We start from the raw sequence: 72,089 nt of genomic DNA on the forward strand, positions 1-72,089 counted from the left end.
CGTAATAAAGTATGTTAATGCTGCTACCTCCATCCATGAGTGCCTTGGTAAATTTATAGCCCCCAACCTGAGGTGCCACCACCAGAGCCAGGTGACCCGGATTATCAACCCGGGGCGGATGATCCTCACAACTCCACACAGTAGGCTGCTCTGACCACCGTAAATAACGTGGCACCGCCAGCTCAACCGCATTCACGGCCCTCTTATGAAGCTTCTGATCCCGCTTACATAAGCTAGTGGTGAAGACATGATACTGACCACTATTCAACTGCTTCGGGTTGCTCTGATAACCAGACTGTTGCTGTTGTTGATTCCCCTGATTATTCTGCTGATTATAACCACCTTGGTTGCCGTGGCCCTGAAAACCAGAACTTGAACCGCCGCCGCCAAGACACGGACCATGAGAACCGGATCCTGACCCGCCGTTCGGGCCGTGCTGGTGCTGGATGGATTCCCTAAAGCTTCCATTATGCTGCACTCTTTCCACGAATGAGTCGCCGGCTTCTGATACGTTCCGTGTTTCGAACATGGTTGACTTAGCATTGCCTCAAGATTGAAATCTGCCCCTAGAGCCGGCTGTCCCTTACGATGTTGGCTATAATTGCACGCACCGGTGTTAGCCACAAATTCATTAGCCTTGAGCTTACCATTGCCACCCTGATTGGTAGGATTGTGTTGCTGCCCTTTCATGCCGCTACTCTTCTTTCCCTTTCCCGAACTCTCATCTTTAGAGTCGGGGTCCTTGGTACCATCAGAGTCGGCATACTTAACAAGAGCCGCCATCAGAGTACCCATGTCATCACAATGACGCTTGAGTCACAGAGCAAAGCAACATGTCCAATATGATGCTGGTAGAGGACAAGAATCATTGAGTGGAGCTGGAGCAACCAGAAATCGGGAATAAGTGGCAAGTTGGTTTTCCTGTGGTGAAATCGGTGACTCCGAGTTGTGTGCTTCAGTTGTACCGAAAGATTTCAGTTAGATCGAAGAAAACAAACCGGTGTGACCGAGTTCATCAGAGTGGAACCACTTGTCACCTCAGCTCACTAGAAAAGTAGAATCTTACAAGGATTTGCAAGGAATTAACTAAAGGATTTGCAATGAATTGGATGCAGAAAATGCAGAACAAAAAGAAAAGAAAATAAAATAAAAGTTCTAGATGAAGTTTTTTTTTGAAAAGGGGAAACAAATATGCAAGGAACAAATGCAATAACACAGAAAAGAACACAAGAGAACTTCATCTAGAGTTGGGCGGCGACGAAGTCACCTATGTTAGAGTATATTGACTTAGGAGTCAAGTGAGACCACTTGATCATAGGTCATACTCATCGTTTAAGCTCAAAATGGGGTTACCATTTTTTGTTTAAGAATCTTGATGTATTCACATCTTGTTGAGTTGCTTTGACTCATATCTTGGAGTAAAGCTTCTCTAAGATGGAATAACATACCTTGGATGGTGGTGTGGGTCTTGCTCATGTAGTCGAACTTGTGTGGGTTGCTCAAGGTTGATGTAGGTTATCAAGAGTTGGGAGCACCACTTGGAGTTTGAGTTCATCTACCTACATGGGTTAGTCTTGCAAGGAAGAGCACTTGTGTATCCAAAATGACAATCATGAGACACAATCATAGAATTTATCAAAGGATATGTTAGAATGGTTTTGTGCTTCCTTGTCTTCAACCACCATTGTATAGAGACTTGGTGATGTAGAGATTGCTCAAGATGTGAGTGAGTTGCGATCTCATAGATTTAGATTCAACCAAGTACCTACATGGGTTAGATAACATGCAAGGTGCAAATATATCCAAGACATATGAATAGCATCATAAGAGAAATATCGAGGATTAGTCATAGGCTCATGCCCCGCATGTATCCAATAGAGTTCCTACTCCAAGTTTGAAGCATCAATGATGTTCAATTCACCTCTCAACCTGCAAAACACTTTCTCATCAAGTGGTTTAGTGAATATATCCGCCAATTGCTTATCGGTGCGAACATGCTTAAGGTTAATGTCCCCTTTGGCAACATGATCTCGAATGAAATGATGACGAACTTCAATATGTTTAGTTCGAGAATGTTGCACGGGATTGTGAGCAATCTTAATAGCACTTTCATTGTCACATAGCAATGGAACATGTTTCACATATATCCCATAATCTTTAAGAGTTTGGGTCATCCAAAGTAATTGAGCACAACATGAACCAGCGGCAATGTATTCCGCTTCGGCGGTGGATAAGGATACCGAGTTTTGTTTCTTGGAAGACCAAAATGCAAGAGATCTACCAAGGAATTGAAAAGTACCCGAAGTGGACTTTCTATCAACCTTGTCTCCGGCATAGTCTGAGTCGGAATAGCCAACAAGATCAAAAGAGGACCTCTTAGGATACCAAATGCCAAAATTTGGTGTATGGATTAAGTATCTCACTATCCTTTTCACAGCCTTAAGATGACATTCTTTAGGAGCAGCTTGATATCGTGCACACATGCACACACTTAGCATAATATCGGGACGTGAGGCACATAGATATAACAATGAACCGATCATAGAGCGATAAACCTTTTGATCAAACGGTTCACCATCTTTGGTCAAATCAAGATGTCCACTAGTAGGCATGGGTGTAGGCATACCTTTGCATTATTGCATATTGAACTTCTTGAATAAGTCTTTGGTGTACTTCGTTTGAGAGACAAATGTACCTTCCTTAGTTTGCTTGATTTGCAAACCGAGAAAGAATTAGAGTTCACTCATCATAGAGATCTCAAACTTCTCCGACATTAGCTTTCCAAACTTTTCACTAAAATGAGGGTTAGTAGAACCAAATATGATATCATCAACATAAATTTGGCACACAAATAGTTCTCCATTAACCCTTTTAGTAAAAAGAGTAGAATCAATTTTACCAATTTCAAAGCCTTTTTCAGTAAGGAACTTGGTCAAGCATTTATACCATGCTCTAGGAGCTTGTTTAAGACCATAAAGGGCTTTGTGAAGTTTGTAAACATGATTAGGTTTCTTAGGATTAACAAACCTGGGATGTTGCTTAACATAAACTTCCTCCTCAATTTTGCCATTTAGAAAAGCACTTTTAATGTCCATTTGGTATAAGGTGATATCATGGTGATTAGCATAGGCAAGTAATATGCAAATGGACTCAAGTCTAGCAACAAGAGCATATGTCTCACCATAGTCCATACCTTCAACTTGTGTATAGCCTTGGGCGACGAGACGTGCTTTGTTGCGAACCACTTGTCCATCTTCATCTTGCTTGTTGCGAAACACCCATTTGGTACCAATGATGTTGTGGTTGTTGTCGGGCTTCTCAACTAATGTCCACACTTGATTTCTCTCAAAGTTGTGTAGCTCTTCATGCATAGCATTTATCCAATCCGGATCCTTCAATGCTTCTTCAACCTTCATAGGTTCAATTTTAGAAATGAATGAGTAATGTTCACAAAAGTTAGCTAAACGAGTTTTAGAGCGAGTGATTCTCTCGGTTTGGATATCTTTGTAGATTTGCTCGACGGGGTGATCTTTGGCAATTCTTGCTCGAACTCGTGTAAGCTTTTGCTTGGGTCGGGGTGGAACATCCTCTTCATCTTGTTCTTCTTCTTCTTGGCCTTCTTCATTGTTGACGTTGTTGTTCTCTTGTCGTGGTGTAGAAGGAGGTTGTTGATGTTCATCTTGGTGTACTTCCTCGTTTTCTTCATCTTGACATGTCCCACTTGTGGATGCTTCCGTATCAACTCTTGATTCACCTTGACGTGATGTAGAAGCTTCCACTTGGACGAACGAGGTACTCTCCTTCATTTCCGTTGGACGAATCTTGCCAATGGACATGTCTTGAATTGCTTCCGAAGGGTCTTTGTCTCCTACATCAATTGGCAATTGCTCTACTTGTGAGCCGTTAGATTCATCAAACTTCACATCCACCGTCTCTTCAACCTTTCGGGTGAAATTGTTGTAGACACAGTAAGTGTGAGAGTTTGAGCCATAACCAAGTAGAAAACCTTCATGAGACTTAGGAGAAAATTTAGAACGACGATGCTTATCAAGAATGTAGCACTTTGAGTCGAATACTCGAAAGTATCCAACTTGTGGTTTGTTACCGGCGAGGAGCTCGTATGCCGTCTTGCCGAGTAGCTTGTGAAGATACAAGCGATTTGTTGCATGACAAGCTGTCTCAACTGCTTCCGCCCAAAAGTGCTTTGGCGTCTTGTTCTCATCAAGCAACGTTCTTGCCATCTCGATAAGAGTCCGGTTCTTCCTCTCAACAACTCCATTTTGTTGAGGTGTGTACGTAGCCGAGAACTCGTGTGAAATCCCTTCTTCGTCAAGAAAGGTGTCCACATTTGTGTTCTTGAACTCCGTTCCGTTGTCACTCCGAACCTTCTTGATCTTCAGGTCAAACTGATTTTGGGCCTTCCTAGCGAAGTTTTTGAAGATCTTTTGGACCTACGACTTGTCATCAAGAAAGAACACCCACGTGAATCTTGAAAAATCATCAACTATTACTAGACCAAATGAGTTACCACCGAGACTCTTGTATGCATTTGGACCAAAGAGATCCATGTGAAGTAGCTCGAGTGGTCTTCTTGTGGTCATGATGTTCTTCGCACGGTGACTTCCTCCAACTTGTTTCCCTGCTTGACAAGCACTACAAAATCTATCCTTGTCAAATACGACATCTTTTATTCCAAGGATATGATCACCTTTAATAAGCTTATCAAGATTTCGCATTCCAACATGACCTAGTCTTCTATGCCACAACCAGCCTTTAGAAGATTTAGCGATTAAGCAAGTTTTAGGTTGAGCCTTTTTAGTGAAATCAACAATGTAAAGATCTCCTCTACGTATACCGGTAAAGACCATTTTATGATTGTCTCTATGAAACACTTGGCAATCTACTTCAGTGAATAAGACATTGAAATCGAAATCCGCAAGTCTAGAAACTAAAAGTAAATTGTATCCAAGGGATTCAACAAGCATGACGTTTTGTATGGAGATATCGTGTGAGATGGCCACCTTACCAAGGCCAACCACCTTACCCTTTGAATTATCACCAAAGGTGACATATTTTCGAGGGCCGTCATTTTCAGCAAGCTCACGGAACATCTCTTCATCTCCGGTCATATGATCAGTACATCCACTATCAAGGACCCATTCCTTTCCTCCATCCATGTAGCCGTGAATATTTGCCATAAGACCAAAATGTCTCATTGCATCATCAAGATCATAGTCACTATCATCATCTTCATCATAATATCCATGTTCAACATCATCTTGTGATTGATCAAATCCTACAGAGGGTAATTCATTAGGTACATGATCATCAAAGTGGTTACCTTTATGAATTCTTATAGCTTCGGATATGATATCACTAATGATTCCAACATTTCCTTTAGCATGCATGAGATTTGTAAGCTCAAATAGACAATCACCAAAACTAGGATCACTAGAGTTCATCTTACTCAAGGCAATAGATTTATGGAGAATTTCATCTAAATTCTTCAAGGAATAATCAGGAAATCGTTCCTCAAGAAATTTCCATATAGTATAGGCACACTTAAGAGTAGGCAAACTAGCAATCAGATTTTTGGGCAATCCTCTAATGATAAGCTCAACAGTTCTAAGATTGTGAATCATGTCAATATCTTCATCTAGGGTAGGGTGCAAAGGATCAATATGAGGTGCACAAGGATTAGCAATGTACTTGTTCAAATGGTATTCATTGAAAATCTCAAGCATTTCATTTTTCCACTCATGAAAATACTCTCCATCAAGAATGGGCACTCTATGTCTAAGACTCCCTAAAGTAGACACATCCATCTTCCTCCAAAGGTGTTTAAACCAAGGCAATGGAGACCAATGCTCTGATACCAATTGAGAGGATCGAGAAGAGGTGTCTAGAGGGGGGTGATTAGACACTAAGTACCAAAAGTTGCAGTTTTTAAAATTCTTAAGTTTAGGTGGAGTTTAGGCACAAGTTTAACAAACACAATACATATCAAGCAAGCATGCAAAGAGTATATGAGCAGCGGAAAGTAAAGCATGCAACTTGCAAGAATGTAAAGGGGAAGGGTTAGGAGTATTCAAACGCAATTTGAGACACGGATGTTTTTGGCGTGGTTCCGATAGGTGGTGCTATCGTACATCCACGTTGATGGAGACTTCAACCACGGAGGGTAACGGTCGCGCGAGTCCACGGAGGGCTCCACCCACAAAGGGTCCACGAAGAAGCAACCTTGTCTATTCCATCACGGCCGTCGCCCACGAAGTACTTGCATCACTAGCGGTAGATCTTCATGAAGTAGGCGATCTCCTTGCCCTTACAAACTCCTTGGTTCAACTCCACAACCTTGTCGGAGGCTCCCAAGTGACACCTAGCCAATCTAGGAGACACCACTCTCCAAGAAGTAACAAATGGTGTGTTGATGATGAACTCCTTGCTCTTGTGCTTCAAATGATAGTCTCCCCAACACTCAACTCTCTCTCACAGGATTTGGATTTGGTGGAAAGAAGATTTGAGTGGAAAGCAACTTGGGGAAGGCTAGAGATCAATATTCATATGGTAGGAATGGAATATCTTGAGCTCAACACAAGGGTAGGTGGTTCTCTCTCAGAAAATGTGTATTGGAAGTGAAGATCTGTTCTGATGGCTCTCTCCACGAATGAAGAGTTGGTGGAGGGGTATATATAGCCTCCACACAAAATCTAACCGTTACACACAATCTGCCAAACTCTGTGGGACCGAATCGTTAAACTCGGTCGGACCGATTCAGCAAACCTAGTGACCGTTAGGATTTTCGGTGGGACTGAGATGCAACTCGGTAGGACTGATATGGTTAGGGTTAGGGCATAACGTAATCTCGGTGTGACCGATTACACAAACTCGGTGGGACCAATTTTGGTAATAAGCTAACCAGAGAGTTGGTCAGGCAAACTCGGTGAGACCGATTACGCAAACTCGATGGGACCGATTTGGTAATAAGCTAACCAAAGGATTTGCATTGTAATCTCGATAGTACCGATTGCTCAAACTCGGTGAGACCGATTTTGGCAATGGTCATACACAGTGAGAGTGCAATCCCATCTCGGTGAGACCGAGATCCCTATCAGTGAAACCGATTTGCTAGGGTTTGTGGCAGTGGCTATGGCATGTGAAACTCGGTGGCTCCGGATAGAAAGAATCGGTGGGGCCGAGTTTTATTTTGGTTTAGGTCATATGTGGATGTGGAAAGGTAGTTGAGGATTTTGGAGCATATCACTAAGCACATGAAGCAAGAGGCTCATTAAGCAACACCTCATCCCTCCTTAATAGTATTGGCTTTTCCTATGGACTCAATGTGATCTTGGATCACTAAAAATGTAAAATGTAGAGTCTTGATCTTGAAGCTTGAGCCAATCCTTTGTCCTTAGCATCTTGAAGGGGTTCCACATCCTTTAGTCCATGCCACTCCATTGTTGAACTTATCTGAAACATACTAGGTGAAAGTGTTGGTCCAACAAGAGATATGTTGACATTAATTACCAAAACCACCCAGGGAGCACTTGTGCTTTCACCACCCCAAGAGAATTGAGCAAGATTCTCGGAGAACTAATGTTGATGCACCTAGTCCTTCTAAGAGGAAGAAAAAGAAAAATGATAGGACTTTGCATGCTTCTAGTGAACCTGTTGTTGACACACCTGAGAATCCCAATGATATTTATATTTCTGATACTGAAACACAATCTGGTAATGAACATGAACCTAGTGATAATATTAATGATGATGTTCATGTTGATGCTCAACCTAGCAATGACAATGATGTAGAGATTGAACCTGCTGTTGATCTTGATAACCCACAATCAAAGAATCAACGTTATGATAAGAGAGACTTTGTTGCTAGGAACCACGGTAAAGAAAGAGAACCATGGGTTCAAAAACCCATGCACTTTCCTCCTAAACCATCCAAGCAAAAGGATGATGAGGATTTTGAGCGCTTTGATGAAATGATTAAACCTATCTTTTTGCGTATGCGTTTGAATGATATGGTTAAAATGAATCCTTATGCTAAGTACATGAAAGAAATTGTTACAAATAAAAGAAAGATACCGGACGCTGAAATTTCCACCATGCTTGCTAATTATACTTTTAAAGGTGGAATACCTAAGAAACTAGGAGATCCAGGAGTAGCAACTATACCATGCTCCATTAAATGAAACTATGTTAAAACTGCTTTATGTGATCTTGGAGCCGGTGTTACTGTTATGCCTCTCTCTTTATACCATAGACTTGATTTGAATAAGTTGACACCTACTGAAATATCTCTGCAAATGGCTGATAAATCAACTGCTATACCTGTCAGTATTTGTGAGGATGTGCCTGTTGTGGTTGCAAACGTTACTATTTTAACGGACTTTGTTATTCTTGATATTCCCGAGGACGATAGTATGTTGATTATCCTTGGTAGACCCTTTTTGAATACTGCAGGGGCTGTTATTGATTGCAACAAAGGCAATGTCACTTTTCATGTTAATGGTAATGAGCATTCGGTACACTTTCCGAGGAAACAACCTCAAGTCCACAATATCAATTCTATTGGAAAAATTCCAACGATTACTATTGGAGGTTTTGAATTTCCTCTTCCTACTGTCAAGAAGAAATATGATATTCTTATTATTGGGGATGTGCATATCCCCATTGAGGTAACCTAGTGCTATTCGAAAATTCTCCAGTTTCATAAGATTCGGAATGAGTTTGTTAACAAGACTTGATCAACCTTGTTACTGGATTCCTTTTGATGAGCATGAGATGGATGAATTTAGAAAGCACAACTCTCTGTACCCTCCTTTTACTTTCTATTATTTAGATTAAATAAAGCAAAAATAGTATTTTCTGTCTTTTTCTGAATTATCCTTGCAATAAAAAATACCCCAAAAATAAAAGTTCTCCAAATGCCCCGAAAATGAAATATGATTTTTTTGTACAATATTTAAGAATATCTGGCACCAAGAACACAACAGAGGGGGCCACCACCTAGCCACGAGGGTCCAGGGTGCGCCCCCTGCCTCATGGACCCCTCGTGGCCGCCCTCCACTTATTCCAGCACCCACACACTCCTTCTTCCTCCAGAAAAAATCACTCACCAGCTTAAGCACAAGTTCTAGCTCATCTTGCTGCCATTTTCGATCTCCTTGCTCAAAGCTCCATTCACAGAACTACTTTGGGGGACTGTTCTTCGGTATGTGACTCCTCCAATGGTCCAATTAGTTTTTGTTCTAGTGCTTTATTTATTGCAATTTTTTGCTGCTTAGGTGACCCTGTTCTTGAGCTTGCATGTCAAATTTATTTGGTCCCAAGTAGTTCTAATGCATGATATAGTCTCTAGGCACTTGTGGGAGTAGTTGCTATCAATCTTGTTGAGTTTAGTTCACTTTAATTTTGAGTTACTAAAAATTTCAGAAATTTTTTAGAGGAAGAAATATGTTTAGGAAAATGTACCAAGGTGGTTCCTCAAAGAAGCAGGCACCTAGGCTCGCGATACGTGAGCCGTACTATGAACTACCAAGAGAAGCTCAAGTGTGGCCTTGTGAATGGCCGTCAGAAGATTTTATGGTCCAAGCAGGCATTAAGGAGGAATTTGATGCATATGTGCGTAACGCTGAACTTGAGGGCTTCATGTCAGATAAGTGCCCCCAATATTACTACCTAACTGATTCCTTTGTGAGAAGGTTTAAATTTACATCATCACACAATTCTCACACTGTCCTATTTGATCTTTATGATAAATCTTATACCATGGACTTAGAAGATTTTAATACTGCTTGTAAACTCCCGCAGTGGGGTAATGTTAGTGAACCTCGCAAATCTGAATTTAAAGATTTTCTTGCTAGTATCACTGTGGAGAAATAACACAAGCTACCATAGGGAGCATTCACTTTCCTGCCATACATTATTTTGCTCTCTTTATAGGTAGATGCATTAACGGCAAGGATGAGACATGTCGCATGTGTGTCCCCGATCTTAGTGTTCTCAAGAGTGTTGTGTTAGGAGATAAACAATACAACTTGGGGGCTATTGTTGCACGAAGGTTGCATCATAACAATATTAGTGGAGATTTGTTTAGTGGAATTTATGCAACCCGTGTAGCTCATCAGGAAATAGTCGCTGCATCTCAGTACGACCCCAGCTACAACTTTGGATATCCGCGAGGCCAACCGTGGCCATAGACCAACTTAGGCCAAAAGCCTAAGCTTGGGGGAGTGCATATTTCTCACCGACATTACATTCATGTTCACACACTCATGCCAGTTGTCGGTGCCCATAATCTTTCATTGTACCATCCATGCTAGTTTATTTTCTGTTTTAAGCTTTCTTCTTGTGTGTTTGAAAAACCTTAAGAAAAAAAGCAAAAAAATTAGTTGTAGCTTTTAGCTAGTTTACTTTCCATGCCTGTAGTAGTAATAATTAAAAGAAAACCCAAAAAGATTTCTCGTTCTTCTTTTGCTTGTTGGGAGCTTTCCCGTGTAAATAGTTTTATTTTATTTCTTTTCATTGGGGGTCGAGAGGAGAATACCATGATGAAAATGTTGAAGTTGCTCTTATATGCATTATTGTTGATTTAACCGAGAGCCCATATTACCTTGTCTTCTCCCTTGTATTGAATGCTTGCAGATTCCAGCCTTGTCCAATGCACGTGCACTATTATTATTATCCACACCGTTCGGTCGTGCGAGTGAAAGGCAATAATGACGATATATGATGAAATGATTGAGATGAGAGAAGCTGGTATGAACTCGACCTATCTTGTTTTTGTAAATATGATTAGTTCATTGTTCCTGATTCAGCCTATTACGAATGAAACATGTTTGCAATGACAATTAGAGATTATAGTTGCTCATGAAAATGCTTAATTAGCTAGGAGTTTATAATGCTTTACCTTGTGTGCTAATGTGCTATTAAAATGGTTGTGATGTGGTATGATAGGGTGGTATCCTCCTTTGAACGATTCGAGTGGCTTGACTTGGCACATGTTCACGCATGTAGTTGAAACAAAATCAACAAAGCCTCCACGATATTTATGTTCATGGTGGATTATATACTACTCATGCCTGCACTCAGTGTTGATTAATTTTAATGCATATTCATGACTGTTGTCGCTCTCTAGTTGGTCGCTTCCCAGTCTCTTTCTAGCCTTCACTTGTACTAAGCGGGAATACTGCTTGTGCATCCACTTCCATAAACCCCAAAGTTATTCCATATGAGTCCGCCATACCTTCCTATATGCGGTATCTACCTACCTCCAAGTAAATTTGTATGTGCCAAACTCTAAAACCTTCAAATGAAATTCTGTTTTGTATGCTCGAATAGATCATGTATCAACTAGGGTTGTCTATATCTTCCATGCTAGGTGGGTTATTCTCACGAGGAGTGGACTCCGCTCCTCATTCACGAGAAAATGGCTGGTCACCGGGATGCCCAGTCCCATGCTTAAATCAAAATAATTGCAAACAAAACTCCCCCAGGATTGTTGTTAGCTGGAGGCATCCGTTGTTTCGGACAAGCCATGGATTGATGTTTGTTGGTGGAGGGGGAGTATAAACTTTACATTCTGCTTGGGAACCGCCTATAATGTATGTAGCATGGAAGATATCGAGATCTCTCGGTTGTTATGTTGACAATGAAAGCATGCCACTCAAAATATTATTTATCTCTATTTCAAAATCGAGCTCTGGCACCTCTACAAATCCCTGCTTCCCTCTGCGAAGGGCCTATCTATTTACTTTTATGTTGAGTCATCATCTTATTAAAAAGCACCAGTTGGAGAGCACCGCTGTCATTTGCATGCATTACTATTAGTTTATATTTAGTGTGACTATGACTGGATCTCTTTTACCATGAATTACAATGTTTAGTCAGTCCTTGATCTTCAGAGGTGCTCTGCATTTATGTTTTGCGGTCTCAAAAAGGGCTAGCGAGATACCATCTTGTAATATCATATTATGATTGTTTTGAGAAAGTGCTGTCATCCGAGATTTATTATTATTGCTCGCTAGTTGATTATGCCATTGATATGAGTAAACATGAGACCTAAATGTTATTGTGAATATGGTTAGTTCATAATCTTTGTTGAAAACTTGAATGCTGGCTTTACATATTTACAACAACAAGAGCAAACAGAGTTTGTAAAAGTTTTTCTTTATCACTTTTAGTTTGTCAACTGAATTGCTTGAAGACAAGCAAAGGTTTAAGCTTGGGGGAGTTGATACGTCTCCAACGTATCTAATTTTCCAAACACTTTTGCCCTTGTTTTGGACTCTAACTTGCATGATTTGAATGGAACTAACCCGGACTAACTCTATTTTTAGCATAATTGCCATGGTGTTATTTTTGTGCAGAAATAGAAGTTCTCGGAATGACCTGAAACTTCACAGAGAATATTTTTGGAATATATAAAAAATACTGGCAAAAGAATCAACTCTAGGGGCCCACAACCTATCCACGAGGGTGGGGGCGCGCCCCCTGCCTCGTGGGCCCCCTTAGGCTCCACCGGCCTCAACTCCAACTCTATATATTCACGTTCGGGGAGAAAAAATCAAAGAGAAGGATTCATCGAGTTTTACGATACGGAGCTGCCGCCAAGCCGTAATCTCTCTCGGGAGGGATGATATGGAGTCTGTTCGGGGCTCCGAAAAGGGGAATCCGTGCCATCATCATCATCAACCATCCTCCATCACCAATTTCATGATGCTCACCGCCGTGTGTGAGTAATTCCATCATAGGCTTGCTGGACGGTGATGGGTTGGATGAGATTTACCATGTAATCGAGTTAGTTTTGTTAGGGTTTGATCCTTAGTATCCATTATGTTCTGAGATTGATGTTTCTATGACTTTGCTATGCTTAATGCTTGTCACTAGGGCCCGAGTGCCATGATTTCAGATCTGAACCTATTATGTTTTCATGAATATATGTGAGTTCTTGATCCTATCTTGCAAGTCTATAGTCACCTATTATGTGTTATGATCCGCTAACCCCGAAGTGACAAAAATCGGGATACTTACCGGTGATGACCGTAGTTTGAGGAGTTCATGTATTCACTAAGTGTTAATGCTTTGGTCCGGTACTCTATTAAAAGGAGGCCTTAATATACCTTAGTTTCCAATAGGACCCCGCTGCCACGGGAGGGTAGGACAAAAGATGGCATGCAAGTTCTTTTCCATAAGCACGTATGACTATATTCGGAATACATGCCTACATTACATTGATGAACTGGAGCTAGTTCTGTATCACCCTATGTTAGAACTGTTGCATGAGGAATCGCATCCGACATAATTATCCATCACTGATCCAATGCCTACGAGCTTTTCACATATTGATCTTTGCTTAGTTACTTTACCGTTGCCACTGTTACAATTACTACAGAACTGCTACTGTTACTTTTGCCACCGTTACCGTTACTTCCATACTACTTTGCTACTAAATACTTTGTTGCAGATATTAAGTTTTCCAGGTGTGGTTGAATTAACAACTCAGCTGCTAATACTTGAGAATATTCTTTGGCTCCCCTTGTGTCGAATCAATAAATTTGGGTTGAATACTCTACCCTCGAAAACTATTGCGATCCCCTATACTTGTGGGTTATCATTCCTCTGTAAATAAATACATGGAGTATTGTTTTATTTGGTTTTCAATGTAGTTCCCGATGATATTATACACTCTCCCTCCAATTCTTTTTACTTTGCGTATAACTCTCGTCCCGCATACCAAGGAACGCAGTAGTTTGAGTTTTTTGGACAAATTTGCCCTTGTGCATGAGTAATTTGCATAAATATCAAGATTAAATGCGCATGCAATGGTTGGTTGGTCGTCCTTCCTTTTCGCTTGAGTTGGCTTCCCCATGCGCTCAAGCCGCATCCGGCACTGCATGCGTTTGCTTGCATGCCATTTTCTGCTTTGGAAACTGGCGCAATTAATGGGGCAGAACTGATCAAGCGGGAGCACGGATGGAAACCAATGCTACAAATCAGGAACTCGCAGACTAATTTGAGAAAAACAAGAAAAATTTATACGCAGAGTAAAAGGAGTACCCACCGAGCGCTCTGCTTGGTAAGCTACCAACAAAAAATTGCAATCAAAGACTACTATTGTACTACCTCCATACTATTGCATTAGTAACGTTACGAAAACCAAATAATCCCAAAACTTTTAGGCGCGGTGCATTAACTACCCACCTCGTTCCCTGTTTTTTGCCACGAAAAAAGAAATCACCCAATAGGAGACGTGGGGTGCGTATGCATTCAATGACTTGAGACTACTTAGCACAACATTTTTGGTTACATGCATTAACATTTTATTAGTTAAATCAAAGGTCAAAACTTGGCGCAAAATGCAAAGGGGACCAATAAACCAGTAAACATCAATGTTCTCTCATTTTGCCCCAACTTGGTCTCGGTGAGATGACTATACTGCACCGGCACGGATGGAGGGCCGAGGAGTAGATGGCCAACACACACGTGAATGCAACACGGTCTGCACTTCTCATATAAAGGCTCCCCTCCAGTCCAATCTATGAAATCCTACGCACCTACGCACCCTAACCAAGGGCAAGAGTGATCACTCCAATCGCAAGATCAGTTGACCAGAAGCTAGACCCATGGAGGCGATGAGCGCGAGCATCAGCCGGCTGTGCCAGATGGTCCACGACGCCGGCCTGCAGCCTGGCACCGAGGAACGTCTCCAGGTCCTGCTTGAGGCCGCCAGGGCGAGAGGCCTCTTGGACGACAGCTTCGTCTCCTTGTTTGACAAGGTCCTCGTCGGCTTCCTCGACAAGTTCACCATCGTTAAGAAGCTGGCAGACGACCTTGACGTGCGCCTCCAGCCCACGCGCCCAGGCTCTGCGATGCCCGCCACCCTCAACGGCCTCTATGGTGACAACCTCTTCGATGCACTAGTGGCCGTGTGGCTGCCCGCCATCGCGCCGGAGAATGTCCACCTCGAGGTCGCGCTCGCCACACAGCGCCTGGTGCAGCAAGACACCATTGACATAATCACCCACGTCTACGCGCAAATTGTCCACAAGGACTACTACATGCCAGAGGAGGACGATAGGACGTTGGCCTTCTTGGACCGCAGGGCAACCTTGGACGGCATTGTTCAAAAGCACGTTGAGCTCGCTGCCAACACCGCTGCTCCTCACACGTCGGTTGGTGACACGGCGCACTAGGGTGTGAGGATGTCGTTGATGGATCCATATGTATCTTTATCTTTCCGTCAAATCCATGGAGTAGTATATTGTAATACTAGTAATTATCTTACCTTTCGCGTAACTTCATAATTTTCGTACGTACTCCATGCATGAACCACGCCAAAACCAAACTTCTCATTACTCGAGGAAAAAATCCTTTTTTCTATCTATCGGTTGCGCCATGGAACAGAACCAAATTTTACAAGTTACAAGTTCAAAAGGAAAAGCCCGCCGTGTTCGCGTCGCACCCCCACACGGTTGGTCTGGCACGCCACTCAAGGGGGAATGCGTGCTGTGTTGCATTTTCACTTACAAGTGGGACCGAAGTTGAGCAAACTGACTATCGGCAAACCCCCACCCCGCCCACCGCGCGATGGGTGCCATCGTGTGGCTGGCATGTGCCGTACTGCTAGACATGAATGCTAGTTATGGCCCATGCCACCCCACTATATCGAGGTGCTGGTTACATAGAGCGAACACATTGTCGCGAAATTTCCTGGAGTCCATGCTCAGCCCTCCTCTCTCTCTTCTCAGCCAGCCAGCAGACGCGCGGAGCCCATCGTATTTTTGCTCACATGCCGACATGCGGTCCCACATGTCAGTGAAAACGCAAGATGACTGTCGGTGTCAAAACCGGCGGATCTCGGGTAGGGGGTCCCGAACTGTGCATCTAGGATCGATGGTAACAGGAGGCAAGGGACACGAAGTTTTACCCAGGTTCGGGCCCTCTTGATGGAGGTAAAACCCTACGTCTTGCTTGATTAATATTGATGATATGGGTAGTACCAGAGTAGATCTACCACGAGATCAGAGAGGCTAAACCCTAGAAGCTAGCCTATGGTATGATTGTATGTATATATCTATCGACTAGCCTGGCCCTGGTTTATATAATGCACCAGAGGCCTAGGTTAACAAGAGTCCTAGCCGAATACGCCGGTGGGGAGAAGTCCTTGTATTAATCGCCAAGTCTTGTGGAATCTTCCTTGTATGCGGCAGCTGTCCGAACTGGCCCATGAGTATACGGCCATGGGGGTCCTCGGCCCAATCTATCAGATCGGGAGATGACGTGTTGAGTACCCCCTAGTCCAGGACACCGTCAGTAGCCCCCTGGACCGGTCTTCAAGTTAGGGACGCTCCTCGATTCTTCCGAACTGTTCTTCATCTTCGGTCGTCGGTCTTGAAAACTAGTTCAACAAATCTTCTTTATCTTCGATCTCGAGGATCGCCGAAATGCATTCGACGAGTTTACACGTTGGGTATCCGAGGAGCCCCTTTAAGTTTCTGGCCTTTACCAATGCCTTGTTATTTTTATGCCACGCCTCGGGTTTGAAGTTGTTCCCGGGCGGCAGCGTCCTCTTGCATCTGAGCTCCAATGCCAGACTGTATTCGAGGTATCTTTTGCAACTGAGCACCAACGCCGGACTGCTTCCGAGCTCTAACGCCAAAATGTATCCAAGCTCCAATATCGTACTGTGTCCAAGCTCCAACACTGGACTATATCCAAGATGTCATAGATCATCTTGGTCCAAAAAAGTTGAAGGAGTTTAGCCGAGCTTAATGCTGGAAATGCCCTCTATGGAGCCATCCACTAGCGCCCGAGCTTTATGCCGGACTGCTTCCGAGGTGGTGAACCACCCCGACTGTGAGCCGATTTTTTGTCAATATTTTTTATTGGTGCAATTTATTCTCTGCCGAGATATATAGCCAGTAGCCCTCAAGGTGTGTATCGGTCTAAAACCGGAGATGCACCTGAAGGATGACGTAAGACTGTTGATCCCAGTAGCCGCTGAGACTCAGGTTGATTTGCAAAATCGGCCTAAGGATCAAGTCCAAGCTCGGCAGAATACTTCGGGACACTAAAAGCGGCGTGCTCAGTCCTCGAGACTCAGGTTGGGTGCGGCCGACCAACCTGAGGATCAAAATCTCCTCGGAAACTATATTGCACATAAAATTTTCTGCACTGGACAAGCAATGTAGTAGCCCCCGAGACACTGGTCGGGTGGTAACACCAGATCAGGGGATCAATGTGCCCCTTTAATATTTGTAAATAATAAGCCCGAAGCCCAGTAGCCCCCGAGCCTTGATGCGGGCACGGGTGGCCGAATTAAGGATCAATATCCATAGTAAAATCACAAATTATGTGTAATGACTCTATGTATCCAAGTATTTTACGTCATTAATGCTCTAATCCGCATTGTACAAAACTTTGTTGACCGACCATCGGCTTCCACCTCCTCGGCCAGTAGCCAAGGAGTGTTTGTCCTACTTTATAAAGCCTTTATGAGGGCAAAGATTTACAACAAACAAGGCAATCTGGCCATACGGTTTTATAAACAAAGGTACGCAGAGAGTTATATTACTGTTTAACAGAAGAAATGTCTTCCAAAGAAAATAGTCCCGCTATCGGTTCCTTTCTTTGGGTTGTCATGCTAAGCATGATCATTAAACCTCAGCTCTAATGTAAGAGCAAAATATTGAGGATTTAATTTGGGAGGCCAGTTAATAGCCCCCGGTAGTGTTCGGCGACAGTCGGGGTCAAGCTGTAAACACTTCGGCCAATGTTATGGACGGCCCATCATTTAACATAGTCATCGGATCGCTGACCAGTTTACGCTTATTGTGAAAGTCAGTTTTCGGCTTTCTCCACTGAGGTGCTTAACCATGTGAGCTGGAAGCACAATCACAGTGGTTCTCCCTTTGCACGCCTAGCCGAACAAAACGGAACGTAGGAAGCAAGTGCAGGAGCCGGGCAACCCAACTATTGACCGAAGACACAATTCGAAACCGATGCATATATAGCAATATCTGAGAATGTTTTTGCCGAATCCCTAAAGGTGTCCGGCGTTGCACTGCGAGACTAATGTTGGAAAAGCACAAATAGTTTAAAAGTGCCAAAAAGCTTGGAAAACCAAGAAACGTTAGTAAAAACATGACGTCCGAACAATATCAAGTGTTCGGTGCCAATCCGAAAGTTGGTCTTAGAAAAAAAGAAGTGCTTCTGTCGTGTTTTAACATGATACATCCTATCTCAAGACTTCGAGCGGGTCAGCCTACGGCTTCAACCTCCTATCCCGAGGGCGGAGTACTTCTCATCAGGCCAGTTTAGCAAACTAAACTCTAGCGGCTTTGAGAGAGAAATTAGGCTCCTCGGCTAGTGACCGCACACTCGTGTCGAAAAAAGGAGTGATAAATAATAATAATAATAATAATAATAATAATAATAAAACTTTGCAACAACTAAGAAGAAGAACACTTATTATAAAATGGCTCAAATAAACTTAAGAGCCCCCAAGTGACTTGGGTAGAAGAATGATTGCATGTACCGAAGTACTTATATCATATCTATGTTCAACCGAACTTTAAACGCGTCTTAACCGACCGTCAGCTTCTCCCTCTTCGGTCAAGGACCGAAAAGTGTTATGTACTCCATCGGTCGAGAATATCGACGGTGTTTCCAATAACCAGGCAATCAAGCCATAAGGCTATAACAGACAAAGCGCGCTCAGGGAACTTATGCTATATTACCATGAAGTGTAAGAAGCATCTTTGAAGAAAATAGTACCCCCACCGATACCTTTCTTCGGTGCTCATTGTTATTATGAGACTTGTGCAATAGATTTTTTGTACTCATGAGTTCCGTTGTGTGCCGACCATCATTGAAAACTATAAGAGCGCTAGCTTTCAGCTTCACCCAGTCTGAGGTCCGGCTCGGGCGACCCGATCGTGACAATCGCAGAGGTGCTCCCTTTACTCCCTAGCCGAACAATCGGGAACGTAGGGGTAAACACAGGAGCGAGGCAACCCAGCTTGCAAATCGCTTAAGTCAATATGGTGCATATTGTGGCGTAATACACGAACAAGGAACGAAGCCGTACAAGTATAATCATATGCAAGTGGAAAAGCTTCATGAAGGAAGCCCCCAAATGAATTGGGTATTTGAATTTATGCGTCACAAACAAAGTTTGGACAAGGAAATTTTTTACAAGCAACTTTTTTCCAAAAAAGTATAATGCTTGGTCAAATCGAACACAAGTTAGAAATTAAAGCTTTGAGCATGAAAGCGACTTAGCTGGTTAATGTGTTTGGTATTGATGACGCGGTCCGAGCTTGATGTGGGGCAAGGTTCCATCCCCCAAGCTGGTCCCAGGTGACGGAGCGGAGAGCTCGACACGCCGAAGTGGTGACATAGCACGGTCAATGCAGACCGGCAGAGTGACGTCGAAGTCCCTGGATCATTTTCGTGTGCACAAAAAATAGTGCAAACCGGAGATAATATTAATAATGATAATTAAAAAATGTTGCATAATAAATAATTTATGCAAAGCGAGAAATAGAAGAAATATGGCCTGGCGCCGAAGTCAATGTCGATGCAGGGCGTCGGCGTGATGTAGTAAAGGCGTGGCAAAGCCAGAATTCACAGGTCGGTCCGAGCTCCGGATGCGGCGTTCGCCGGACTATGTACGGAAACTGATCGAACCACCACGCGACCCTCGTTAATGCGGTCACCATTTGATAGACCTGTGTACATATCATGGACAAACCAGAGTAATAATTCCTTGGGAAAAATGAACCCAAACAAGCAAAAAATAATGGGGTTAATAGCACCTGGTTTATTTGTTGTAGCAATCCGAAGGAAGGTGATTCCCAAAATTGGGACTCGCTCCGCACACCCATTGCCTGATGGGCGATAAAACAACGGCATGGCAATGCTGGTAAAGGTTGACTCACCGAGGCAAAGCCCTCGGCCCAGCTAACGTGACGGAGCAGGTCGGCTAGTGACACCGAAGTGTCCGGAGTAGATTGATGAAGAGATGGCGAAGCCCCCGGTCCAGCCGAGATGTCGAAGCCTCGATGTCAGCCGATGAGTCGAAGTAGGTCGACGTGATGGACACCAGCTTGAAGAAGCAATAGTGCGGCCCTGTCGATGCAGGTCGTGACGTGGTCGATGCCGGCTTGATGAAGCGACCGTGCGGCGATGCCGATATGCCCGCTCCGTGTAATCCGTGGGGCGGCGATGTTGGTGATTATTTATCCTTCGCGATGCCGGACTCTTGTTCGGCTTGCCGAGATGATTATCCGAAGAAGTTGAGCTCGGCTCAACAAAGTGACGCCGTGTCTAGCGCAGGTCGGCAGCCATGGAGTAATATTGCTGGACTGGTTTGACACCAGCATGATGTTGAAGATCATGTTAAAAAGATCTTTAAAGTTAGTGGGATGTGTTCGGGAACAAAACACAATACCCCATACAAAACTTCCTTCAAAAGGGATGTCCGAAATCCCGTTCATAAAAAAGATGAACTCGGGTCAGATTCGTTTTCGCGCAGAAAACAGATCCGAAAAGTGATGCACTAATCGAAAGGTTCCAGGAGTTTGGACAGTCGGATCGAGCTGAAATTTTGAGAGGTGGTAGATATAGGAATTCCGCAGCCGATCAATGGTTGGATCTTCAAAAGGACGTCCGAGCTAGAAGCTGGACACCACGCCCTAAATTCATCCAAATTCCCGTCCAGATTTGACAGGGCTCCAGTATATCGTGGATTGCCAGAGATTCCTCCATCGGAACTCGACGAAATTTTCCAGGGTTGTTGTATACTCAATTCCGCACAATTCCACCAAAGCGATCGTCAAAGCGATACTTGAGGAGGTGGTGGCGGCAGATACGAGTTCGCTGTCCAGAAAAACAGCACGGTCGCTTGAGGGCAATGTTGACGTTGAGCCCCCGAGCTCCATGGATGATTCCTCCATGATCTTGATAGAGATTGGAGTTGATGTTTGATGAAGGCCCTCGTCCGAACATGGTGATCCGAACACGGGGCGCGGTTCTTGGTCGAACCAAGGTGACCAGTCGATGCCAAAGTCGCAGTTGATCTGCAGGCGAGCCATCGATCCTTTTGTCGATCACACGGCGAAACTCTCAATAAAAGCACCAATGTCGGTGTCAAAACCGGCGGATCTCGGGTAGGGGGTCCCGAACTGTGCGTCTAGGATCGATGGTAACAGGAGGCAAGGGACACGAAGTTTTACCCAGGTTCGGGCCCTCTTGATGGAGGTAAAACCCTACATCCTGCTTGATTAATATTGATGATATGGGTAGTACTAGAGTAGATCTACCACGAGATCAGAGAGGCTAAACCCTAGAAGCTAGCCTATGGTATGATTGTATGTATATATCTATCGACTAGCCTGGCCCTGGTTTATATAATGCACCAGAGGCCTAGGTTAACAAGAGTCCTAGCCGAATACGCTGGTGGGGAGAAGTCCTTGTCTTGATCGCCAAGTCTTGTGGAATCTTCCTTGTATGCGGCAGCTGTCCGAACTGGCCCATGAGTATACGGCCACGGGGGTCCTCGGCCCAATCTATCAGATCGGGAGATGACGTGTTGAGTACCCCCTAGTCTAGGACACCGTCAATGACCCAATGAACCTGCACACACCTCGATGTGCTGGTGATGAAAAACAAATCCAATAAAGATCTTCGGTGGCCACTTTTAGAGTTACTCAAGAGTAAGATTCTATTCATAGTTTAACCCAAGATGCACATCACGTGGCTTCAACTAGCACTCCATTTTCTTGCATGACATGACCTAGATGCTGGATGTCCCACGTGTCGGCAAAAGGAGGAAGAACTCGACCAAATCTTCTCCACATTTAGACCGGAGGAGTAGGAAACACGGCAGCCCTGTGACTACATGATACTATGTACAAGCCCACCTCACGCAGTCACGCTATCACCATATTTCTCAGCCTCCGTGCGACACCTAGCTCTAGTTGATCTAACTAGAACTAACTATTATGCTAGCATACTCCACTATTAGGTTGGCTCTATGTGATGTGCAAATTCATATAACCGGATGCTGGCTATACTACTACGGTACTCACACCCCAAGAAGTGACTCGAAAATAAACGATTCATAAATTGAGTTTATGACATGCATATGCAAATGTACCAGTCATTACATACAACAAGTCATCAACACACAACAACAACGAGGATACATGTTGGATTACAGATTATTTCCAATAAAACATTCTAGTAAATACTAAAGTTTTTCTCACACAACAAATAACAAAGCGATGAAATGAACTTCAGCTCAACCAATCCTCGGCATTGGAAACGCTTGCTTTGAACCATAACTGATTCTCTAGGAAGGGCCTGCTATTGTCAATCTCGAGACCAAGACAGAAATGATCATCCAGGCTAAAGCGGCCTATATCAGGACGCATATTGTGATAGCCAGGGTAGAGAACCATTGGAATGTCCGAGGTATAGATACAGTTGCTTCTCATAAATGGTAGTAACGTTGTGTCAACAGCAGCTGGATCGCCTTTCACCATCATTGGATAGTTTTGTCCAAGGAAGAGCGAGTTTTCTCCAAGACTATCAATATTGAACCAGGGAGAATGTGTTGGCGCTAGCACACTAGTATCCATCCCGAATACCCTGCAACTGATGTTGGAATAGGTCCGGAGAGTGCGACCCTAGGAGACAACTGTTGGAGATATGCCCTAGAGGCAATCATGTATGATGATATTTCCTATGTGTTTATGAATAAAGATAGTCCTTGGACATTATCAATGATGTGTATCAGCAAGTACGTGACTTGTTTGTGGGACTATGCATTGTATGATGACTGTCCTAAAAGGTCCCTAGTCGAAAGGGCTGTGTGGACGCGCAGCTGACTAGACTAGCATATGACACGGTCGATGGCTTGGTCTCACTAGCCATGGAGCATTGGATGCTAACCGGATAATATGGACTTGGAAGGATCTGGTCGGATTCGATGTAGTCGGATCTGAGTCGAGATAAGGTCCGAGTCGGACAGACCCAACTATGAGACGCAGCGATATGTCATCTATGAGTCTCTTGTACAACATACGTTCTATGTCCTAAGACCTGAGTTGGCGCATGTACTCGGGATGGTGACAGACTTGCTTTGGACCGACCAAACGCTACTCCGTGACTGGGTAGTTACAAAGGTAGGTTACAGGCTTGTCCAGACCCATGCTGCGAGACATGGTCGAGCAAGATGGGATTTGCCCCTCCGATCAGGAGAGATATACTCTGGGCCCCTCGTGTGATCCGACCAGGATAAGCATGGCCATGCGACAAGGATTATGAGATAATCCGGATAGTGGTCGGCATCACTGGAACGAGAAAGAGGTCGGGCTAGCACAAGGATGACAGAATCGCCTTGTGCTCGACAACGTATATCGTGTGGCAAAAGGAATGGAAGTGTGATGTACAGGTTCGCTAATCAGCTTCATAGTCTGCTTGGTGTTTGGCATGCCTTGCTAGAGGCCGCTACCAACCGTGCAACTCGGAGGTGATCCGAACTGCAACCAAGCCGACTTGAACCTAAGGGGTTGCGCGCTTAAGGGAAGGAACCTGTGAGGTTGGATCCGAGGACACTGGTCGGATGTGATCCGAGCTGTATTCGGATTGTGGCCGAGTAGACTTATGGGCTTTAGGGTCCGTGCGAGGCCCAAGTGTTGAGCCTGCGACGGATGCCTATATAAAGTGGAGGTGCCTCACACTCATGTGGTTGATCACTTCGGAGCTGTCACTAGGGTTTGCATGTGTTGCGAATAGACACCTCCTCTCGCCGCCGGTTGTGTGATCGGACCTAGCAGTCCGCCGCACGACGTTCCTCCTGCACGTGCGGATACCGTTAGAGGCGGTGCACTTGCGCCGCTCCAGCGAACCTGTACGTGGGAACCGACGACTGGCCGCTCGAGGGAGATCGGACGAGGAGGAGACGATCCACGCGAACGCGCTGCCCCAACTCTTCTTCCGCTGCACGGCACTGCGCGTCTAGTGGTAACAAACTGTGATCCATCTACGTAGCATGTTCTTGGCTGTTCTACGCGTAGGAAATTTTAATTTGCAGTCGACGCACCCTACCGTAGAACCTTACAACAACACCTGCTTCATTAGTAACATCAGCAGTGCCCTATATACATACAAGAAGAGGTGATCCATCGGAATAAGTTGCTAGGTGCCACTGAGTATATAGGTCCTGCTGGTCCTCATGCTCATGATCATCACCATCGTCATCTCCCCCTTGGTTATAAAAATTTCAAGTATAGGTGGTGGAATGTGATAACCCACAAGTATAGGGGATCAGTTGTAGCCTCTTTCGATAAGTAAGAGTGTCGAACCCAACGAGGAGCTAAAGGTAGAACAAATATTCCCTCAAGTTCTATCGACCATCGATACAACTCTACGAATGCTTTACGTTTGCTTTACCTAGAACAAGTATGAAACTAGAAGTACTTTGTAGGTGTTGTAGGCTAGGTTTGCAAGATAATAAAGAGCACGTAAATAAAATCTAGGGGCTGTTTACATAAATACACAACTAAGTTAGTTTTATTAGAGAGCTTTTTGTCACAAAAAAGTTATTTGTCCCTAGGCAATCGATAACTAGACCGGTAATCATTATTGCAATTTCATACAAGGGAGAGGCATAAGCTAACATACTTTCTCTTCTTGGATCATATGCACTTATGATTGGAACTCTAGCAAGCATGCACAACTACTAAAGATCATTAAGTTAAAACCCAACCATAGCATTAAAGTATCAAGTCCTCTTTATTCCCATACGCAAACTACCTACTTACTCGGGTATGTGCTTCTGTCACTCACGCCACCCACCATAAGCAAATCATGAACATATTGCAAACCCTACAACAGGGATCCCTCATGCTTGCGCGACACGGAGAGCACCATAGGACCGCACCAATAATAAAACATGCAACTCAAACCAATCATGATCATCAATCAACCCATAGGACAAAACGGATCTACTCAAACATCATAGGATAGCCATACATCATTGGGAAATAATATATAGCGTTGAGCACCATGTTTAAGTAGAGATTACAGCAGGGAGGAGAGGTGTTACACCGCTGCATAGAGGGAGAGAGAGTTGGTGATGACGGCGGCGAAGTTGTTGGTGTAGATTGTCGTTGCGATGATGGCCCTGGCGGCGTTCCGGCGCCAGAGGGAGAGAGCCCCCCTTATTCTTCTTCCTTGACCGTCCCCCTAGATAGAAGAAGGGTTTCCCATCCGGTCCATGACTTCCATGGCGGCGGAGGGGCGGGAGCCCCTCCGAGATTGGATCTCTCTTTCTCTCTCTCTCTCTCTCTCCGTGTTTCCTTCTGTTTCTGCGTTCCCAGATTCTGGCCTTTCACTGTTTCTTAAATTCCCGGAGATCCATAACTCCTATTGGGATGAAATTTTAACACGATTTTTTATTCGGATATTAGCTTTTTTGTGCCAGAACAAGGGCAGAAACCGCCTTACGGAGTGGCCACAAGGACCAGGGGCGTGCCTCCCGTCCTTGTGGGCCCCTCGGGCATCGTCTCGCGTTGATTCTTTTTCCCAAAAATCACATATATTCCAAAAATAATCTCCGTAAGTTTTATACCATTTGGACTCCGTTTGATATGTATTTTTTGTGAAACAAAAAACATGCAAGAAACAGGAACTGGCACTGGGCACTGGATTAATATGTTAGTCCCAAAAATAGTATAAAAAGTTGCCAAAAGTATGTAAAATTTGTAGAATATTGGCATGGAATAATAAAAAATTATAGATACGGCGGAGACGTATCAGAATGTCCACAAGACCTTGGAAACACAAGAAGGTTAATTAGTAAAGGGAAACTAGCTAACCCGCATGCATGTGGATGAAACAATTATAATTACGGTGCAAGACAAACATACCGAAACTATAAGGATTCCATGCAAAACTAGTGCCACGAGTGGTGGCAGCAAACACAAGACCCTCGTCTTGAATTGCATCATAGTACTCATCTGTGTACAGAAACTGATTTTTGAGCAATATCCATCGACGCATGGAAGTAAGGACGGCAACAAGCTTGTCGAAGATAGCAACAACTTCATAGTTCATGTAATTCCAAGAGCGGTTAGGAACTCGACAAATTGCTATCTTCCGTAGGTGACAATCACCATGATTGTATTTGAACGTACGTAGATCATCTATGTGCTCAACCTCAGGGCACTCTGACATTTTTGGAAGTGGAATCCGCTGACGAGTGTACACATTCACAAGTTCCCACTCGCAGTTGTACCCAATATAAACAACCCAATCTCCATTTGCGCCTGCCCAAGCCTTACCCTTAAGCGATGGCATCTTAACATCACACGAATCATTATCAAGTGGCATCAACTTGCACAAGGCAAGGCTTCCATCGTCCCCACGCCGTCGACCAGCGTCATGGCGAAGAAGATAGGGGAGATCAAACTGCTCCTAGACCCTTGGGTTCTTTGTAATGATGTTATTAGTTGAGTCGAGAATGGCCTTGAACGAACCTGCCATGCTAGCCGAGGTGATGACGTCGCACCGATCAATGAGTTCCTCCACCACGTCATCTTTCAGATCGGGGCAAGAATAACGGGGTCGTTTTCGGCCTGTTCCCTCCATGGAGAAGACGATCGAACAATGGAGAAGGAATGGTGAAGGCAAATGGAGGAGGGAGGAAGAACGCGCGACAGAAGTTCCAAATCAAGAGGGAAAGGCGAAGAGGCGGTGGACGGTTGCCATGGTACATGAAGGGGCTAGTGGGGAGCGGACGGTTGCCACAGAGGTCACACACTGACGACAAGGCCGTCCTGTCAGACCTAGCGCCCGCGTGGGATGGCCTCCGTCCCCCACACGAGCGAAGCCACTTCGCACCCCCACACGGTTGGTCCGCCACGCCGCTAGGGAAACTCGTGCTGTCTTACATCTTCATTTAGGCCAACTCCATCGCATGCAGCTCGGACGCGCACTTGCCCAGCCCCCTTTCCCTTGGCGCCCCCGAGCTACCCAACCACGGCTACCTGTTTTGCGCACCCGGCAGCCGGATTTGGAGTGGATCCGGTCGGGCTTGAGCTCGCCCGGCTGTGCGAGGCCATGCCGCGCCATGGACTGGCCGGGCATCGGGCCGGAAGGCCCCAGCAAGGCCGTAAGGCTGCATGCAGGTACTGACTCCTCCTGTAGCTGCTCGGATCTACACTGTCGGTGCTCCACCAGCAGATACATGAATGGCGGTCGGCCGGGCTCGGTGCTGGCCCAAAAGCTCGTCGGCGCACCGTTGCCACTCATTATGTGCGACGAATGCCCAAAGAAGGTCTTATGCTGCGTGTCTACAATGCCCAAACATCCCAGATGGGTGTTCATCAAGTGCTCAACCGATGGGGTATGTGCTACTTTAGCTTCGGTTGTGCTCTCGGATTTGACTAGTTGTGCTAACTTAAAATTTTATTGTGTAGAATTGATGCAAGTTTTGGTATTGGGAAGAAGAGTACATTGATATATTGATAGAGCGCAATTTAGTATATTTTCGTCACTTTTAGCTAGCATAGAGGCTAGAGATGAGACTAGTGCACTTTTTGATAGAATAGAGGCTAGACATGAGACTAGATGCGAGGAAGCAACGTCTACTTCTTTACACTCGAAGAAGAAAGAAGCATGCAAGATCGAGCCTCCGCAGATCAACAATGAATGCATCGAGAAGGCACTAATCTAACTTACAGGAGCAGTTATGGAAGTTGGATATCTTCTAAAATGTATTCTTGTGGTTCTTGTTTTCTTTGGTCTTGCTCTTCTAGTCAAAATTTGGTGATGTATTTCCATGTACCAAAAATCAATGATGAAAAAGATATGTGTTTGCAAAGCAAAATGTACGCGAACGGGATGCGGTTGGGATGCGTCCGTGCTTTGGGCGCATGGCCACCGCATCCGAGAAATGGCCCGGACACAACCCCATTGCCCTACCCAAACGGACAGAATCCGGGCAAAACGGACGTCCATTTGGGGTCGTGCGCTGGAGTTGGCCTTACAAGTGGGACCGCAGTTGAGGAAACCGACTATCGGCAAACCCCCACCTCACCCGCCGCATGATGGCTGAGTTAGAGAAACGAGGAGGGAGAAGAGATAGTTGTAGCACGGACTCCAAGAAAGATGGTGTCAGATGGAAGTTGTGCTGGTGGCATGTGCCGTACTCCTGGATGTGAATGATTGTTCTGGCCCATGCCACCCTACTATATATTGAGGTTTCGAGGTGCTGGTTACATACGACGAACACATTAACATATGGCCCACCTCACACTATGGCCAAATTTCCTGAAGTCTGTGCTAGGCTAAAAAGTGTTGTTTGTGAGGGTGGATGGCTAGTCTCAAGTTTAAAACTTGTTGTATTACGTATACGTAGACGTAGAGATAGTGCAACAGTTTTGAAAGTTTGAACCCAAACATCAGAGTGCAATTTCTATAGTTGATTGGACTCATCTGAGGACCTAGGATGATGGGATCCACAGCTACAGTAAAAACACCCGCCCGACGAGCAAAGCATGTGAAGCTAGTACAACTAGTAGTAGTACTATTGTTGATTGGACTCATCCGATAAACTGTTGCAATGCACGTACAATTATGTATTCGGGAATGTTTTTTTGCCTCGTCGCAGCACCCACTCTGAGAAGCGACTCGAAAGCCATTCATAAATTTAGTAAGTTTATCACAGGCATATCATTTAGCATTACATACAACAGGTCATCAACCCACAACGACAACGAGGATACATTATAAATACTAAAGTTTTTCTCACACAACAAATAACAAAGCGATGAAATAAACTTCAGGCCAACCAATCCTTGGCGTTGGAAATGCTTTCTTCGAACCAGAAGGGGGTCTCTAGGAAGGGCCAACTATTGTCAATCTCGAGACCAACGTAGGACTGATCATCCACGCTGAAGCGGCCTATATCAGGACGCATATTGTGATGGACAGGTACGGAACCATAGCAATGCCCGAGGTATAGATACAGTTGCTTCTCATAAATGGTAGTAACGTTGTGTCAACAGCAGTTGGATCACCTTTCACCATCATTGGATAGTTTTGTCCAAGGAAGAGCGAGTTTTCTCCAAGACCATCAATACTGAACAGGGAGAAGGTGTTGGTGCTAGCACACTAGTATCCATCCCGAATACCCTGCAACGGATGTTGGAATAGGTCCGGAGAGTGTGACCATGGGAGACAACACCTGCTTCATTAGTAACATCAGCAGTGCCCTGTATACATACAAGAAGAGGTGATCCATCGGAATAAGTTGCCAGGCGCCACTAAGTATATAGGTCCTGCTCATCCTCATGCTCGTGATCATCACCATTGTCATCTCCCCCTTGGTTATAAAATTTTTCTAGTATAGATGAACCTTGGAAACACAAGAAGGTTAATTAGTAAAGAGAAACTAGCTAACCCACATGCATGTGGATGAAACAATTATAATTACGGTGGAAGACAAACGTACCGAAACCATAAGGATTCCGTGCGAAAACAGTGCCAGAATTGGTGGCAGCTAACACAAGACCCTCATATTGAATTGCATCACAATACTCATCCGTGTACAGAAATTGATTTTTGAGCAATATCCATTGAGTCGAACTATTAAGGACGGCAACAAGCTTGTCGAAGATAGCAACAACACAAGCATTGCTATAACCCCAAGAGCAAGTGGGAACTCGACAAATTGCTATCTTTCATAGACGACAGTCACCATGATCATATTCAAACGTACGTACAATACTGGTGTGCTCAACCTCAGGGCAGTCTGACATTTTTGGAAGTGGAACCCGGTGACGAGTGTACACATTCACAAGTTCCCACTCGCAGTTGTACCCAATATAAACAACCCAATCTCCATTTGTGCCTGCCCAAGCCTTACCCTTAAGCGATGGCATATTAACATCACATACCATTATCAAGCGGCATCAACTTGCACAAGGCGAGGCTTCCGTCGTCCCCATGCCAGTGAGCATGGTCACGGTGAAGAAGATAGGGGAGATCAAACCGCTCCTGGACCCTTGGGTTGTTTGTAAGGATGTTATTTGTTGAGTCGAGAATGGTCTTGAACGAACCTGCCATGCTAGCCGAGGTGATGACGTCGCACCGATCAATGAGTTCCTCCACGACGTCATCTTTCGGATCGGGGAAAGAATAACGGGGTCGTTTCCGGCCTGTTCCCTCCATGGAGAAGATGATCGAACAAGGGAAGAAGGAAGGGTGAAGGCAAATGGAGGGAGGAAGAGCATGCCACAGCAGTTCCAAATCGAGAGGGAAAGGCGAAGAGGCGGTGGACGGTTGCCACGGTACAGGAAGAGGCGCCCCGACCTACATAGACACTCGTTCAGAAATTGTACAAAAGGACTCGTCGTCGTCTCACTGACATGACATGTTGGAACGGGACCACATGTCAACGAAAACATGGTGTGTCATTTCTCGTGCAAAATGCGATCTGGCCGTGCTGGCCCGAGGTGCCGCATTATTTCTTGACTTTATTTTTTTAATGGCGTGCCGTTCAGTTTTGAAGCACGACTAACTGGTACTGTATGCAGAGAAAATATAAACTACTTTACCACTACTCCACCTCTATTACTTGTACACTACTAGAGTATTAGTTGGAGTAGATAGTTAACTTGGCTATGATGGTTGTCAACGTGGAAGTTCAGTACTCTATATCTGGATCAGACCTGTTACTTTGCTCTGAATGTTGAACTTTTCGTTTGAACGTATGGAATGGGCTGTTATTTTTTAAATGTGTTGTATTTGGCCACCACGGGTTTAGAGGCTGACTTGTGGGCCTACTAGGTTGACGCGTACACAATCAGGAGATGATTGTACGTGGAGAGGATGACAGCTGGGACCCACCAAGGTCATGGCAGCACGCAAGCAAGTGCCTCCTTATTTCAAGCCAAAAAATGATTCCTCCTAATGGATTTCTGACATCTGGGTCCCATGCCATTGTCAACGTAGTTAATAAACGAGAGAATTGCATAATGAGCGGCTGACACCAGGGACCCAGAAGCTCGCCCAGTTATTTTTTGTTTTCGAGATGGAAGCAGGGTGTCAACTGGGCTGTGCGGGGCACTCTGGCCTGTCTAGCCAGCCTTTTCTTTTATGTTTACCACAAGACCAGCCCAGTAGTTTTTTTTCTTTCTGAAAATGGCTAGCCCAGTTTTTTTGTTCTTTTGCAGAATACCCAACCGAGGCCTACTTGCTTTGTTAGCCCTGCTACGCAGCAAATCTTTCAAGACGAGGAGAGCTTCATTCGGCTTGCCCAGAAAATGAGATATCAGTAATGAGAAATGGGATGTACATTTTTAAAACACATTAAACCAGCAATTAGTTTCAATTTCTTTCGAGATTTTAAATTCCATTGATTTTTATGCATGGACAATTTGTTGAATTTTATATTAATATAAATTTATTTTTAAAATTAGTTTGAATGTGACTCGAAATTTCGGGATTAAAAACAGTTCGGACCGCACGGAAATATGCCAAATTTCATATAATTTTGTAACCATGGCCACAATGTGGGCTGTAATGCTAACAAAAAGAATATGGGCTCCAAAAAACATTAAGAATTAGCAAATGGGCTGTAAATTACTAGAAATAATGGCAGATGGGTTGTATGCTGTTTTCCACAGATTTCAGGCTGACTTGTGTGCCTACTATAGGTTGACGCGTACACTTTCCTAAAAAACGTTGATTGATGTCTACTACACAACCTTCTTCTTGTAGACGTTGTTGGGCCTCCAAGTGCTGATGTTTGTAGGACAGTAGCAAATTTCTCTCAAGTGGATGACCTAAGGTTTATCAATCCGTGGGAGGCGTAGGATGAAGATGGTCTCTCTCAAACAACCCTGCAACCAAATAACAAAGAGTATTGTGTCCTCAACACACCCAATACAATGGTAAATTGTATAGATGCACTAGTTCGGCAAAGAGATGGTGATACAAGTGCAATATGGATGGTAGATATAGGTTTTTGTGATCTGAAAAAATAAAAATAGCAAGGTAACTAATGATAAAAGTGAGCGTAAACGGTATTGCAATGCTAGGAAACAAGGCCTAGGGTTCATACTTTCACTAGTGCAAGTTCTCTCAACAATAATAACATAATTGGATCATATAACTATCCCTCAACATGCAACAAAGAGTCACTCCAAAGTCACTAATAGCGGAGAACAAACGAAGAGATTATTGTAGGGTACGAAACCACCTCAAAGTTATTCTTTCTGATCGATCTATTCAAGAGTTCGTAGTAAAATAACACGAAGCTATTCTTTCCGTTCAATCTATCATAGAGTTCGTACTAGAATAACACGTTAAGACACAAACCAACCAAAACCCTAATGTCACCTAGATACTCCAATGTCACCTCAAGTATCCATGGGTATGATTATACGATATGCATCACATAGTCTCAGATTCATCTATTCAACCAACATAAAGAACTTCAAAGAGTTCCCCAAAGTTTCTACCGGAGAGTCAAGACGAAAACGTGTGCCAACCCCTATGCATAAGTTCACGATGTTACTGAACCCGCAAGTTGATCACCAAAACATACATCAAGTAGATCACGTGAATATCCCATTTTCACCACAGATAAGCACATGCAAGACATACATCAAGTGTTCTCAAATACTTAAAGACTCAATCCGGTAAGATAACTTCAAAGGGAAAACTCAATCCATTACAAGAGAGTAGAGGGGGACAAACATCATAAGATCCAACTATAATAGCAAAGCTCGCGATACATCAAGATCGTGCCAAATCAAGAACACGAGAGAGAGAGAGAAAGAGAGAGAGAGAGAGAGATCAAACACATAGCTACTAGCACATACCCTCAGCCCCGAGGATGAACTAATCCCTCCTCGTCATGGAGAGCGCCGGGATGATGAAGATGGCCACCGGAGAGGGATTCCCCCTCCGGCAGGGTGTCGGAACGAGTCTAGATTGGTTTTCGGTGGCTACAGAGGCTTGCGGCGGCGGAACTCCCGATCTAGGTTATGTTCTGGGGGTTTCTGTATATATAAGAGGTTTTGGCGTCAGGAACAAGTCAGGGGGGTCTCCGAGGCCGCCACGAGGTAGGGGGCACGCCCAAGGGGTAGGGCGCGCCCCCCACCCTTGTGGGTGCCTCAGGACTCTTCTGGCCCATCTCCGATGCTCCGTGGTCTTCTTCTGGTCCAAAAATAATCTCCATCAAATTTCAAGTCAATTGGACTCCGTTTGGTTTTCCTTTTCTGTGATACTCAAAAACAAGGAAAAAACAGAAACTAGTTGTGTGCTCTAGGTTAATAGGTTAGTCCCAAAAATCATATAAAATAGCATATAAATGCATATAAAACATCCTAGATGGATAATATAATAGCATGGAACAATCAAAAATTATAGATACGTTGGAGACGTATCATTGATGCACACGCAACGCCGTGTCAACTTAGTCAACACACGAGAGCGGGAAACAATTGCTGAGTCTTCCCTGGCTCCGTGTCGTTCCCTTCCTAGGCCTCATCGTCGTCCACCGCTCTAGTGCTCTCGGCGCGGCGTGGTCAACGAACGACATCTATCGGAAGAGGACTGTACGTGGAGAGGCTGACAGCTGGGTCCATGGCCGCACGCAGGGAAATGCCTCCTTATTAACCGCAAAATAATGATTCCTCCACCTGACAGCTGGGACCCACACTACAAGAAATATGTCAACTAGTGACCTTCTGTCAGTGACCTTGGAAGAATTGGTCATAGATCTATGACCATTTGAGACCAGTTGGTCAAAAGCTGTTCGGGGGGCTCCAAACCCTAAACCATTGCGACCATTTTGGTCAGAAAGGTCGTAATTTCCTTACACGAAATGGTCATAAAGCAAACAACGCTAGTCCGCTGCCTTATTTCTAGTTGTTAACGACCAATATAGATGGTCATAGCCTTGTAAATTGTGGTGGGTTGCTATGACTAGGCGCCACCTCATCAGTTTTGCCTATGTGTCATGTCCATGTGGCAGTTTTTGCCCTAGGTTGTGAAGCAACCTATATTTCTGTCATTCCCAAAATTCCCAAAAAACATTCATAAATTCGTTGGGTCATATATTCGTCAAATATGTAAAAAACCTTCCTTGCCTAGTTCAAAATTAATTCAAAAATATTCATTTTCCTATTCTGTTCAAAACAACAGTTTGTGAAGGAAGTACCACTTTGGCATGTCCAAATAGTATCCATTTTCTACAGTGCTTTTCTATGCCCAAATAACCATCCTCCACCAAATGCCAGCTCAATCCATTCATTATTTTGAGCCCAGCTTGAACATTCGTATTTATGTCTAATGTAGTACTTTGCAAAGCAAGTACCACCTAGGCTCCTCCTTGTGAAGACGGTCTTCTTAGTAACTGATCATCCTCAGCCAAATCACACGCCCATTAGCCATGTACATTTCCTGTACCGCTAATCAAACACTTGGCTGCTAATTCATGTTTGAGCATCGATCGGTCTCCTCGTGAGAATCTTATGTTGTAATTTTTTTCCTAGCACCTACCTGGGGAGTTCCCAACCCACTAGACATGCCTAGGCCGCCCAGAACACGTGGCAACGCCACGGTCACACGGTGACCACACGGCGGGCATGCGAGTTTACGCGCTCTAGAGTTGGGGCCCTCGGCCACTGCCCAAACTTCGACGTATCGCCACCAAACCATGTATTTCTGATTAAATAGGTACTTATGTAACTAGAAGTGATTTTTGGAAAAAATAAATAGCAAACTATGAGGCAGTTGCAGTTCAAATTTGACCCGCTTCCAAGTGAATCGGCGAAAATTTGTCTTTTTCACGAGAGGTGGATCATAACTTTTACACCCAACCATTTTGTCAATTATGCATTAAATATGTCCTAGTATTTTAGAAACATGATTGGTCCAATTTTGCAACAATTATTTTGGATGTCCTTCATAAAAAAACCTCCTTTTGGGCACTTGAAAAATGGAAAATGGTTTTTTCGTTCAAAGAAAATGAAAACTTCCTTAGGCAACATTGTTTGCCATTCCAATATGCACCCTTGTGCACAATATGAGATCATTTAAGCAAACTATGCCATGAATGTGGCCATAAGATTGATCATTTGGCTTGAAAGCCATTGATCTTCACACGTGATAGCTCGTTTCTGAGAACACTTTTTTTTAAAATAATTGCCGTATTACAAGTTTAATATTTTTTCTGGGAACTTGGCCACATATAATGACACAATGCGAAGGTTTCCCAATTTTTTTTATTTTTTTTGAATTTTTATGCCCGTTTGAAAATGCGGTCAAAACGGCGGGAATGACCGTTCCTAGCTAGTGGTTGAATCTTGAAATTTTTTTGGTGTTTCTCTGATAAAATAGATACTTATGTACCTAGAAATGATTTTTGGAAAAAATAAAGAACAAACTAGAAGGCAGCTACAGTTCAAATTTGACCCGCTTCCAACTGAATCGACGAAAATTTATCTTTTTCACGAGAGGTGGATCAAAACTTTTTACACCCAACCATTTGGTCAATTGTGCATTAAATATGGCCTAGTATTTTAGAAAATTGATTTGGTCCAATTTTGCAACAAATATATTATAGGTCCTTCACAAAAGAACTCATTTTGGACACTCGAAAAATAAAAAATGTTTTTTTGTCAAAAAACTCATTTCTCACTACACCTTTTTGAAGATATTTATCTTTTTTCATGTTTGTTATTTTTTCTGAAAACTCATTCACATTTTGGTGACACAATGAGAAGGTTTTCTATTTTCTTTTTGAATTTCTCAGGTTATAAAATAGCTGACATGATTTTAACACATTATTTTTAGACAACGATGACCAATTTAGATGATCATAGCATCATACTACATTCTGATTGGTCCGTAGACATTTCACGCGGATCATGCATCATACGCCGTCGGATGCTCGCGGATCCAACGGCTGTCCTCAACCCTTCCACACCAACCCCAAAACCCTAGCTGGTCATTTTCCATCCCCCCCAATCTCCTCGCTGTCTCGCCCGAGGGAGAGAGAGAGAGCTGCCTCCTCCCTTCCAGATCGCCGCTGGCACCTCCCTCCGGCGGAGCTGGCCGCCGTCCATGGCCTCCCTCACGCCCTACTCCTCTCACTCCTCCCCTTCCCTCATCCAACCAAACCGCACGTCGATGGCCACATCCCCGCTCGATCTCGTCGGGAACGAGGCCACCTGCAACCACCGGCCTCCATCGATCCAACCATCCATCCATGCCCGCAGCAGCACTCCCGCCGCCCGTGCTCCTTCCCCAGCAGCGAGAGGCTTCGAGAGAGCCGAGGCGCGCCCCGAGCGGGGCGTTCCACCGTCCGTCCCAACCTCCTCCGCCCGCCTCCTTCTGTTTTCTGCGGGTCCTGCAGATGGCGGCGACGGGCGTCGGCGCCGGGTGCCTCGCCCCCAGCGTCCGCCTGTGCGCTGATCCGGCGACGGCAGCCCGGGCGTCCGCCTGTGTCGTCCGCACGCGGCTCCGGCGCGTCGTGCGGGGCCGCTACGTCGCCGAGCTCAGCAGGGAGGGCCCCGCGGCGCGCCCCGCGCAGCAGCAGCAGCAGCTGGCCCCGCCCGTCGTGCCCGGCTTCCTCACGCCGCCCCCGCCCATGCCTGCCCAGTCGCCAGCCCCGACGCAGCCGCCCCTGCCGGACGGCGGCGTGGGGGAACTCGCCCCCGACCTCCTGCTCGAAGGTACCGCGGTTCAGTCGATTTCTTCCTGACGGATGTTCAGTCGATTCAGTTGTTGTATATATATGAGATATATGTTCGTTGTTCATCCGTCGTACGTACAGATTTACCAGCATACGCGGGCAGATCAATAGATTTTTCTAGACGTTTTATTGGATCGTGAGATGATTGATTTAGTACTGCTACTAGAAAGAAGACTGAAAAGGCTGGGCCAAGTGCACTCATGTTGGGAACGTAGTTAAATTGAGCAGTTTGTCCGTTGCTTGGCCTGGTATTATTACCAAAAATGGTGTGAGTCCCTGTACTTATTATTAATGGGAAATCTTAACATCACACTGGGGTTTATTAGTCTCCAATATACCTGGACGCGAGCCAACTCGAGCCGGCTCGGGCCGAGCCTGCCCAAAGCTCGCCGTTCCTCGGGCCGAGTCGAGCCGAGCTCAATGCTCCGGCGAGCCTCAAAATGGAGCTCGGCCCGGGCTTTGCCCTAGCTCGGTGCAGCTTGGCAGGCTCGCCAAGCCTGCGTGCTCAAGTCACTGCCATGTGGGTCTCCACATGGATGGTCACCAATGGGAGGCGAGGAAGACGGTGGCGGCGCTCTGATGAAGCTGGGTCGTTGCCGACCGTTCAGGAGGAAGACAGCGCGACGCTCCTCGTGGACACGTGCGTGCGCCGAGAAGAAGACGGGTGGTGAGGTCGCCGACGGCAAGCGAGGAAGACGGCGGCGGCACTCCTCGTGGACGTATGCGGGCACCGCGAAGAAGGTCCAGAGCACGGCCGCGACGATGAGGGGAGCGAGCAAGTGGTCGACGAGGTGAAGGAGGAAGGGCGGACGAGCGGCGAGCCGACGTCGGCGTCCGGCATGCTGCTGGCGGCGGTGTATCGTGCGGGCGTGGAGATGTGCATAACTGGGCCAAGGCAGCGTGCTGGCTATGGGCTGCGTGAGACAGCGTGCTGGGCTGCTTGCTAACTTGCTAAGGGCTGCGTTGGGCTGCTCTGCCGTGCGAGCTTTGGGCTCGCGAGTCAGCCCGAGTCGAGCCTGGCTCGGCTCGAGGTGAAAACAAGCCCGATTGTGCAACTCGGCTCGGCCTTTTTGTGTTGCGGGCCGAGCCTGACTCGCTCCGAGCCGATGCAAGCCCGGGCCGAGCCCAAAAGCTCGAGCTGAGCGTCCAGATATAGTCTCCAATTGTATATTCTTAGCACTCAACTGATTTTACTGATACTGTAGTGGACATGACATGTGAGCACCCCTCTTCAAGGAATGCAATGCTTCTTTCTGTTTTATATTACAGGAACTAGAAGGAGCTTCCACCTTTGAGTACAGAAGTAGTATCGAAATTGAAGACCCTAGTATTACTGTCTTGTTTTTCAATGGAATGGGAGGCCCATGCAGCAAGTCACATGGGCACCTGGGAGGCTGGGATCATGTGTGCTTTGCAGAGTACTAGACCCAGCTCACCCTCTGTTAGATTACTTGTTGGGCTGCTACTTTGTGTTTGCTGTGCAGTATATTAGACATCCTGAATTTGGCATCTAGCCAAGAACAGAATGCAGGTTGCGCCATTCTTATTATTGCTAAACTGTTGTGACACAATTTTTAAAGAATGCGATCTTCTAAGTATTAATCTGCTAATGCCTGTCCTCACTCTGGTCTTGACAAATATACCATATGAATATTTTCCATTTTGCAACCAGGGATTGCTGAGGATTCCATAGACAACATAATTGTGGCTGCAAGTGAGCGGCTGGTATTTCTGCATGTTTTATTACTAGAATTATAATTGATTACCCAGGGGTCAAGTTATGTTCCCTTCGCGGCTGGTAGCATCACCCCCTTTGAACGTTGTGTGACTGTTAGTTATGCATCTGAGTGTTCGGTCTGTAGGATAATAGGATCATCAACTCCCCTATTTCTTGTTGTTAGTAGTTAATCTCGGGGAAGAATTTTCATGGAAACATGGAGGATGATGCTTTTGCTGTGCAATTGTTTATCACCCCTCGTAATATGTATATTTAGCGGTTACTACTAAAAGTTTTGCATTTGAGTGCTGGGTAGGTAGGATCTTAGGATCATCAACTCTTGTACACTGTTTTAACTGGTTCTGCATCTGTACATACATGTGTACAGCCGTAAATCCAAGTGTACATGCTGTCTTTTGTAGGCTTATTTCAGGTTGTGGTTGTTTGTCCTAAAATATATCAGTCTATTTTTTTTATATCCTCGTCCACTAATCTGGGCACTCGATTTACTCGAAGCCTTGTGAATCAGGTTATGCAAACCTGTTGCATTTAGCACCATCAAAGCTTGTTACTACATCAGTTGCTTGCTCGAAGTGTCTTGTTCTTGGATTCTTTGATTTTATCCTGGTGTGCACAACGCTGGTATTTCTGGATAAGCTGAAACTAGTTTCTCCACCATATGATATCTAGCTGTTGGGTGCTAATTATAGTTACTTTATATGAAGAAACACTTACCTTGCAGCCATCTAATATGCAATTCTAATAATATGTGATGCCTGCTTTTTTTAGTTGTATATGCCATTCGTGCATGAATTCCTTTTCTTATGTACCAACTCCCTAATCAATGTTTTGTGTTTTCAGTTCGCTATCTTAGGAGAACCTGGTGTGCTATATGGGGAAGCAAAGCAGCAGCCCAGAACCCGACATGTGATTCCAGATGAAGGCACCACGACGCACCATGATGCTCCCTTGGAAGGTCAGCTCCTGGACCGCAACTTTCTCTCAATTTGTGCTCTGCTTGATATCAGTTCCTTGTATTGCTGCTGCATTAACGCAAGTTGCAATGTGCAGGGCTTCCGAGTCTGCACCCCGCCGTCCGGACGGAGCAAGGAGGGGGCATCGTCCATACCGCGGAGTTGGTTGAGCCTTGAGTGCGACCTGGAGAAGCAGTGCATCATCTAGGGTCATCTCTTGCTTGTGCGTGGTAAGAACAGAGCGCCACTCTTTGTCGTGCATGTATTGAAATGGCAGAAATGTCGAATACATGTTCGCTCTCAGCTGGGATACTTTTGAGGGAAGATACTTGGTTGTACTTAGTTATGTGATTTATTCATATTCGTGCTGTTTGTTAAGAGATATCGTTATGTCGTTGCTACTCCGTTGTGTATCTCTCTTTTCTTGTGTGCTGCATCATTGTAGATATGCTTGATGGAGTGAATGCTTTCAGTTCTGGTTGTTACAAACCTTTACTATGTACCATGCTTAGTGTTTAATGTACTGATGCATTGGCCATCGGAATTTGGGCGTGTATGCAAACATCACTATCAATTGTTAAATTTATTCTAAAATTTCTCATTAACTTCATTTCATACTGTGATTTTTGGATTTGATACCAATTTATTGTTGGCCTGCATGTGCTCTGTACCTTGCTGTGGTTTTAAGTAGCAAGTACCTTAGTACCTTTTCTGTCATGTGGTGTCCATGGATTGAAATGTTGGCTGTTATGTATTGATTGTAGTATAAAAAATGACTCAAACCTGAAGTACTTAAAATAGATTGTAGTTTCTTTCTTGTTTGTTTTGATACCCATATACCTGCCCTGTATTAGCTCTTTCCTTTTGTGCACGTTAATTCAACGTTTGTGTTGATTTGATGCCAATGTTCAGAAACAAGATTTTGATGGATGGGTTTATGTGTTCTGCTGGTATATATGCACGCTAGTATATATGCACACGGATTGGCCTTCATTATTTTGTATCTACTGTTAGATATATGCTGTTAGATTTGCTTTTATTTTGTACCTAACCATTTTGTTCTATAACGTGCAGATGCTGGTGTTTCATGTTTTGTCGCGAGCATCAAGACGAAGAAGTCGGAAGAAGCATAGTTCAAGCTCATCGGAGCTAGTTCAAGGAGTAATGAAGCCCTTGATGCTGATCCGTATTGGAACAAATTGAAGCACGAACTTGGCTTCTTTTATACACCGATGTGCCAGCTCTGATGTATAAGCTGGTGGGGGATAGATCCAGCATGGTGTGGGTACTGTGGAGAGGGGTATATAAGGAGCCGCAGCCTTCTCTCTGCACACAACTTGTAGGCACGCAGCTTCTCTCTGTTTCCTCTCTGCGGCAGTGTGCTTGTCAAGATCTCCCTCAGTTCTCGAGATCTGGTGAGCGCCTCCCTGATCCATGCATCAATTTTTACTTAGTTTGTTGTCTGGTATCACATCCATCATGTAAGTAGTGTGGTTTCATGTTGTAGTTGGCCTTTCTCAAGTTTCATGGAGATACTGTCTTCAGATCTTAGAGTTCAATTAGTCTCAATTGACTTTGCTGATCTGGTCCCTGGTTTGATTTGGTAACCTGACTCGTATTCATTGATGTCATAAATTTGTTCTACTAGGATTACGTTTTGTTTTACTGATTGCTCCTATAGCCGGTGAATCGCTGATTGTTGTGATATTCTCCTTACATGCAGTAGATCATCCGCATTACCCGTAGTCTGCAATAAAAGGCACATAGTTTATTTTATTTTTGCCACCTCAAGTTAGCTGATGCTATGAAGTTGCCAATATCTGACTGTTTACTGAATTTATTGGGGCAGCTTTGTTAGAACCTGGCTTTGTATGTGTCTGTCGTGTCAACCCTTTTCCACACTAGGATCTGAATCTTCGTTACTTTTGTTGACTCAGAAATGTCTTAACTATGTCTGATCTAACTGATCAAAAAAAAGAGAAACAATGTTTGTTCTAAGTAATAGTTTTCACTTCTTGTTTGACAGTCCCCTAAAGATCCACTTTCTGTGATCCCAGGTTAAGCGGACAAGATGGTGAAGATCTGCTGCATCGGAGCTGGCACATCATAAAAGAAGTCTTCTACTTGGACATATTTTGTACACCTGTAGAGCTTGTTATACTATGATCGCATTTGTATGTGTTGATGTAACAGATTGTTGCTTCTTGTTATTTGAAGTATTACACCTTTTTTCTGTCTATTTTGATTTAAATATTGGTTGTTTAATTATTGGCATATTGAAATATGAGGAACATGGCCATGACAACAAAGACCCACAAACCAGAATCGGACATTTGGGACCCGCTTATCAGAACCTGACAATTGGGACCCATTTGAAAAGGAAGAAAAGGGCCACAACCCAGAAATAAAAAGGCCGAATTTTATAGGGCCTGGCCTGTGTAGCTTACCCAAATTGAAAGAAAAAAACAACAAATGGGTTGAATTAATGGGCTCGGCCCATATAAACACCCAATTGGACCGGGCCGATTCTAATTTTTGATCTTTTCAATTGGTCGCAATTTTGCCACGTCAGATTGCCACGTCGGATCCGACGTGGCCTGGGCAGATAGCCAGTGACCAAAACAAAAGGTCATGGGTTCAACGACCTTCTGTTTTGGTCAAAAACGTCTACGACCTTCTCACATAGAAGGTCGTTAATTTCAATTTACGACCGCTAGCTTTTGACCTTCTGTTTTTGGTCATAAAAATGTCACGAATGAAAAACTATGACCTTTTAGCGACCAATAGTGAGGGTCACAAGTTGACATATTTCTTGTAGTGCCATCGGAAGGGCCTGTGTATTTCACAAAAAAAACGTTCCCCCGATGACAGCTCAAACCTACCAGCTATATCTTCACACACAAGGAAGTGCCTCCTTATTACGCACAAAAAAATGAATACTCCCCCTGCTAGCTGGGACCCACCATAGTGGGAGGCTGACTTGTGGGCCTACGAAGTTGACGCGGACGGAGGGCTTTATCAACTTAGTCAATATGAATGATTCTAGCTCCAATGACTGTATGATGTCCATCCAACGGCCGTAGTGCTTCTTCAACCTCTGGTCTTCTTGCTCCAGCCGCCCAAACTAGCGCCGGTCGTGCCGCCTGCTCCTGCCTCCCGTGGCCGGCTGTGCTGCCGTGGAGGCCTGACCGCCCACCCTACTCCAACATCTGGTCAGACCATCCCTCTACTCACCCACACCCCCTGTTATTCTGCAGCGACGGCAGTCTCACACCGCGGCCGAACCAATCAACCCTCGTACTCCTCTCCGCGTGGGCATCCACTGCCGCGTCTTCCCCGGCTCCGCGTTGTCCCCTTCCTAGGCCTCGCCGTCGTCCACCGCCTTGGTGCTCTCGGCGCGGCATGGTCAATGTGGTCAAGGAACGACTTCCATCGAAAGAGTGCTGTACGTGGAGAGGCTGACAGCTGGGTCCACGGCCGCAGCAAGGAAGTATAACCTTATTACGTGTAAAATAATTATTACTCCACCTAACAGCAGGGACCCAACGGACGGGCCACCTTATTTCACGAAAAAAATATTTCCCCCTGACTGCTAGGACCCACCAGCTATATCTTCGCACGCAAGGAAGTGCGTCCATATTACGGGCAAAAAATATGATTCTCCCCCTGACAGCTGGGACCCACCAACTATATCTTTGCACGCAAGGAAGTGCCTCCTTATCTCCCTGACAGTCGGGACCCACCTGGTCGAAGCGTACGTACGTAGCTACATCTTCGCACGCAAGAAAGTGCGTCCATATTACGGGCAAAAAATATGATTCTCCCCCTGACAGCTGGGACCCACCAACTATATCTTTGCACGCAAGGAAGTGCCTCCTTATCTCCCTAACAGTCGGGACCCACCTGGTCGAAGCGTACGTAGCGTTGTCATTCTGGTCGCGAACGTGTACGTACATACGATCGGTCTGTCTGCAGGCTGCAACGATGAACCCTGGCCGAGTAAGGAAGGGCAGGTGTCGTAGTAGAGACGCGCACGTAGCATGTCATGCAGTCCCATTAATATCGTGTACGCGTACGTACATCCAGGGTGCAAAAAAGTAAATATGGCCACATACGTACATACGAGCGGGGTCTTGAACGCCTACTCACGCATACGTACAGCTAGGGCTCGTGTACATGGAGAGGCAGCGATGGCGTCATGTTCATCGGCAGCCAACCGGCTGGGTCAGAACGGAGAAATTGTGTCATCGTGTTCATCGGGATGCAACGGAATGCGTCGTGTTCATCGGAGCAAATCGGCTTGGACGGAACAACCGAAACGAGGCCTGGCGTACCATAGAACGGAGGAAACGGCCTTGTGTTTGACCGCCTACGATCGAAACGGATCCTGTTCACCGGGAGGGGTCTGGCGTACCGCAAAACGAAGGAAACGGACTTGTGTTCAAGTGTCTACGATCGAAACGGGGTCCTGTTGATCGGGAGGGGTGTGGCGTATAGCAAAACGGAGAAAACGGACTTCTCTTTGACCTCCTACGGTCGAAACGGGGGTCCTGTTCATCGGTAGGGTTGTGGCGTACCGTAAAACGGGACTCCACGGGCTACTGTTCATCCACCATCTACTGCCTTGCTCCAGCCTCGACGGGTTACTGTTCATCCACCGTCGACCTCCTCCAGCCTCCACCTGCGACTGTTCATCCACGGCGTCTCCCTCCTGCCTCCACCAGCTACTGTTCATCCACATGCTCCTGTTCATCCAGCCTACACCGCTCTTCCATCGGCTACTGTTCAACCAGCCCTCTCCACGGGGTCTTGTTCAACCACCCCTCACGGGCTACTGTTCATCCAGCCCCCCACCGGCTACTGTTCAACTAGCCCTCCACCGGCTGCTGTTCATCCAGCCCTCCACGGGGTTCTGTTCATCCACCCCCAATCGGCTCGATCGGGGTCCTGTTCATCCAGGGACAACGGCCTCTACTACCACGGGGCCCTGTTCATCCAAGGACGACGACCTCTACTACCACGGGGTCCTGTTCATCCAACCCCCCAACAACGCTCACTGTCCATCAAGAGGCAGCAGGTTCGATCGGCTTCGGTTAGCAGCAGTAGCGAAGGAATCGCTCGATCGGGTTCAGTTAACAGCCAGGGATCGATCGATCGCTCGGGTCCAGTGACGCGTAGCCTGCAGTGCAATCGCTCGGGTTCAGTAGGCGAACGCCTCGCTCGGGTTCAGTTAGAGCCCAACGCCTCGCACTCACGCGCGTACATGTACGAGAGAAACGCGCATCGCTCGGCCCCGACCACCCATCGTAACCGGCAACTCCCCAATATTTTCCTCGCCCTCACTTCTACCATGGTTTTTTCCGTTATGGACGGCCCAAAGAATGTCATGGAGCTGCATCTCCGGCCCGCCCAGGACGAAAATCCCATTTTTCTGTCATGATTTTTTGTCATAGAAGTAGGAGCCCACCACATCTATGATGATACCGGGTTTTGTCACAATTATCGTCATAGAAGTGTCATAAGCATGACAGGAAAAAAATCGTTCGGCCCAAAATGTCACGGATGTGTCTTTTTTTGTAGTGAAGGGGGGGGGAGGGGGTTCCACCCCTTGTGGCGCCGCCTCTCCCCTCCCTTTAACCTATATATACTTGAGGACTTTGGCCCTTTGGAGACACGAGTTTTGGAGCCTCCTCTACTTCATCTAGTTCTAATTCTAGTTGATCCTATTTGATCTAATTAGTGCTAGACCTAGTTTCTCTAATCCTCATAATAAGAAGCCCGGTGTGGTTCTAATCTCCTTCCTCTAATTCTCCGGTGATGATTAGCTCTTGACGACGAAGCACTGCTGGATCGTGAAGACCGTACGCTTGCAACCAAGTAGAGAGGTCTTGTTTTCGATCTTGTGTTCGACGGATCGTTCATCTACGGTACGAGGGACTCCAAGTACGATATACACCGACTCATCTACTTCCGCTGCACTCCAAAGTCGGTAATGCTCGTTGATCCAAACCTTATATGCATCTTCATATTATTCCTGGGTGATCGTCGGATGATATTTTTTGTTTTCTACTACGTTTCCCAACAAAACTAACCTTACTTAGAGGTAAGATATGGTTAAGTGTTGAGGTTGCAGCAAGCAGTTGTGCAACTAGTTGATCAAGAAGTGATCCTGAACACCTGCCTATGAGTCATTCATAATCCCACGGTGTCCTTTACTTGCTTGCAGTCCCACAAGAAGAGACAATCATGGTTACAAACATGGTTAAGCAAGTTTTAGTTATTAGTCGACGTTGTTCTACGCCTAGCATTATAAATTTCCGGGTCGCCCATAACCTCGGGCACAACTTTTTGAAAGATTTTAACTGTGGGGTGCTTCCAACTGTCCATTATAAGTTCCGCATTCATACTCGTTCCTCCAAGTTCAGGACCATTAGAGCCTAGATTCGTTCTGGGAGTTCGGAGTAACAAGTCCTCTACCTAATGTCCGCCTACTTCACTCCCCTTCGTCCCCAAAGTCCGCCGCATAACCATGCCCCTCAACACCCCTGCAATTGCGCCCCTCGCCGCTGCCCCCGGCTCCCTCAACCAGTTGAACCACATGTGCTCCCTTTCTTCGCTCATGACACACGCTAGCCAGCTGGACGCTGGCACCCATAGCCATGGTGTTCACTGGCTTGTGCGGCGACCACCACCGTTGGATGCAAGAGAGATGGAGAGGGGTGAGATATGCAGCATCGGGGCAAGGTGAGACAATGTGCACCGCTTCGTCCGAGGCTTGCCCGTATCCGCCAGCTTTTCGCTACTCCTTTCAACCCCTTTTTGAGTGAATATTCTTCGAATCAAGCTATCCCCAGTCATCCAAAATCATTAACCAAACACATGGCAACCACTTTAAAAGTGGCTATCCTTAGTCTCAAGGGATAACCCTCAAATCAAGCACATCCGGATCCATTTGGCCCACTTTTGATGTCCTGATTTGATGATTACGGCTGGATGGGCGACCTGTGTTGTGTGCGAACACGTTCATATGAGTTTGTGGATATTCGACGTGTCCTATTGATGCAAGGTGTTGAAGTTATCCTTATATTGGGGGGCTAGATGCGCACAAGTTGGACGCAAATCGCTGTTCGGCAGCAGGGCCGGCAACTGCGAACACTGGATTGGCTGTTTATGTGGTGGGGGTGACATTTTACAAAACTGTCACGATAGTTTGTTTAATTTTAGGGGATTTTTTACTGCCACCATTCGATCCAAATCGGATGGCTCTGGGTACGTTCACTGGAATCTCACCCCAGCGACCGTTCGCCAATAGCTTTTCCGCAAAAGATAGATGAAGGCGAGAAGCGGCCAAACCGAAAGTTTTTTATTATTATTATTTTGAAGAATCGGAACCGGAATAGTTTAGAGGGGAAAACGGACTTATATCTCCGCCAAAGAGGCGTTCTCGGTCCCGGTGTTGTATGCTGGCTATGAGGTGCGGCGCGTCTAGAATTCTCGATCTACTCGGCCGGGCTGAGCCTGAGACTATATAATGAGCACTCGCCCCTTTGAACCGTATCTGCAAAACCCTAGGTTTTACCTTTGCCTCACCTTCCACTAAAAAAAAAACGGCGGCGGCGGCGGTGTGGAGAAGAAAGGACGGACGGTGAGATGGCGACCGCAGGGATTTCCGAGGCAAGCAGTGGCGAGTATTCGTGCTTAAGAGAGGAGCTCTATGAGGCTGCAATCTTCGTGCTTGAGAGTATACGCCGGATCCATGCCGGGGAGAACTCGGCGGATCACGATAATCTGTTGGACTTGAAATCGGATATGCTCCAGTTGTCGGAAAAGATCACCCATCTTGCCGATTCTGAGACTCGGAAGATGGAAGGGTCTGAAGCAAAGGGCATAATCCGGCCATCGAGAGCCGGCGACGAGGGCAAATTGGTGCTGATGCAGAGCAATATTGGCGGCGGTGGCAGCTTCAAATATGGTGTACTCGCGGGGCACTTCGATGACCTGTGGGACGACATGCGCCAGCTAGCCTCAACAGAATCGAAATTTCTAGCGATATGCATGTTTTCCTGTGAGTCCTTCGTACGCTGCTGCTCCACATTGAAGTTCATCTCTGCAGTTATCAACAGGCTTGGTAATTGGGTGCCAGAATTGTCAGTGGCAATGAAATCTATAAAGGAAGATGTCCCCAAAGAGGCGGGGGCTGTGGATGTGGATGAAGATGGGGATGTGGATGAGGATGGGGACGTGGACGAGTATGAGGAGGAGAAGAAGGCCGAGGAGTATTATTTCGCTGCCCATCGTAGATGCTGGGAAAGTATATACAGCAAGGGTCGCAGCTTTGAAGACCCAAGTGAGTAAACATGCATGTGTGCTAGCAATACTTCAGTTAGTTTGCTCTTCTTTTTCTACCTAGTACTAGTAAGGTACAAGTGCATTGCGTAGGAATTATATATAGGCAAAATTGGATGTATTAATGTTGTCTGTGGGAACTTGTTAAGGTTCGTTAAGGTTTTAAGTTTTTAACTGTTTAACATCTCAAAAAATATGGAACAAATACTGGAACATCATTCCAATGATATCCAGCACAAAGATTGGGAAAATAAGACTCTTTGCTTCCTCTTCGGTAAAAAAAGAACATTTCAGCTTGCTGCAACATGTATAGGAACTCAACCATTTGTTTATTTTGTGCAGGGCACATAAAACCGTATTTTTCCATCGCATCGTTAGATCATCTTACGTTATAGCCCTATTGTTATAGTATTTTTTTTCCTTCTACAATGTCGATACCTTAAATGAGTTCCATGGTAACTATTGATAGAAAATTCTCTCTTTATATATGTGTGTGTGTGCATGACGTAGATGTAGATTTAATTCTCGTAGTTCATTTGCATGTGGTATAATAATACACGAAACTCATATGAAACTAGATAACACCCAACATGTTGCTGCGAGAATTTATAGCAATGAAATTATTGAAAATAAAATTAGAATATTTTGAAAATAAGTCTCGCCATATGAATGGTAGAAAACTTAGGTAAATGGAGGGTGCATATGAGAATAATACTGGGTTGCATTCTCGTCATATGAACGGTAGATAACCTAGAGGTAAATGGAGGGTCGATGCATGTTTCCCTTGTGACATTCAAATTCAATTATTTGTTGCTGAAAAATAGAAAATAGAAAATGTTGATGTAGAGTAAAACAATGATGCCTGCTAGCGATACTTAAATTAGTTTTATTTTCTTCTTGTACTTGCTGCATATCTCAAGCAAGCTAATCCGTCCTGTAAGTGTAGCGATTTACTTGTTATGTTACCATATTGATTAATATTTGTTCTTGTTGATTTAACAAACTTGAATGGACTGTAAAATTAATTTGTGAGCTCTTAAGTTAGTTCTCGTTAGATTTCTAATACATACTTGGTTGTGTGCAGCAATATTCAGCTCCATGCACTTCACCCACTACATGCCAGGCCACTCTGGCCAAACTCCAATGGGTGCTAGATTCTTGAGGACCATGCAGATCTACTCCATCAATGTCACAGAAACCGAAGGCTTCGCCCTTGAGTGGCCTCTGGAGGTATACGGCGTGGTCGCTGCCCGAGACATGGTGGACTACCGTCGCAACCTTCTCTTCCTTCGCACTAGGGATGACTGCCAAATCCTTACGAAAGAGGTACGCAATGGTACTTTCCTTTTCTTCTATTTCTTGCTGCCTGCAGCCTTGTTGACAAGCTAATAATACTTGCAGAATCCCTTTTTGCACTTGACTGGCCCGTCTCGTGCAATTATGTCTGGGGACACTGTTACAATTGAAGCTGATCTAAAGCTAAAGGGCACAGTAAGGTCCAAAGATAGAGTACTGATCAGTAAAGCCTTCCCTTCTCATGGTGATAATTATGGTGATCGTCGTGATACACTTCTCCTTAAGGGCCTTTGCACAATAGAGTTACAGTGTCAGCATCTTGAACAATCAGTCCAAGCCACTATCCTCAGTGTCAGTGTAGTACATGGCTCATTGCCTTCTGAAAATGGCATTGTTTGTTATGCACTTCTTGAGGACAAAAGTGAAGCCATTTTGTTGCTTGATTCACAAGCTGGAAAAATGCCCATTGATGAAGAGGGTAATCTAGAGCTGTCAAGGCAAGTTGTTTCTGTAAAATCAATGGGAAGGCTTACCATTTTTATAAAGGCCTTGTCAGCATGTGGAGAAATCAGTGGAAGTGTTGCCTTCATACCCAAATCCAGCAACGTGAGTCAAGAAAGCTGTTCCATTGGTGGATGTGAAGTGGAGATAACTGTTGCTTGGTCCCTTCTTGTTGAAAGCCAGCATGTTATAGAGCTGAAGGGATCTGCAGACCCTTACGAACATGAATTAAATCCATGTACTCCTCGGATGAAACTTGAGGAAGACGCTTTTTGAAGATGGGTTAGCATGTTCACTTTGTGAAAATTAAGTCATGCACTTTGTCCCTTCAGTTAACTTATCTGCTACTTATATTTTTGTAATGTTTCATTGTGAACTTTTGTGCTAGCTACTTGTTCCTGTCTAGCGTAGCGTATTATACAGTACTAGTAAGCTTGCACGTGCAACACACGTCTTGGCTAAAACTCCTTTAGAAGATATATCTACTCCTAATCAAAAACACTTTGTTTGTAGTTATATTTCTTCATGGCAGATGCCTGCACGTGCAACCCTGTTATAAGCTTAGCAAGAAAATTTCTTGGTCCCCTCTTAAACATGTGTGAACAAAATAAGCTACTAATCTCCTTTTAAATCAAACCAATGCTCCCTTGATCAATAATCAGAGCAATCCTGCACAACAACCTCAACAGCAATCTTCTCTTTAGTGGTCGCTCTCCATTTGTGTCGCCACCATTGACGACATCTTCGGCACACTACACCGGCTCTGGCAGCCATGAAGGCGATGGTAGATTTCGTGGGACTGTTGCGCATGGTACCAGGCCAAGCTGCTCACTCCAACCATGAAGGCGACCACCCGCAGCAAACATAGGATGGTCATTATGTGTTGCAAAGCAACATATGTATTGGTTGAAGTTTCACGGCTGTAGTGGCGAAAAATAGTCTTAGTTGTTGCATAGAACAAGAAGGATCTCATGCTTCAATATCGAGAAAAATATATAGTGTACTACCCTCACCGGTATTGAGCAACATATTTTCTCTCACATTCTCTGTTGGTTTAAAAACATCAGATTGTCAAAAATAAGTACACAATAAGCAGGCAAGGAACCATGCCATGATTTCTGATCTTCTGTATATACTTCCAATTTTGGACAAATGGTAGGCAATAATTACGTTCATTTTTGAATGTAAATCATGGCAATACAACGTGGAGTTCAAACTTCAGTCATAACATGTGAAGAATGATTACCAATATATCCACATCAGAGGCCTATATTAAGAAACAACGAAACTGCTGCTAGGATGGTTGAATGAGAAGTCACCATCCAATATGAATAGATAGACAGTAGGTAGATAACAAGTTAACCTTATTTTCCTGCTGAATCTTGGATATGAACCCAGTATTGCGAACCAATGGCTTTGTTTTTTCAGAAATGGATCCTTTTCCCTTAGTTCTTCTATCAAAACAAACAACTTTCCCCAGGGTAACTACCATATGTCCGTTTCACAACAACTTGCACCATCCACCTGGTATGGTTCTTAGTTGATTGGAGCTACTCTTCTGCTCTCACATGATATACAAACCAGACAATGTCATGTGTAATGCTCCAATAATCAGACAATCAAGATGCAGAATTATATATAGACCCCATCTGCTTAGTGAAGACATCTTAACTTGTGTTGACATTCACAAAGTGTCAGTAATGATTTTATAGATGACAAAAGCAAATTTATGCTATGCCAACAGAATTAGCAGTACATATTTTTATTGAAGTACATATGTACATGTACATTCAGTAGTCTACCGGATTTTATTCTTGTCAGAACATGCAGAAGATTTTAATTGAAGGTAAATAGACAAATACTAATCCAAGTAATATCAACATTGGGATGCTCTGGTTTATATATCCATGCTCTGAATTCTTGTGCAATATATTTTCCAAGTAATACCAATCTGATTTCTTGGTGATAACATGATCGAGTTAAAGAAAACAAAATACAGAACAACATTGTGAAAATATATTGCTAATGAAAACATTGTTCCCAGAAAAAGGTCAGCAGCAGTACTTACTTCAGCATAACTAAGAAATCTGACTATGTTGGTTTAATGTGATCACCAATGTCTTGATAATCTGCAATACATGCCACCAAGGAATGGCTCCTGCGACCCCGCGCCCGCCGCTGGCGGCGCCGCCTTGATCTCCTCCATCCGGCCGCCATTTCCACTGCCGAGACCAGATCCGGACTGCCCCCCGCGTCCTCTCTTGGCTGCACTCCTTCTTCCCTCCAGACTCTCGAGGTGCTGCCCATGGCGCTCACGTCTGCATCCTCTTCTCTGACTCCGTCGGCCGCCTCATCTGCTGCCGCCGTCATGGCCGCGGCTGCTCTTGCCTCACGCAAGGCTGCCCCTGCAGCTGGTGGCCGCTTGTCCCGCGCCGGCGCTGGACTCCCGCCGAGGCCGGTTGTGGCTGCAGGTCCGGTGGCGCATCCTCCTGCGCCCGGCGTCGACGCGTTGTCCACCCAGGACACTGCGCGTGCTGCTTCAGATCCCCGTCACCTTGGCCTGATGGATGGTGGGCCTGGGTGTCTCCCGTCCCTGGGCTCTACTGACGCTGCTCCCGCCTGCTCGCGCCGTCAACCCCGACCCCGACTGCAGTTGTGGGTGCGTCGTCCCCAACTACTGCAGGCGCTGCTACGTCGTTCCTGGCCCCTGCGGAAGCCCCGTCGTCACCCCTGACTGCTACTGCTGAAGCAACGTCCACGGCTTCTACGGGCTGCGCTACATTATCCTCTGCTACTATGGAGGCGACGCCGTCCTCAACTCCTGCCGACACAGCGTTGGGTCTGGACACGGAGCGATCAGTCTCGTGGAGCTCCCTTGCCGACAAAGAAGAAGACGAGGATGACGATGAATTGGCTCCGCAGACGCCGCCGCCGGCTACCAAATCCTCGGTTCCGGCTTCTCGGGCGGGCGGGACATGTGGAGGTTGGTAGGAGGTTTTGCCTCGGCGCAGTGTGCAACGCCCGGACTCACTAGTCCCTGCATTGGCTCCCCGTCCTATCCCTGCTTGGCTTCGTGGTAGATGTTGCAGATGCCTCCTTCCTGGTCACCGTGCAACGGTTTGCCGAGATCCTTTTAGGTGTTCTCGGTGCCTTGAGAATGGTCATCGAGCGCGTGAGTGTCGCAATGCTTGGCGTCCCCTCAGCTTCTTGGAAAGCCCTACTGTGTCACCATTGCCACGCCTCCCCATCAGGCACCAACAAGCTCCAGCTCCTCGCAAGGTTCAGAAAGAAGCCTTGCCCCTCTCAAAGACATCTTGTCGTGATCCGTGGGCGTCGATCGTTGCTGCTCCTGCTGGCTTTGTGGCCTTGACGGATATCCCAGTGCGGCCCGCCTTGGAGCGGCAGGCTTAGCTGCTGCGCTCTGAGCTCCTTGGTATGGCTTCCTTCCAGCTTGAGGAGACGGTCCAGCCTATGCGTGATGTCATTGACTCCATGCAAGGTTGGATGCTGCGGATGGAGAGCTTCATGGAGCGTGTCGAGGCTGCACTAGGCGAGCTCTCCATGGTGCCGCCTGTGTTGCAGACTGCTCATGTATTGTGCCCTTTGGTTGTGCCTGATGACAACTTTGAGGTCGAGAAGGGAGCCGAGCTTCATGGTCATTTCTCCCCTCGTGCTAGAGCATGTTTGCCGGTGTCAGCCTCTGAGGGTCTGGACAATGATGTGTTTGTTACTCCGGTGCTGCAGATCATGCCTGAGCTGCGGGAGTTGTGTGGGGGCTCGGTTCTGCCTCTATCTGTCGAACAACTGAAGGTAGACCCTCCCGAGATCTCGATTGTGGCTTTACCGCCATCATCACCCCTAGAGTCTAGCCAGATACTTGATGCCGAGGGGTTTGATGATTTGGATGTTGCAATCTCTCGCTCGCGTAAGTCCATTGGGTGTCAGGCGCCAGCCACCCTACCTCTCGGTGTCTTGGAGCACGGAGTTTTAGATGGTGGTGCCCTTCCCTCGCCTGCGACCATCGAGCAGGTGATGCCTGTGAGTGGCATGACCATTGAGCCAAGTGTGGTTGTACCCACTCCAAGTCCAGACGCTCTCTTCGCGAAAGAACTTTGTGACTTGCTCGCTAGTGTAGATGTTGCTAGACCTGGTTTGGGCAGGTTGATTGCTTGCCTCCTGACTGGGACACCAATAAGAGGGAAACAAAAGAAGGAGGGCAAAGGCAAGAGTAGCGCCATAGGCAAGGCGTCTCTGACTGCTTGATGGATGATCTTTAGTCTCTTGGCCCGTCCTTTTGGATTGGGTTGTCGTTGTGGGTTGGAAGGTGTTTGATGTCTTCTGTCGAGGTGTTCTTGTCGGGGTTCACATGGCGTAGTGACAATGTCATGGTTTGTGGATGTTGTGTAATCAAAGAGTCTGGCAGGAGTTGCCTGTGCGGTTGTGGGTTTCTTGTCACGTGAGTAGTTAATCTGTGCTAAGTTTGTATTGGTTATCACCCGGTTTTCCCTTAATTAACTGGGCAATTCTCTTCTTCTTAATTAATCGATGAGGCAAAGCTTTTGCCTCCGTTTCGAAAAAAATAAAAATAATCTGCAATACAATAAAGAATAGTATCATTTGTTTAGTAATAGCAAGCACAATCCATCGGATTGGAGTTCCAAGTGCATCTACATCTATGTTAGGAGGTACAGTCTGCAGTTTTATGTATCATTTGGACAACCAGTCTGCAGTTTTATGTTAGGAGGTACAGTCTGCAGTTTTATGCTTCGGCCTCGCCCGTCCCGGCCTTGCCTGCTCCGGCCACGGCCCCGCCTCGCCAGCTCCGGCCACGCCACGCCGACAACTGAGGCCGAGCGGAGGAGGCCACGCCACGCGACATCCATGGCCACGGACGCCGGGAGCCCGAGCTTGCCGCCGCGGCTTCACTCCCTGCGTGCCACGCGGCCGCTTCGATTCCGGGCATTCCGTGCAGCTGGCGCTCGGAATCGGCGAGTTGCGATTCACCTCTGCCGCATGCTGCTGCTGCTGCTGTGGTTACCTGAACTTCTGAAGAAACATGTCCGCTGTTGTTGTTGCCTGCTGCTGCTGACGAATGAATGCTTCGCTTTCTCTTGACAGGAGGGAGTCCAGCAGCTCGCGCAGCAGCCGGACTCGAGGCTGCTCGCCAGCCCCGACCACGGCCCCGGCCACGCACGGCGAGCTCTGGCCTCGCCCGCCCGTATATCATGGAGAGTAGAACCAGGGAGAGAGGGAGTGTGGGCGTGGAGAGGAGAGAGGGAGTGTGCTGCACGTGGGTGGGCCTGGAGAAGAGAAAGGGGGGAGAGAGAGGCTGGCAAGTGGGGCAGCGCCTGCAAAAAGCTAATGCCGGCGTTCCCAGCTGCCCCCCGGTGGGCTGGGTGTGGGGTGGGCATGCCGGCGCTAACTTTTGTAAAATCCGGCGCAAAACGACGTCTTGAGGGTCTGGCTGGGACGTTTTTTACCCGCCGGTGCTAAAAGAAGTGCGGGGGGTGCGGGGGGGGGGGGGGGGGGGGGCATCCTGGGCCCTAGTGGAGATGCTCTAACAGGCACCACATGCACAACACACTAAGCCGGTGAGACAATAGAACAAAATCAACTTACCCATTAAATAGATAGAGTAGGTTGTCCGTATTATATAGACTTGCCAAATCAACTTAACAACTTACAAAATCGACATCACACTCTGAGGACCATCTGTGCTGTATAGACAGCTTTGGTGCAGGTCGTCCAATACACACAGCTTTGGCTCAAGTTCTCTATAAACATATATAAAAACAGCCTTGATCATCGTTGATACAAGATTCTTAATTAGATTCATCTGAATTATCTTGCTCAGTAGTTCTTAAATTACAAGACACCTATAATAAAACAAGTAGTACTCCTAGTTCCTTTAGTGATTTGAATCCTCACAAGTTGCAGAGATCAGATTGAGGAAAGTAGCATTGAGGAAGGAGCTGCACCGTTCCCACGACCGGGCTGGGAAGAGCCAGAAAACACAAATTAAAGATTACTTGCAAGGAGAACAACATTATCCCACGCCACCATACATCACAAATCATAAGCTAAATATAATACTACATGGATACGCCTGCTTACCCTCTAGACGGTGGTCTCAATCGGTGTATACATTTCATGGGCGGAAACTGGTATTGGCCTTGGATCTCTGTGAGCCACGCATAACCGCGTCCACCGCAGCGGTCGCGCCGTCGCCGGACGGCGGGGATGCACTGGTTGGGGCAACAGCTACAGCGAACCACGTCGGCCGGCCGCAGTGGTGCATTCGGCATGGCGTCTCCGCACACCTGAACGTCGGGGCAGCGGCATGGACCGGGGCGAAGCAGACGCGCATCAGCAGCGGAGGAGGGAACATACTGGCTTGTCCACCTCTCAATCAGGTCGGCGGCCACGCGCTCGATGGGGGAGGGAGGCGTCGGCGTACCTGCGGCAGCAGAGGAGGAGAGGCAGGCGCGCGACGGGCGGCGGCTCCACGGCGAAGGGCGGCGAACTGCGGCGTCTCTCCCCCGGCGCGCGGCGCGCGGCGGCTCCGCGGCGAAGGGCGGCGAACTGCGGCGTCTCTCCCCCAGTGCGCGACGGGCGGCGGCTCCGGCTCTCCCACGGCGAAGAGCGCGACGGGCGGCGACTTGCCGGCGGCTCCCGCAGCGAAGGGCGGCGACCTGCGGCGGGGATCCCCCGGCGCGTGACGGGCGGCGGCTCCGGCGGCTAACGGCTGCGAGAGGAACAGCGGGGCAGCGAACGGCGCGGGAGGAGGGGGCGACTGGGGACTGGGGGTCGTGCGGGCGGGACGAGGGAGGAGGAGGGGGCAACTGGGGGTCGTGCGAGCGGGGCGAGAGGTCGTGCGAACCGTTTTTCTTTTCAACGGCGGGGTGGGTTAGCGATCGATTAGTAGTTTAAATGCGTGGTTGGTAGCGTTAACCACAGAAGGATTAAGGGCCATTAGATCTTGCTAATGGATGAATGTAATTGTTTGGATCTGTCCCTCTTTTTTTATAGGAGTGGTAGATGATACTGCTGTTATGTCTTAAGCTAGTTATGTCTACTTTGGCATTTTTAGCTTATTGATGGACTTTGCATTTGTTGTTTGGATAGCTGTTGATTTGTCCGTGGATCTGGACATAGACGAGCTTTGTGCTTTTGTTCTTGCTAATTTTCTATTAGAAAAACACCATACTCCCTCTGATACATAATAAGTGTCGTGGTTATAGTTATAATTTGAACTAAACTATGAAACTTATAATTATGAATCGGAGGGACTTCAACTTAGCAACAAGGGGATCATGGAGTGTGCCGGTGCGAAACCAGCGATGTGGGTCATTGTGGACGGAGGGGGCAGGTGTGAAGATCGCAGCTGATCTGTGTGGCCGAACGGCATGTGCCCTAGTTTAGGTATCCTTTTCTTTTCTTTTCGCGTGGAAGGGGATTTTATTTATCTCCATAAAAAATACTCCAGTACTTTAGTTATCTATAAGCGTTCTTATATATCTTCCGTAAAGAAATACTCCACTACCTTAAACGTTCTTATGCGGCTCGATCTGGATCTGGCGCGTTGGTGCTCTGTTTTGGTTGCTGCTCCTTGCGATGCAGCAGTGGTTGCTGCGGTGGTGGTGGTCGCGGCGGTGCTGCGGTGGTGGTTGGCGGCTACGGCCAGGGGGCGGTGCGTGTCTGGTCGCGGTGGATCATGGGATCCGGTGGCCAGAGTGAGATCGGCCTCGGCAGGGGTGGTGACTGGTTGGCGGCGGTCGGTGGTGGCGTGCGGTCGGCACATCTCCGGGAGAAATCCTTGCTCCGGTCTCCACCGGAGCCGGCGACGGCGGCGCCCGCGGGTGCCGCGATCTTTCTTGGAAGCGTCGTCGTGGAGGTGCGCTCCTCCTCCCCACGGCTTTGGCTCCGGAGGGAAACTTCAGATCCGCTGGATCGGGCCATGGAGGCGTCTTCGCGTCTTTCTCCTCCTTGGGGGCATCGTCTCGGAGCAGGCTACGACTGGGAGACTGGTGGATGACGGCATCTTCGCCGTGGAGGGCGGCATCTTCGCCGCACGGTTTGCTGAGGCGGGGCGCTGGTTTCAGTTTGGCAACGATGATGGCATCGAGTGGAGCTTGGGTCGCGGCATGGTCTTCGGTAGTCGGTTCTTCCCGGCGTGTCCGAGGTGCTCTTCCGTGGTTGCTGGTTGCTTTGAAGTCGGAGCTGCGTTGGAGCGAGTCCATGTGGTGACGGTGACAGGCATTCGACGGTCATTTGCAGTGGGCACGGTCGGCGCAAGTCCTGCATATTTCCCTTGCGTTGTTCGGCGTCAAAGTCGGAGCTGTCCGTTGCTTGCGCGTGTGGCCATCTGTTGGCATGTGCCGTCGTGGCTTTTGTTCCATGTCGGTGGCCAGGTTGGCCGATGGTGCTCACGTCATGTGGGTTGTGTTGTGTCGGTTTTAGCCCGGTTTTCCGTCAATTAACCGAGCAATTCTCTTCTTCTTAATCAATGAAAATAACAAGTCTTTTGCCTCGTTTCAAAGAAAAAAGGGACAACTTGGTAGTCTTCGTTTCACGTTTTTTTTTCATCCCACCTTTCTCTGGTTTATTTTTGTCTCTGTTCCCACCTCCCATGTACTCCCATCGCACGGAAGAAAATCACAGAAAACCTCGGAGCCAAGCCTCTAGGAGTGTCCACACGCAAGAAGAGAAACAGACGAAAAAAAACCTACGAAATTAAACCAGCGAAAAACAAACGCGAAACGAATCGCACACACGTAAGAAAATCGCACGACCGAGCGAGGCCTCGTGCCCTTGAGCAAGAACCACTCGCACACCAAATCCCTTCGCCGCCGCCGTCATGTCCTCAAGCCGCCGCCGATCCATTCCTTCGACGCCGCCCTCACACATCAAGACGCCATCGATCCCTGCGCTACCTCGACGGGAGCAATCGATCCCGTCCAGGATATGACGCCCCCTCCGCCCCACCTGCCTCCTCGGACACCTGCCTACCCCTCCCCCCGGGGTCCTACGAGCGAGCCGCTGACCCTCCACGCGCACGCTCGTCCGCCGCCCCACCCACGCCATCTGCCCCGAACACTCTTCATGCCACGGCTCAGCTATCGAAGGGTGCTGTGTTATGACCGGCATATTAGCGGCTTAGCCCAGTAGGCTATGGCCCAAGTTATCTTATCGTTATTAGGGGCTTAGCCCAATTATCTTATCGTTATTAGGGTCGTTTGCTTAGGAGTCAAGTAAACCTCTCTATATAAGGAGAGGAGATGTATCAATCTAATCAAGCAAGAAGCAATCAGTATTTGCTCGGCTTCCCTTAGGGAGCCGGGAGACCTAACCCTAGCCGCCTCTTGCACCGCCGCCGCCTCTTCTCCACCACGCAAGGACGACGCCCAGCCGCCGGCCGACGCGCCTACGACCTCGTCTTCCTCCATCTTTTCCCCTACAATCTCCGCCCTAGAACCGGCAGAACCCTAGCTCCTAACACCTTGATATCAGGTAGTTCAGCTTCGATCACGTCTTCGCCGCCGCCCATCCCATCGCTTCCGCTACCGACCGTCACCACCGCGCCGCTGGCCTTCTCCACCGCGCCGCTGCCCTCCCCGTCCGTGCCGCTGGTCGCATCCTCCGGCGCCACCACCACCCAGATGACGGCGCCCTCCACCGCACCACCGCCCGCCGTCTACTCCCGGCCGAAGATCACCGGGGTTCTCAACGATCTCGTCACCGCCGTCCAGGGGATACAGCTATACCTAGCCGGCCCTACGGGCCACCGGCCGCCGCGACCGGGCCAGCCGCCCTGCCGTGGTATTCGGCACCCGCGGCACCGACCAGGCCACTACACCACCACTGGCCGCTTCAGCCGCCGCCCGCCGCCGCGCCCCAATGGCCGCTGTGGCCGGCACCGGCCCTCGCCGCGTCACCCATGCCACCCGGGTCATCGCCGCCACCGCCCTGGCAACCCTGGCAGCCGCCGCACCCCGGGGCCACCGCGACGCTGGTCGGGCCGCTGCAGCCCTCGCTGCAGCTACAGCCAGCCCCCGCCACCGCCCCGATCTGGCCACAATGGCCGGCCGCGGCCATCGCCGTGCCCGCCACCTCCGCCGTTTCCAGGCAGCAGCAGCTACCGCTGCCGGCGCCTCCGCCGCCCAGCACCGGTCTGACTACAACCGCGCCGGCGGGCGTGCCGATTCAGCAAGTGCGGTTCCCGCCCTCGCCGTCCCAGCTTCCGGCCTGGTTGGCCGGGATGTCACCGCCAATCTACACCATGGCCGCGGACCAGCCGGCGCCCTCCCTGCCGTACGACGGGCCCTCCGGCTCCACGGGTTTCCACGCTGGCTTCAATGGGCCACCGCTTTCCTGCGGACCACCTGTGCACACCGGACCAACATCATCCTCTTCGCTGCTCCGTACCACCGAGCCATACACTCACGACGGTCATGCTCAGACACCGCCGCGCTTCGCCAAGCTCGCCTTCGCCACCTACGACGGCGCCGAGGACCCCTTCAACTGGCTCAACTAGTGCGAGCAGTTCTTCCGGGGGCAACAGACGCTCGCGTCGGACCGCACCTGGCTCGCCTCTTATCACCTCCATGGTGCCGCACAGACGTGGTACTACACACTCGAGCAGGACGAGGGCGGCATATGCCCCCATGGGAGCGTTTTCACGAGTTCTGCCTCCTTTGATTCGGACTACCGGTACGTGGGAGCCGGTTGGCGGAGTTGGGCCGCCTTCCCTTCACCTCTACGGTGCAGGACTACACCGGCCGCTTTCAGGCTCTGGCATGCCACGCGTCCGGCGTGACGGCTCATCAGCGGGCTGAACTCTTCGTAGGTGGTCTGCCAGATCATATCCGCGTGGACCTCGAGCTATAGGGACCCAGGACCTCTAGACGGCCATGTATTACGCCCGCGCGTTCGAGCGCCGCGCGGTGGCCATCCAGCAGGCATCACCGTCCCGGGCCGCTGGGCCGCCACCCTGGCCGGTTGTTCCCGTGCAGGGTCGGCCTGCTCAGGCTTCCGCGGCACCCCTTGCCGCTAAAGGAAATATGCCCTAGAGGCAATAATAAAGTTATTATTTATTTCCTTATTTCATGATAAATGTTTATTATTCATGCTAGAATTGTATTAACCGGAAAAATAATACATGTGTGAATACATAGACAAACAGAGTGTCACTAGTATGCCTCTACTTGACTAGCTCATTAATCAAAGATGGTTATGTTTCCTAACCATGGACAAAGATTTGTCATTTAATTAACGGGATCACATCATTAGTTGAATGATCTGATTGACATGACCCATTCCATTAGCTTAGCACCCGATCGTTTAGTATGTTGCTATTGCTTTCTTCATGACTTATACATGTTCCTATGACTATGAGATTATGCAACTCCCGTTTGCCGGAGGAACACTTTGTGTGCTACCAAACGTCACAACGTAACTGGGTGATTATAAAGGAGCTCCACAGGTGTCTCCAAAGGTACATGTTGGGTTGGCGTATTTCGAGATTAGGATTTGTCACTCCGATTGTCGGAGAGGTATCTCTGGGCCCTCTCGGTAATGCACATCACATAAAGCCTTGCAAGCATTGCAACTAATGAGTTAGTTGTGATATGATGTATTACGGAACGAGTAAAGAGACTTGCCGGTAACGAGATTGAACTAGGTATTGGATACCAACGATCGAATCTCGGGCAAGTAACATACCGATGACAAAGGGAACAACGTATGTTGTTATGCGGTCTGACCGATAAAGATCTTCGTAGAATATGTAGGAGCCAATATGGGCATCCATGTCCCGCTATTGGTTATTGACTGGAGACGTGTCTCGGTCATGTCTACATTGTTCTCGAACCCGTAGGATCCGCACGCTTAAGGTTACAATGACAGTTATATTATGAGTTTATTCATTTTGATGTACCAAAGTTTGTTCGGAGTCCCGGATGTGATCACGGACATGACGAGGAGTCTCGAAATGGTCGAGACATAAAGATTGATATATTGGAAGCCTATGTTTGGATACCGGAAGTGTTCCGGGTGAAATCGGGATTTTACCGGAGTACCGGGAGGTTACCGGAACCCCCCGGGAGCTAAATGGGCCATGATGGGCCTTAGTGGAAAAGAGAAGAGGCAGCCCTTCATGGGCCGCGCGCCCCTCCCCTCCCTTGGTCCGAATAGGACAAGGAGAGGGGGCCGGCCCCTCTCTCTCTTTTCCCCCCTCCGCGAATCCTATTCCAACTAGGATTGGGGGGGGGGGGGAATCCTACTCCCAGAGGGAGTAGGACTCTCCTGGCGCGCCCTCCTTGGCCGGCCAGCCTTCCCCCCTTTAGTCCTTTATATACAGAGGCAGGGGCACCCCAGAGACACACAAGTTGATCCACGTGATCTATTCCTTTGCCGTGTGCGGCGGCCCCAACCACCATAGTCCTCGATAATATTGTAGCGGAGCTTAGGCGAAGCCCTGCAGCAGTAGTACGTCAAGATCGTCACCACGCCGTTGTGCTAACGGAACTCTTCGCCGACACTTTGCTGGATCGGAGTCCGGGGATCGTCATCGAGCTGAACGTGTGCTAGAACTCGGAGATGCCGTAGTTTCGGTGCTTGATCGGTCGGATCGTGGAGACGTACGACTACATCAACCAAACGCTTCCGTTGTCGATCTACTAGGTATGTAGATCGTACTCCCCCTCTCGTTGCTATGCATCACCATGATCTTGCGTGTGCGTAGGACATTTGTTGAAATTACTACGTTCCCCAACAGTGGCATCCGAGCCAGGTTTTTATGGTTTGATGTTATATGCACGAGTAGAAAACAAGTGAGTTGTGGGCGATATAAGTCATACTGCTTACCAGCATGTCATACTTTGGTTCGGCGGTATTGTTGGATGAAGCGGCCCGGACCGACATTACGCGTACGCTTACACGAGACCGGTTCTCCCGACGTGCTTTGCACATAGGTGGCTTGCGGGTGACAGTTTCTCCAACTTTAGTTGAACCGAGTGTGGCTATGCCCGGTCCTTGTGAAGGTTAAAACAGCACCAACTTGACAAACTATCGTTGTGGTTTTGATGCGTAGGTAAGATTGGTTCTTGCTTAAGCCCGTAGCAGCCACGTAAAACTTGCAACAACAAAGTAGAGGACGTCTAACTTGTTTTTGCAGGGCATGTTGTGATGTGATATGGTCAAAACGTGATGAGATATAAGTTGTTGTATGAGATGATCATGTTTGGTTAAAGTTATCGGCAACTGGCAAAAGCCTTATGGTTGTCTCTTTATTGCATAAGATGCAAGCGCCAAATAATTGCTTTACTTTATCGCTATGCGATAGCAATAGTTGCAAGAGCAATAGTTGGCGAGACGACCGTGTGACGACACATTGATATAGATCAAGATGATGGAGATCATGGTGTCATGCCGGTGACGATAGAGATCATAACAGTACTTTGGAGATGGAGATCAAAGGCGCAAGATGATGATGGCCATATCATGTCACATATTTTGATTGCATATGATGTTTATCTTTTATACATCTTATTTTGCTTAGTTTGACGGTAGCATTTTAAGATGATCTCTCACTAATTATCAAGAAGTGTTCTCCCTGAGTATGCAACGTTGCGAAAGTTCTTCGTGCTGAGACACCACGTGATGATCGGGTGTGATAGGATCTACGTTCAAATACAACGGGTGCAAAATAGTTGCACACGCGGAATACTCAGGTTATACTTGACGAGCCAAGCATATACAAATATGGCCTCGGAACACGGAGACCGAAAGGTCGAGCGTGAATCATATAGTAGATATGATCAACATAGTGATGTTCACCAATGAAACTACTCCATCTCACGTGATGATCGGACATGGTTTAGTTGATTTGGATCACGTAATCACTTAGAGGATTAGAGGGATATCTATCTAAGTGGGAGTTCTTAAGTAATATGATTAATTGAACTTAAATTTATCATGAACTTAGTCCTGGTAGTATTTTGCAAATCATGTTGTAGATCAATAGCTCGCGTTGTTGCTTCCCTGTGTTTATTTTGATATGTTCCTAGAGAAAATTGTGTTGAAAGATGTTAGTAGCAAAGATGCGGATTGGATCCGTGATCTGAGGTTTATCCTCATTGCTGCACAGAAGAATTATGTCCTTGATGCACCGCTAGGTGACAGACCTATTGCAGGAGCAGATGCAGACGTTATGAACGTTTGGCTAGCTCAATATGATGACTACTTGATAGTTTAGTGCACCATGCTTAACGGCTTAGAATCGGGACTTCAAAGACGTTTTGAACGTCATGGACCATATGAGATGTTCCTGGAGTTGAAGTTAATATTTCAAGCAAATACCCGAGTTGAGAGATATGAAGTCTCCAACAAGTTCTATAGCTAAAAGAGGGAGGAGAATCGCTCAACTAGTGAGCATGTGCCCAGATTGTCTGAGTACTACAATCGCTTGAATCAAGTGGGAGTTAATCTTCCAGATAAGATAGTGATTGACAGAATTCTCTAGTCACCATCACCAAGTTAGTAGAACTTCGTGATGAACTATGATATGCAAGGGATAACGGAAACGATTCCCAAGCTCTTCGTAATGCGGAAATTGACGAAGGTAGAAATCGAGAAAAACATCAAGTGTTGATGATAGACAAGACCACTAGTTTCAAGAAAAGGGCAGAGGGAAGAAGGGGAACTTCAAGAAGAACAGCAAGCAAGTTGCTGCTCAAGTGAAGAAGCCCAAGTCTGGTCCTAAGCCTGAGACTAAGTGTTTCTACTGCAAAGGTGGAAGCGGAACTACCCCATGTGATTGGCAGATAAGAAGGATGGCAAAGTGAACATAAGTATATTTGATATACATGTTATTGATGTGTAATTTACTAGTGTTTATAGCAACCCCTCAGTATTTGATACTAGTTCAGTTGCTAAAATTAGTAACTCGAAACGGGAGTTGCAGAATAAACAGAGACTAGTTAAGGGTGAAGTGACGATGTGTGTTGGAAGTGGTTCCAAGATTGATATGATCATCATCGCATACTCCCTATACTTTCGGGATTAGTGTTGAACCTGAATAAGTGTTATTTGGTGTTTGCGTTGAGCATGAATATGATTTGATCATGTTTATTGTAATACGGTTATTCATTTAAGTAAGAGAATAAATTGTTGTTCTGTTTACATGAATAAAACCTTATATGGTTACACACCCAATGAAAATAGTTCGTTGGATCTTGATCGTAGTGATACACATAGTCATAATATTGAAACCAAAAGATGCAAAGTTAATAATGATAAGTGCAACTTATTTGTAGCACTGCCGTTTAGGTCATATTGGTGTAAAGCGCATGAAGAAACTCCATACTGATGGGATTTTGGAATCACTTGATTATGAATCACTTGATGCTTGCGAACCATGCCTTATGGGCAAGATGACTAAAACGCCGTTCTCCGGAACAATGAAGCAAGCAACAGATTTGTTGGAAATCATACATACTGATGTATGTGGTCCGATGAATATTAAGGCTTGCAGCAGGTATCATTATTTTCTAACCTTCACAGATGATTTGAGCAGATATGGGGATATCTACTTGATGAAACATAAGTCTAAAACATTTGAACAGTTCAAAGAATTTCAGAGTGAACTGGAAAATCATCGTGACAAGAAAATAAAAGTTTCTACGATATGATTGCAGAGGTAAAATATTTGAGTTACGAGTTTGGCCCTCAATTAAAACAATGTGAAATAGTTTCACTACTCACGCCACCTGGAACACCATAGTGTAATGGTGTGTCCAAACGTCATAACCATACTTTATTAGATATAGTTCGATCTATGATGTCTCTTACCGATCTACCACTATCGTTTTGGGGTTATGCATTAGAGACAGCTGCATTCACGTTAAATAGGGCACCATCTAAATCCGTTGAGACGACACCGTGTGAACTATGGTTTGGCAAGAAACCTAAGCTGTCGTTTCTTAAAGTTTGGAGTTGCGATGCTTATGTGAAAAAGTTTCATCTCGATAAGCTCAAACTCAAATCGGAGAAATATGTCTTCATAGGATACCCAAAGGAGACAGTTGGGTACACCTTCTATCACAGATCCGAAGGCAGGACATTCATTGCTAAGAATGGATCCTTTCTAGAGAGGGAGTTTCTCTCGAAAGAAGTGAGTGGGAGGAAAATAGAAAACTTGATAAGGTAATTGTACCTTCTCCCTTATTGGAAAATAGTTCATCACAGAAATCTGTTCCTCTGACTACTACACCAATTAGTGAGGAAGCTAATGATGATGATCATGTAACTTCAGATCAAGTTACTACCGAATCTCGTAGGTAAACCAGAGTGCGATCCGCACCAGAGTGGTATGGTAATCCTGTTCTGGAAGTCATGTTACCAGACCATGACGAACTTGCGAACTATGAAGAAGCGATGGTGAGCCCAGATTCCGCAAAATGGCTTGAGGCCATGAAATCTGAGATGGGATCCATGTATGAGAACAAAGTATGGACTTTGGTTTACTTGCCCGATGATCGGCAAGCCATAGAAAATAAATGGATCTTCAAGAGGAAGACGGACACTGATAGTAGTGTTACTATCTACAAAGCTAGAATTGTCGCAAAAGGTTTTCGACAAGTTCAAGGTGTTGACTACGATGAGAGTTTCTCACTCGTATCTATGCTTAAATCTGTCCGAATCATGTTAGCAATTGCCGCATTTTATGAAATCTGGCAAATGGATAACAAAACTGCAATCCTTAATGGATTTCTTAAAGAAGAGTTGTATATGATGCAACCAGAAGTTTTTGTCAATCCTAAAGGTGTTAACAAAATGTGCAAACTCCAGCGATCCATCTATGGACTGGTGTAAGCATCTCGGAGTTGGAATATACCCTTTGATAAGTTGATCAAAGCATATAGTTTTATACAGACTTGCGGTGAAGCCTGTATTTACAAGAAAGTGAGTGGGAGCACTACATCATTTCTGATAAGTATATGTGTATGACATATTGTTGATCGGAAATAATGTAGAATTATTCTGCAAAGCATAAAGGAGTGTTTGAAAGGAGTTTTTCAAAGAAATACCTCGGTAAAGCTGCTTACATATTGAGTATCAAGATCTATAGAGATAGATCAAGACGCTTGATAAGTTTTTTCAATGAGTACATACCTTGACAAGTTTTTGAAGTAGTTCAAAATGGAACAGTCAAAGAAAAAGTTTCTTGCCTGTGTTACAAGGTGTGGAGTTGAGTAAGACTCAAAGCCCGACCACGGCAGAAGATAGAAAGAGAATGAAAGTCATTCCCTATGCCTCAGCCATAGGTTCTATAAAGTATGCCATGCTGTGTACCAGATCTATTGTATACCCTACACTGTGTTAAGCAAGGGAGTAAAATAGTGATCTAGGAGTAGATCACTGGACAACGGTCAAAATTATCCTTAGTGGAATAAGGATATGTTTCTCGATTATGGAAGTGACAAAAGGTTCGTCGTAAAGGGTTACGTCGATGCAAGTTTTGACACTAATCTAGATGAATCTAAGTTTCAACCTAGATACATATTGAAAGTGGGAGCAATTAGCTAGAGTAGCTCCGTGCAGAGCATTGTTGACATAAATATTTGCAAAATACTTACGGATCTGAATATAACAGACCCGGTGACTAAAATTATCTCACAAGCAAAACATGATCACACCTTAGTACTCTTTGGGTGTTAATCACATAGCGATGTGAACTAGATTACTGACTCTAGTAAACCCTTTGGGTGTTGGTCACATATCGATGTGGACTATGGGTGTTAATCACATGGTGATGTGAACTATTGTTGTTAAATCACATGGCGATGTGAACTAGATTATTGACTCTAGTGCAAGTGGGAGACTGAAGGAAATATGCCCTAGAGGCAATAATAAAGTTATTATTTATTTCCTTATTTCATGATAAATGTTTATTATTCATGCTAGAATTGTATTAACCGGAAACATAATACATGTGTGAATACATAGACAAACAGAGTGTCACTAGTATGCCTCTACTTGACTAGCTCGTTAATCAAAGATGGTTATGTTTCCTAACCATGGACAAAGAGTTGTCATTTGATTAACGGGATCACATCATTAGTTGAATGATCTGATTGACACGACCCATTCCATTAGCTTAGCACCCGATCGTTTAGTATGTTGCTATTGCTTTCTTCATGACTTATACATGTTCCTATGACTATGAGATTATGCAACTCCCGTTTGCCGGAGGAACACTTTGTGTGCTACCAAACGTCACAACGTAACTGGGTGATTATAAAGGAGCTCTACAGGTGTCTCCAAAGGTACATGTTGGGTTGGCGTATTTCGAGATTAGGATTTGTCACTCCGATTGTCGGAGAGGTATCTCTGGGCCCTCTCGGTAATGCACATCACATAAAGCCTTGCAAGCATTGCAACTAATGAGTTAGTTGTGAGATGATGTATTACGGAACGAGTAAAGAGACTTGCCGGTAACAAGATTGAACTAGGTATTGGATACCAACGATCGAATCTCGGGCAAGTAAAATACCGATGACAAAGGGAACAACGTATGTTGTTATGCGGTCTGACCGATAAAGATCTTCGTAGAATATGTAGGAGCCAATATGGGCATCCAGGTCCCGCTATTGGTTATTGACTGGAGACGTGTCTCGGTCATGTCTACATTGTTCTCGAACCCGTAGGGTCCGCACGCTTAAGGTTACAATGACAGTTATATTATGAGTTTATTCATTTTGATGTACCGAAGTTTGTTCGGAGTCCCGGATGTGATCACGGACATGACGAGGAGTCTTGAAATGGTCGAGACATAAAGATTGATATATTGGAAGCCTATGTTTGGATACCGGAAGTGTTCCGGGTGAAATCGGGATTTTACCGGAGTACCGGGAGGTTACCGGAACCCCCCGGGAGCTAAATGGGCCATGATGGGCCTTAGTGGAAAAGAGAAGAGGCAGCCCTTCATGGGCCACGCGCCCCTCCCCTCCCTTGGTCCGAATAGGACAAGGAGAGGGGGCCGGCCCCTCTCTCTCTTTTCCCCCCTCCGCGAATCCTATTCCAACTAGGATTGGGGGGGGGGGGGGAATCCTACTCCCAGAGGGAGTAGGACTCTCCTGGCGCGCCCTCCTTGGCCGGCCAGCCTTCCCCCCTTTAGTCCTTTATATACAGAGGCAGGGGCACCCCAGAGACACACAAGTTGATCCACGTGATCTATTCCTTAGCCGTGTGCGGCGGCCCCAGCCACCATAGTCCTCGATAATATTGTAGCGGAGCTTAGGCGAAGCCCTGCAGCAGTAGTACGTCAAGATCGTCACCACACCGTTGTGCTGACGGAACTCTTCCCCGACACTTTGCTGGATCGGAGTCCGGGGATCGTCATCGAGCTGAACGTGTGCTAGAACTCGGAGATGCCGTAGTTTCGGTGCTTGATCGATCGGATCGTGGAGACGTACGACTACATCAACCAAACGCTTCCGTTGTCGATCTACTAGGTGTGTAGATCATACTCCCCCTCTCGTTGCTATGCATCACCATGATCTTGCGTGTGCGTAGGAATTTTTTTGAAATTACTACGTTCCCCAACAGCCGCGACCGCGGCGCGCCCGTTCCGCCGGCTCACCTCGGCCGAGCTACTCGAGCGTCGCCGCCAAGGGTTGTGCTTCAACTGCGACGAGACCTACATGCCCGCCACGTCTACCCCCGAGTCTTCTACCTAGAGGCTGCAGACTACATTGAGGAGGAGGCCGTCGCCGCCGGGCTCGGCGACCTGGCCGCCCCAGCTGCCGCCTGTCGCGGAGGTGTTTGACACTGGTTGATCACCTCGAGGAGTTCAGCAAGCGCTTCCCCGCCTTACAGCTCGAGGACGAGCTGTTTGTGTAGGCGGGGAGAAGTGTTATGACCGGCATATTAGGGGCTTAGCCCAGTGGGCTATGGCCCAAGTTATCTTATCGCTATTAGGGGCTTAGCCCAATTATCTTATCGTTATTAGGGTCGTTTGCTTAGGAGTCAAGTAAACCTCTCTATATAAGGAGAGGAGATGTATCAATCTAATCAAGCAAGAAGCAATCAGTATTTGCTCGGCTTCCCTTACGGAGCCGGGAGACCTAACCCTAGCCGCCTCTTGCACCGTCGCCGCCTCTTCTCCACCACGCAAGGACGGCGCCCAACCGCCGGCCGACGCGCCCTCGACCTCGTCTTCCTCCATATTTTCCCCTACAATCTCCGCCCTAGAACCGGCAGAACCCTAGCTCCTAACATGCTTACTGTTGACGATGCGCCGCCGGGGATGCGTGCGCACGCGGGAGTTGCCGCCGCTTGGGACGTGGACTCACACGGGAGTGTCCCCCGATTCAGTTCCGTCGTAGCCTCATTCGTACGTATGCTTTGATCTGTTTTCATGTTCTGTTCTTGGGCCTTCGTGCTTGGTTCTTGGGCGTTCGTGCTCTCTACAACCCCTTTCTAAGCCTTTTGGTTGACTATAGGTATGAACTATGGGTGCAGACGTTGGACCCAAAAAGCTGCAGTAACAGAGATAGATGGGTATCAATCACTTCAATTTGTTGACGAGGTATAAGACGGCTACACACTGACTTTTTATTTCTGGTTAACACCAATTAGTTGATTGCGTTAATTACCTATATTTTTATTGGCTGCAAAAGTTACAACTTACTAATCTAAGGTTGTAATGCATGAAGTTTACTGCCCGTGCATGGTTGAAGACACAAACCAGGAACATTGTATGAAAAAGAGAGGACCAAACAAGTGAAATATTGCATTACAGATTTCAGAAATGCAGAAAACAAGATGAATTTGTTTATAATAGTCTCATCATCTCATGTCTGTGGGAGCATAGATGGAGCTATATGCCTTGACCAATTTCCTAATAACACAATTTTTCCCGAGTACTATGGCATCACGGTTAACAAAAGTGATGTTTGCACTCGGCTCTGGAACAAACAGATTTCATAATAGGTGTTTTACTGAGCAAGGAAACTGATTTCAGAAACCAGAATTTCGATTGTTGACAATATATGTGGTCAGGCAAGATAGCATCAAAACAGTTTGAAAGTTAGTGCATTCTTTATCCTTAATCATACATGTCGACCAGTCTATTTTGTTGTTCCTAGATTTCCTAGCTAAATGTGTATAGTTCCTTTCGATCAGCTAAACGTCAATATGTTGGATGATGTTGTGGAGAGGGCCACCGAGAGGGGGGTTGCATTGCCAAAGTAGAAGGTGGCCATCGCCTTGACCTGACTGGGCCTCCTGACCTTTCACAACGCTCAAATAGGAAACACATGTTGGAGAAGGAGACCACAGGCTAATTGGAAGCATCAACTATTTGTTAGCTATCAATCTTGTCCTTTGAGCATATATACTTTATTTCTTAAACCATTATGCATGAGCTTTGCAGGATGATTTGGATGAGTGGATCAGAGGACGGCATGAGTAGGTATTTCCATTCGATCATACCCAAAATGATAATGTATACCCTCACTTAAGATGATGGCTCTTCTACTCTGCTAACATAACATGCATGTGCTTGTGTGGAGTGCCTGCAAAATTAATAGCTCAAGTCTCTCAACACACAGATGTGGAGAGGCTTCTCCTAGCGGTCATTGCAACTGTGATATGCATTTCCTTGCTTTCGGCTCTGATCAAGTTTGTAGCGTCTGGGAATGTGCATATGAAAATCCACACGTAATTGTATTGTAATGCGATATGGTTGTTATATTGTTTTCGCACTGGTTTCTAGAGATGTTCAAGTTATCTCATATACTATATCGAATTATAATGGATAAGTTAGTGTACATACTGATTTGAAGATCCTTTTGATGTCATACACATATTACTGCAGGACCATAGCGGACCATTGCAATGCGGCAAATCAAATTTTAATACTCAGCACTCTTCTATGTGGATCAGTAAGTTGTTTATCTACTTTCACTTTTAAATTGCTTGTTGAAGACACTTGATTCACTTTGTGCCTGTTACTTTAATCTTGCTAAGTGCATACCAAAAAAATTCTACTTGCCCCTTGTCATGCACAAAATCGAATTAACATTGCAAATTACTTTACGCGAATCTGATCCTATAGTTAAATATTATTTGGTCTAAGAAATGAGATGAAGTTTGTCCCTAGAATATATAATGGACTGAAAACAAAACCCAAGATGTGGCAATTCAAACACCCAAGAGAAATTACTTGCATACCTTGTTGAGATGATCTTTTTAAAGTTTCTGCGTTTACCAGCTTGGTGAATGAGTCACTTGAGCTCATGGTACTTGTCACACTTCTCACTCCAACTGACTTCTTACTCCTGAAAGAAAACATAATTGAAGGTCACATAGTATACACAGGAATAAACACATCATTCATCTACTTTATATTTCCTAGATTCAGTGTAGTACAAAGGTATAACCGAAAAAAGTAAATGTG

The 72,089-nt window shown here is 46.3% G+C and overlaps 2 protein-coding genes across 2 annotated transcripts; both read left to right on the forward strand.

Annotated features, from left to right (window-relative positions):
- The first annotated feature begins 36,035 nt into the window (after nt 1–36,035).
- LOC125540436 (starch synthase 1, chloroplastic/amyloplastic-like) lies at nt 36,036–41,721 on the forward strand. Its single transcript, XM_087545073.1, has 5 exons — nt 36,036–36,773; nt 39,372–39,486; nt 39,582–39,714; nt 40,559–40,899; nt 41,542–41,721. The coding sequence occupies exons 1-2, from the start codon at nt 36,308–36,310 to the stop codon at nt 39,449–39,451; spliced, it is 546 nt and encodes a 181-aa protein (XP_087401199.1). The 5' UTR covers nt 36,036–36,307; the 3' UTR covers nt 39,452–39,486; nt 39,582–39,714; nt 40,559–40,899; nt 41,542–41,721.
- A 5,352-nt stretch (nt 41,722–47,073) lies between these two features.
- Nucleotides 47,074–50,068, forward strand: LOC125538497 (uncharacterized). The gene is made up of 3 exons (XM_048701776.2): nt 47,074–47,831; nt 48,915–49,156; nt 49,232–50,068. The coding sequence occupies exons 1-3, from the start codon at nt 47,135–47,137 to the stop codon at nt 49,901–49,903; spliced, it is 1,611 nt and encodes a 536-aa protein (XP_048557733.2). The 5' UTR covers nt 47,074–47,134; the 3' UTR covers nt 49,904–50,068.
- Nucleotides 50,069–72,089: the final 22,021 nt, after the last annotated feature.

Source organism: Triticum urartu, chromosome 2A (assembly GCF_056163025.1).
Source record: "Triticum urartu cultivar PI428250 chromosome 2A, HENAU_Tu73, whole genome shotgun sequence".
Lineage (NCBI taxonomy): Eukaryota > Viridiplantae > Streptophyta > Magnoliopsida > Poales > Poaceae > Triticum > Triticum urartu.

What these genes read in the sequence shown, in the direction of transcription:
- LOC125540436 (XM_087545073.1), top strand. Translation starts at nt 36,308, where the DNA reads ATGCCCGCAGCAGCACTCCCGCCGCCCGTGCTCCTTCCCCAGCAGCGA. An exon ending in CCCCGACCTCCTGCTCGAAG is followed by an intron (nt 36,774 to 39,371) that starts GTACCGCGGTTC and finishes TTGTGTTTTCAG; the next exon opens with TTCGCTATCTTAGGAGAACC.
- LOC125538497 (XM_048701776.2), top strand. Translation starts at nt 47,135, where the DNA reads ATGGCGACCGCAGGGATTTCCGAGGCAAGCAGTGGCGAGTATTCGTGC. An exon ending in TCGCAGCTTTGAAGACCCAA is followed by an intron (nt 47,832 to 48,914) that starts GTGAGTAAACAT and finishes GGTTGTGTGCAG; the next exon opens with CAATATTCAGCTCCATGCAC. An exon ending in GCCAAATCCTTACGAAAGAG is followed by an intron (nt 49,157 to 49,231) that starts GTACGCAATGGT and finishes TAATACTTGCAG; the next exon opens with AATCCCTTTTTGCACTTGAC.